At 37.6% G+C, this 65,128-nt stretch overlaps 1 protein-coding gene across 2 annotated transcripts; it reads right to left on the bottom strand.

Annotated features, from left to right (window-relative positions):
- Positions 1 to 7,301: 7,301 nt before the first annotated feature.
- LOC124805717 (probable elongation factor 1-delta) lies at positions 7,302 to 58,426 on the bottom strand. 2 transcript variants are annotated; one of them, XM_047266290.1, is made up of 9 exons: positions 58,338 to 58,426; positions 57,650 to 57,741; positions 39,119 to 39,202; positions 36,830 to 36,923; positions 30,546 to 30,715; positions 17,997 to 18,066; positions 14,290 to 14,415; positions 13,215 to 13,330; positions 7,302 to 7,558 (listed from the first exon to the last, which is right to left on the bottom strand). In XM_047266290.1, the coding sequence occupies exons 1-9, from the start codon at positions 58,375 to 58,377 to the stop codon at positions 7,520 to 7,522; spliced, it is 831 nt and encodes a 276-aa protein (XP_047122246.1). In that variant the 5' UTR covers positions 58,378 to 58,426; the 3' UTR covers positions 7,302 to 7,519. The 2 variants fall into 2 exon arrangements, with proteins under 2 accessions (XP_047122246.1, XP_047122253.1); XM_047266297.1 differs by lacking the exon at positions 39,119 to 39,202.
- Positions 58,427 to 65,128: the final 6,702 nt, after the last annotated feature.

Here is a 65,128-nt window from a genome sequence, read left to right as displayed (position 1 = left end):
TAAGTCACAGCTGCAAAACACTAACGCGAATTCTTTACAGACGAATGGGAAAACTGGTAGAAGGCGACCTCGGAGAAGATCAGTTTGGATTCCGTAGAAATATTGCAACACATGAGGCAATACTGACCTTAAGACTTATCTTAGAAGAAAGATTAAGGAAAGGCAAACCTACATTTCTAGCATTTGTAGACTTAGAGAAAGCTTTTGACAATGTTGACTGGAATACTCTCTTTCAAATTCTAATGGTGGCAGGGGTAAAATACAGGGAGCAGAAGGCTATTTACAATTTGTACAGAAACCAGATGGCAGTTATAAGAGTCGAGGGACATGAAAGGGAAGCAGTGGTTGGGAAGGGAGTGAGACAGGGTTGTAGCCTCTCCCCGATGTTATTCAATCTGTATATTGAGCAAGCAGTAAAGGAAACGAAAGAAAAATTCAGAGTAGGTATTAAAATCCATGGAAAAGAAATAAAAACATTGAGGTTCGCCAATGACATTGTAATTCTGTCAGAGACAGCAAAAGACTTGGAAGAGCAGTTGAAAGAAATGGACAGTGTCTTGAAAAGAGGATATAAGATGAACACCAACAAAAGCAAAACGAGGATAATGGAATGTAGTCGAATTAAGTCGGGAGATGCTGAGGGAATTAGATTAGGAAATGACACACTTAAAGTAGTAAAGGAGTTTTGCTATTTGGGGAGCAAAATAACTGATGATGGTCGAAGTAGAGAAGATATAAAATGTAGACTGGCAATGGCAAGGAAAGCATTTCTGAAGAAGAGAAATTTGTTAACATTGAGTATAGATTTAAGTGTCAGGAAGTTGTTTCTGAAAGTATTTGTATGGAGTGTAGCCATGTATGGAAGTGAAACATGGACGATAAATAGTTTGGACAGGAAGAGAATAGAAGCTTTCAAAATGTGGTGCTACAGAAGAATGCTGAAGATTAGATGGGTAGATCACGTAAATAATGAGGAGGTATTGAATAGAATTGGGGAGAAGAGGAGTTTGTAGCACAACTTGACGAGAAAAAGGGACCGGTTGGTAGGACATGTTCTGAGGCATCAAGGGATCACAAATTTAGCATTGGAGGGCAGTGTGGAGGGTAAAAATTGTAGAGGGAGACCAAGAGATGAATACACTAAGCAGATTCAGAAGGATGTAGGTTGTAGTAGGTACTGGGAGGAGATGAAACTTGCACAGGATAGGGTAGCATGGAGAGCTGCATCAAACCAGTCTCAGGACTGAAGACCACAACAACAACAACGCATATGCGGATGACTTAGTTGTGATGGCCGATTCGATTGAAAGTTTGCAAAGTAATATTTCAGAGCTAGATCAGAAATGTAAAGACTATGGTATGAAGATTAGCATCTCCAAAACGAAAGTAATGTCAGTGGGAAAGAAATATAAACGGATTGAGTGCCAAATAGAAGGAACGAAGTTAGAACAGGTGGACGGTTTCAAGTACTTAGGATGCATATTCTCACAGGATGGCAACATAGTGAAAGAACTGGAAGCGAGGTGTAGCAAAGCTAATGCAGTGAGCGCTCAGCTACGATCTACTCTCTTCTGCAAGAAGGAAGTCAGTACCAAATGGCTCTGAGCACTATGGGACTCAACTGCTGTGGTCGTAAGTCCCCTAGATCTTAGAACTACTTAAACGTAACTAACCTAAGGACATCACACACATCCATGCCCGAGGCAGGATTCGAATCTGCGACCGTAGCAGTCGCACGGTTCCGGACTGCGCGCCTAGAACCGCGAGACCACCGCGGCCGGCGAAGTCAGTACCAAGACTAAGTTATCCGTGCACCGTTCAATCTTTCGACCAACTTTGTTGTATGGGAGCGAAAGCTGAGTGGATTCAGGTTACCTTATCAACAAGGTTGAGGTTACAGATATGAAAGTAGCTAGGATGATTGCAGGTACTAGTAGATGGGAACAATGGCAGGAGAGTGTCCACAATGAGGAAATTAAAGAACAACTGGGAATGAACTCTATAGATGTAGCAGTCAGGGCGAACAGGCTTAGATGGTGGGGTCATGTTACGCACATGGGAGAATCAAGGTTACCCAAGAGACTCATGGGTTCAGCAGTAGAGGGTAGGAGGAGTCGGAGCAGACCAAGGAGAAGGTACCTGGATTTGGTTAAGAATGATTTTGAAGTAATAGGTTTAACATCAGAAGAGGCACCAATGATAGCACTGAATAGGGGATCATGGAGGAATTTTATAAGGGGGCTATGCTCCAGACTGAACGCTGAAAGGCGTGATCAGTCTTAAATGATGATGTTGATAATAGGTTAGGACATATGTAACTAAATTTTAAGTGGCTCAAGAAGTGTTGATGCAATCCCATCCAAAATTGGCAAAATAAAAGAAACTCAATCACAAGTAGTAACAATTATACACTGGACCATTTTTAACACTCAGTTTTCCACATCATGTTACTGACTAGCATACCCAAACAGTGGGAAGGAAAAGGGATTGTACCCACAAACACCTGAAAGAATTTGTTCATTAGCAGAAATCAATATAATTAGTATACAAATTAAACAGATGGAGGAAATCTAACAACACATATTGATTTGACAGCACACAAATCATACACCATATGTATGAGGAGACATCGTAAATGCACTTTACGGATATATCGTGTTTTAAACCCTATCAGAGCAGTAAGATCACTATGTAAGATTTAGGCAACTGCAAGGCAATACGAAGATTAAAGGATGGTTAACAACAAGTGACCATTAAATAAACACAGGGTGTATACGTGGACAAGGGAAAAAAATCCTGGACAAAAACTCTTTCTCCCAGGTGAAAATGCACTTTTTCCATGTTAAGTGACAGTATATTCTTCCTCGGCACTGTAAAACTCATCAATCCTTTGAATGTTTATGGTTTTATATACAGACGTAGAATTTCCCGGCACTTTAGAAAACAAAACTCAGGGGGGAAACACGTTTTGAAAGACTTTTGATGAGCAGCATGATGTACACAGCATATTTTCGTATTACAAAGGTATAAATTTGAATTCCACCAAACAACGCATGTCACTTTCCGAAGCATTGAAATCGAGATTGCGATGCGCTTGTGTAAGCCAGTCATAGCTCATTCACGGGATCTCGCCAGCTTTTAACAGCATAGGGCATGTGATGCAGTCAGCCAATAGCAAGATCACTCTTAAGTAGTGCAATTACACAAATAAGAAAAGTTAATGGCTTAAATTAATATGCCTAGCATTCACATATAATATTGGTCTCTAAGATTAATAAGTTGGAAGAGAAGCTAAGCTTCCACATATAATGTTTATCTTTTTTGTGCACGTTACACTTTAAGATACATCACACAAATGTCCCAGTAAAATTTTTAATAACGCGAATGTCTGATCTTCCGGGCTCGAAATTCTTCTGAATGGTCGTCGTCAAACAGTTGATTTTTAACTGAGATTCCGACACTGTGATTTAATAAATTCATCGTACATTCTCGCACATGGTTCATCTTGCGTAAAAGGAAATCTACTTTGAATGTAACGCTTTTCAAACCACCATTCGCAATATTTTTCCGTGACCTGTTAGAAATAGGTTCGTTTCAGCAGTTGCAAGGAAGGGCCAGATAACAGACGTCACCACGCTTGTGCAGCTACGATGACGCAGGAAGCCCGTATGTTCATATGTGTAAAATATTAGAAGATCTTACATTATGTCATAAAACAAACAAGACATCAAAGGATACTTCAAGAGCATCGGGATTTTGCGAACCATACTAAAATGCATAATTCGGCTTAAAATGCACATCCGTATGTAAATTTTCTTGGAGTACCAGTACTCATGTTTGGTTCTTTATTATGGCATAATGCCATACGTGCACTTTAAATGCAGTGAACAGTTTAAACTAGCCAATAGAGTGAAATTAAACACTTCGTTTCATGTACAGGGTGATTCAAAAAGAATACCACAACTTTAAAAATGTGTATTTAATGAAAGAAACATAATATAACCTTCTGTTATACATCATTACAAAGAGTATTTAAAAAGGTTTTTTTCACTCAAAAACAAGTTCAGAGATGTTCAATATGGCCCCCTCCAGACACTCTAGCAATATCAACCCGATACTCCAACTCGTTCCACACTCTCTGTAGCATATCAGGCATAACAGTTTGAATAGCTGCTGTTATTTCTCGTTTCAAATCATCAATGGTGGCTGGGAGAGGTGGCCGAAACACCATATCCTTAACATACCCCCATAAGAAAAAATCGCAGGGGGTAAGATCAGGGCTTCTTGGAGGCCAGTGATGAAGTGCTCTGTCACGCGCTGCCTGGTGGCCGATCCATCGCCTCGGGTAGTTGACGTTCAGGTAGTTACGGACAAGTAAGTGCCAATGTGCCTCTCCATACAGTTGATTGTGGAATTTGCAGCTCTCTGCTAGCTCTGCGTGTCGATTTTCCTGGGCTGCGAACAAATGCTGGATGCGTGCTACATTTTCATCACTCTTTCTCGGCCGTCCAGAACTTTTCCCTTTGCACAAACACCCATTCTCTGTAAACTGTTTATACCAACGTTTAATACACCACCTATCAGGAGGTTTAACACCATACTTCGTTCGAAATGCACGCTGAACAACTGTCGTCGATTCACTTCTGCCGTACTCCATAACACAAAAAGCTTTCTGTTGAGCGGTCGCCATCTTAGCATCAACTGACGCCTAGTCAACAGCGCCTCAAGCGAACAAATGTACAACTAAATGAAACTTTATAGCTCCCTTAATTCGCAGACAGATAGTGCTTAGCTCTGCCTTTTGTCGTTGCAGAGTTTTAAATTCCTAAAGTTGTGGTATTCTTTTTGAATCACCCTGTACTTTGACTGCCTCAGTAGAAAGGATTAATAAAGGCCAAATCGCTTTAGCAAACTGGCAAAAATAACTTCATTGTTCTATAAGGCGATTAATGCTTGACTGTCAGAAAGATGGAAATAAAATCTTAAACCATTAACATATTTTAGCCTGCCGTAATTATGCGAACGTATTTTAATTCATTTGACAGCTCCCGGCCACAAAAATCCGTTTTGTTATCATTTAACGTGCGAGCAATAAACGAAGAGGAAACAACAAAATCACTGAACGTAATCATAGGTCACGTGGAGACAACCCACCTCCCCACCACAACTCTGACAGCTCTCTGCATCAGCCCTGGATGTACAATATTTCCGAACAGGGGCAAGTAGTGGCGCCCAGGCAGACTTCTGTAACCAGAAGCGGGAGGAGGTACTACTCATACGTGATTCAACTGCGCATGCGCAAGAGCCCGACCACAACTGCTCCAACGAATCTAATTGAAACAGTTGTCACGTCACGCTCATCGGAGGCAATTTGTTGTTATAAAGCATTGCATAGTTTCCCAAAGCCTTTGACACACTTTGCTGTTGGCAGACACTTGTATGAGTACTGTTTTGTTGTTGTATATGGTGCATTTCCTTTGCACTTTAGTTTTATTTTCATTTTTTTCCCCTCTTGTTCATGTTTTGTTGCTGCAGTATTATTCTGCAGTAGCAGGATACAATAATATCCTTTGTTAGAGTATTTGTTCTTACCAGTCAAAATCACAAAAATAACTGAAAACTAAAACAATGCAAAATTCCCGGAATTCTAAACAATTCCCGGGTTTTCCTGGTTTTCTCCCGCATGAAAAAATTCCCGGATCTTGCTCTAAAGCTGATTAGAAGCTGGTATCGCTTTCCCTGGTATTCTAATATGAGAACAGCTACGGAATTTTGATTTGCAACGCACTTCACTTCATAAATCATTAGTTTCTCATAACCAAATAAAATACTGGCTTTGGTTTAGAACTGTATAATGATTTTTGAAGGCCAAACTTTCACCTCAGAATGTTACCTTTACTTTAAAAGCTGCATAAATGTATGTATACACAGCCATACAACCTATTCACATAAAATAGCAATTTGTGAGTTGACACTATAGGATTTCATAAAAGTGTCAGTTTAGTAAGCAAAACATTAGACTGTAGTAGTGCCTAGTTCATAGTTTCTCACGTATCTATCCATTGTACTAGTGCTGCAAGTCAAATGTCGCATGACTGATCAAGCAAGTTTGATACTATATCAAGTGCTTCTGCATACTGAGCCTAATCAAATGAACTCTTCAGATGTCTTCCAAACAAATCTGTACAAAACCTCAATTGCCAAAGCTTCAATCTGGAAACTTAAGACAACTTTGTATTTTTAGAATGACAATTTTTGGAAAAAAATACCTCGTCTTGTAATTGGGAAAGAGGAATGTAGGAATAGAAGATGATGAATGGGTAGCTTTAAAAGATGAAATAGTATCAGCAGCAGAAGGTCAAATGTGTCAAAAGACAAGGCCCCAGCAGAAATCCTTGGATAACACGAGAGATCCAGTTTAACTGAAGAAATGAGAAAATACAAAATACAGCAAACAAAGCAGGTAAAAGGAAATAAAGATTTCTTAAAAAATGAGATTGATCGGAAGTGCAAAATGTAACAGGACTGGCTCAACAAGAAATGCAAGGGTGTATAAGCATCCATAAATAGGGGAATGCTACATGCCACCTATACGAAAATTAAAGAAATCTTTGAAGGAAAGGAAAGTAACTGTATAAAAATTAAGAGCTCAAATGGCAAGACTATATCAAATAAAGTGTGGCCAACAAATGGAAGAAATATATAGATGCTCAATGTAAGAGAAAAACTAACCCAATATCATAGAAACAGAAGAGGATGAAGATGAGATGGAAGAAGAAAGCCCTGAAGTGTGTATATTGGAACAGTGCTCATGGAGTAGAAAACATTTCCTCAGAATTATGAGGATCACTTTGAGAGCAAGTCATGACAAAATTATTCCATCTTGTATGTAAGAAATATGAGACATGTAAAATATCTTCAGACTTTCTTAATAAAGTAATTATTTCTATTCCAAAGATGGATGGGAGTGAGGGAGTGGAGTACAAATTGTAGAGGGAGATCAAGGGATGAATACAGCAAGCAGCTTCAAAAGGATGTGGGTTGCAGTAGTTATTTGGAGATGATGATGACTGCACAGGATAGACAATGATGGAGAGGTGCATCAAACCAGCCTTTGGACTGAAGACAGTGACTACAAAGATGGCAACTGCAAATGAATATGTAGCCACATTATCACACTTGCAGTAAGCCAATTTTTAGAAAAACATTTCCCAGCACATAAAATAAACTGACTGGTACTAAACAACAACAACAATAAAGATATCAGGAATAATTATGGATGGAAGTTTAGTACACGACAATAATGTGTTCAGATTATTTACTTTTTAGTGCTGTATAACAAAATTTCAGTAACAAATAAGTGATATGGAGTTAGGACATTTGGTACTACAAAAGTTTCACAACAATGATGGATGTATTTTGTAAGGAAACTCAAATTGAAACCTATCAAACTGGTACAAATTCTCACATCATTAAAATCACATGGAATGATCTTGGGTTGGCGCTTCTTCTGAAGGGATTAAACCTTGTTGAAAGCAGCAATATCCACACTTTGGACCTGAAAATAAATGCAATATTATTAGAAATATAGTATGATAGCAGACCTTATTTGTTGGCACATACAGATAGTTGCCATATTTCTCAGTGTAGCCATTCCCTTATAAAAATATGGATGAATAAGTCAAGTACAAAGAGATCACTAAAATACTACACTGACCTGAATATAAACCCTCCCTCAATGCCGAGGGACGAAACAAGGAAGAAACACAGATAAAAATGTGTGTTGTGTTACTCATTTACAAAAATTGCTCACAACATAGTCAAACAATCACAAATGGCTCTGAGCACTATGGGACTTAACATCTATGGTCCTCATCAGTACCCTAGAACTTAGAACTACTTAAACCTAACTAACCTAAGGACATCACACAACACCCAGTCATCACGAGGCAGAGAAAATCTCTGACCCTGCCGGGCAAACAATCACATTTTTGTCTTTAACAAGTAGCTAAAGCTTTACTGTTACCACTTCATTATCAAATGTGTATCATTACTATCAAACCAATGGAAAATTCAGGATGGAATCAAGTCAATATTATGAAAATGATAAGATTGCAACTCCCCATAAGGAGAAGATGTTGAGTCATCGGCGTGCACGTGCTACTTTAGAAGGCCTTTTGCTCCAAAGCTGATTTCTTTCTGTTGTGCCTGTCCAACTCAATGTTTCCTCTGTATGGTGAGTGTCATTACTATCAATTTCACCACTCTTTTGAAAGTAAGTTGTCCTTGCTACAATCCAGAGACTGGACACACAGTGCTTTTCGAACTCTTGATGACAAAATCTGGTAATACCGTGCACCATGAAGAGAGAATCCACTCACACATAAGGCTAACTGATTGCTTTTCATTGTTGCCGAAGTGAGTGCATTATGCAGTCCAATAATATATGAGAATAGAGTTTTTGGAAACTGTCTAAATGGTTTGCTTATGATATCAAGCACATACAGCTTTGAGATGTAGCTCCTGGTACCACAACTATCTTCATTGTAGCAATGTTATTTACTACTTCAGGTGTGAGGTGACCAACACAAGCATAGCTCTTGCTGAGAAAAACCGGGTCTGCAGTTCCAAAAAGTAGCCAGCCAGTATCATTAATACTGTTGTTATCAAACCCTTTTCTTGGCAATGTATCCTAAATTATTAAGGAAATTGTCTTTGGATGATGTTTTACAAAAAAACAAAGATGAGGTGACTTACCGAACGAAAGCGCTGGCAGGTCGATAGACACACAAACATACACACAAAATTTAAGCTTTCGCAACAAACTGTTGCCTCATCAGGAAAGAGGGAAGGAGGGGGAAAGATGAAAGGATGTGGGTTTTAAGGGAGAGGGTAAGGAGTCATTCCAATCCCGGGAGCGCAAAGACTTACCTTGGGGGGAAAAAAAGGACAGGTATACACTCGCGCGCACACACACACATATCCATCCACACATACAGACACAAGCAGACATATTTATGACTCCTTAAAACCCACTTTCTTTCGTCTTTCCCTCTCCTTCCCTCTTTCCTGATGAGGCAACAGTTTGTTGCGAAAGCTTGAATTTTGTGTGTATGTTTGTGTGTCTATCGACGTGCCAGCGCTTTCGTTTGGTAAGTCACATCATCTTTGTATATATATATATATATATATATATATATATAAATAGAAAGAAACATTCCACATGGGAAAAATATATTAAAAACAAAGATTCCATGACTTACCAAACAGGAAAGCGCTGGTAGATAGGCACAATAAAAAAACACACAAACACACACACAAAATTTCAATTTTTCGCAACCCACGGTTGCTTCGTCAGTAAAGAAGGAAGGAGAGGGAAAGATGAAAGGATGTGGGTTTTAAGGGAGCAGAAAGACTTACCTTAGGGGGAAAAAAGGACACACACACACACACACACACACACACACACACACACACACACACACACACACACAAGCAGACAAATTTGAAGGCAAAGAGTTTTGGCAGAGATGTCAGTCGATCAGAAGTGCAGAGGCAAAGATGTTGTTGAATGACAGGTGAAGTACAAGTGGCGGCAACTTGAAATTAGCGGAGATTGAGGCCTGGTGGATAATGGGAAGAGATGATATATTGAAGGGCAATTTCCCATCTCCGGAGTTCGGATAGGTTGGTGTTAGTGGGAAGTATCCAGATAACCCGGACAGTGTAACACTGTGCCAAGATGTGCTGGCCGTGCACCAAGGCATGTTTAGCCACAGGGTGATCCTCATTACCAACAAACACTGTCTGCCTGTGTCCATTCATGCGAATGCACAGTTTGTTGCTGGTCATTCCCACATAGAAAGCGTCACAATGTAGGCAGGTCAGCTGGTAAATCACGTGGGTGCTTTCACACGTGGCTCTGCCTTTGATCGTGTACATCTTTCGGGTTACAGGCCTGGAGTAGATGGTGGTGGGAGGGTGCATGGGACAGGTTTTACACCGGGTGCGGTTACAAGGGTAGGAGCCAGAGGGTAGGGAAGGTGGTTTGGGGATTTCATAGGGATGAACTAAAAGGTTACGAAGGTTAGGTGGACAGCGGAAAGACACACTTGGTGGAGTGGGGAGGATTTCATGAAGGATGGATCTCATTTCAGGACAGGATTTGAGGAAGTCGTATCCCTGCTGGAGAGCCACATTCAGAGTCTGATCCAGTCCCGGGAAGTATCCTGTCACAAGTGGGGCACTTTTGGGGTTCTTCTGTGAGAGGTTCTGGGTTTGAGGGGATGAGGAAGTGGCTCTGGTTATTTGCTTCTGTACCAGGTCGGGAGGGTAGTTGCGGGATGCGAAAGCTGTTTTCAGGTTGTTGATGTAATGGTTCAGGGATTCAGGACTGGAGCAGATTCGTTTGCCATGAATGCCTAGGCTGTACGGAAGGGACCGTTTGATATGGAATGGGTGGCAGCTGTCATAATGGAGGTACTGTTGCTTGTTGGTGGGTTTGATGTGGACGGATGTGTGAAGTTGGCCATTGGACACATGGAGGTCAATGTCAAGGAAAGTGGCATGGGATTTGGAGTAGGACCAGGTAAATCTGATGGAACCAAAGGAGTTGAGGTTGGAGAGGAAATTCTGGAGTTGTTCTTCACTGTGAGTCCAGATCATGAAGATGTCATCAAACTTTGGGTTGGCAGGCTTGGGTAACCAAGAAGGCTTCCTCTAAGCGACCCATAAATAGGTTGGAATACGAGGGGGCCATCCTGGTACCCATGGCTGTTCCCTTTAATTGTTGGTATGTCTGGCCTTCAAAAGTGAAGAAGTTGTGAGTCAGGATGAAGCTGGCTAAGTTGATGAGGAAAGAAGTTTTAGGTAGGGTGGCAGGTGATCGGCGTGAAAGGAAGTGCTCCATTGCAGCAAGGCCCTGGACGTGCGGGATATTTGTGTATAGGGAAGTGGCATCAATGGTTACAAGGATGGTTTCCGGGGGTAACAGACTGGGATTCCAGGCGTTCGAGAAAGTGGTTGGTGTCTTTGATGAAGGATGGGAGACTGCATGTAATGGGTTGAAGGTGTTGATCTACGTAGGCAGAGATACGTTCGGTGGGGGCTTGGTAACCAGCTACAATGGGGCGGCCGGGATGTTTGGGTTTGTGAATTTTAGGAAGTAGGTAGAAGGTAGGAGTGCGAGGTGTAGGTGGGGTCAGGAGGTTGATGGGAGTCAGATGAAAGGTTTTGTAGGGGGCCTAACATTCTCAGGATTCCTTGAAGCTCCGCCTGGACATCAGGAATGGGATTGCCTAGGCAAACTTTGTATGTGGTGTTGTCTGAAAGCTGACGCAGTCCCTCAGCCACATACTCCCGACGATCAAGTACCACGGTCGTGGAACCCTTGTCAGCCGGAAGAATGATGATGAATCGGTCAGCTTTCAGATCACGGATAGCCTGGGCTTCAGCTGTGGTGATGTTGGGAGTAGGATTAAGGTTTTTCAAGAAAGAGTGAGAGGCAATGCTGGAAGTGAGAAATTCCTGGAAGGTTTCAAGAGGGTGATTTTGAGGAAGAGGAGGTGGGTCCCGCTGTGATGGAGGACGGAACTGTTCCAGACAGGGTTCAATTTGGATAGTGTCTTGGGGAGTTGGATCATTAGGAGTGGGATCAGGATTATTTTTCTTCATGGCAAAGTGATATTTCCAGCAGAGACTATGAGTGTAAGACAGTAAATCTTTGACAAGGGCAGTTTGGTTGAATCTGGGAGTGGGGCTGAAGGTGAGGCCTTTGGATAGGACCGAGGTTTCGGATTGGGAGAGAGGTTTGGAGGAAAGGTTAACTACTGAATTGGGGTGTTGTGGTTTCAGATTGTGTTGGCTAGAATTTTGAGGTGTTGGGGGGAGTGGAGCTGGAAGTGGGAGATTGAGTAGATGGGAGAGACTGGGTCTGTGTGCATTGATAGGAGGTTGAGGTTTGTTGGAAAGGTTGTGGAGGGTGAGTGAGTTGCCTTTCCGGAGGTGGGAAACCAGGAGATTGGATAACTTCCCGTTATCCACCAGGTCTCAATCTCCACTAATTTCAAGTTGCCACCACTCATACCTCACCTGTCATTCAACAACATATTTGCCTCTGCACTTCCACCTCGACTGACATCTCTGCCCAAACTCTTTGCCTTTAAATATGTCTACTTGTGTCTGTATATATGTGGACAGGTAGGTGTGTGCGCGCGAGCGAGCGTATACCTGTCCTTTTTCCCCCTAAGGTAAGTCTTTCCGCTCCCGGGATTGGAATGACTCCTTACCCTCTCCCTTAAAACTCACATCCTTTCATCTTTCCCTCTTTCCTGACGAAGCAACTGTGGGTTGCGAAAGCTTGAAATTTTGTGTGTGTGTGTGTGTGTGTGTGTGTGTGTGTGTGTGTGTGTGTTTTTTTTTATTGTGCCTATCTACCAGCACTTTCCCGTCTGGTAAGTCATAGAATCTTTGTTTTTAATAATATATTTATCTCTCTCTGAATAATGTAGCTGCAAACCTCAATTTTCCATTTTCTTAGTTGCAACTATCCTGTAATAATCATGGGCACACGTGCCGCCCCCCTCCCCCCCACTTACAGCTCTATTCAAACCAATGGCATTTCTCAGCTTACATATCGTGCCCATTACTAGAATTATTGCTAGCACAAAGACGGTCATCAAAGGCAGTCAGTACTACAGGGCTATCAATGGACAATTTTTTTTATTTACATTTATGTTACGTGCCTGTTACTCAAGAGACTCAATGAAAAATATTTGAGAGTGTGTCTTTCTAGGAATGATTTATTCAGTGCTGGAGAAAATATTTACAATGACAGCTGAATGAGAACTTACAGGACAGTCATACAATAAAAAGCAATCAGCAAGTAAGTCTCAAGTCTCTAAAGCCACAGTGCATTTTTGGGTACAGTGAGAACAGACTGTCACTCAGTTTCTTTTTGTCGTTTTTTATTATGCACACGTTTCACTCTTTACGTATTAGATTGTGATACTACAGTAAAGACAGCGTTTATGATATGTCACACTTTCGATTTCATATTTGGTAGTCAACTGTCTACAAGCACACTTTAAACACTTTTTACACATGCACTGCCCACGTACAGACACTACAAGAAAATACTAACATAGCAAACTGCTTGAAATATGTCACTGAGCAGACTAAACTATCAAACTGAAAAGTAATATAGGACTACTTACATAATCTTCAATTGCTTCTATTGCTTCTTGAAGTACATCAACAGATACTTTGTCATCTTCCACAACACATGAAATCTGAAGTTTATGTATTCCATAAGCAAGAGGTACAAGTTTTGCTGCAATTTGATGGAAAGAATTGTGGTCAAAATAAATTAATTAAAATTTCATAGCAACATCAATTTTAAATGGAAGATAATTTCAGATTTATGCACAGGTTTTGATTCCTACAGGAGAGAGTCAAGGGAAGTAGGCATATTTTGCTAAAATGTTTAAATTGTTTCCAAAGATCCTGTTCCGCCAACCACCCACGAGATATATGTAACACTACTGAATATCACTGCTTCATGGGGATTCTAAAACAGACATACAATCCTTAGTCACAGTCAATAGCAAAGCACAAACAAATCATATACTGTACATATTTCTTTAACATGCACAGACCATTCACATCTTTGAAGATATGCTCTCCCGGAACAAAGAAAGAAAGTACACTTTAATTTACAAGCAGTAAACCATTGTGTATACACTGACAACAACTGAACTGCATTAGCAGTCAATGATTCGGTGTAATAGGAGACAATTATTGGTGTGAAAGATGGTCTGATTTAGACTTTCTCCACCTAAGAGAAGGATGAAAGATCGGGTTTAACATCTTTCAACAAAGCCTTTAGATATTAAACACAAGCTTCAGTAGGGTAGATAAAGATCTGGAAGGAAATCGGAGTTGTTCTTTTGAAAGGAACCACTCAATATTTGTCTCACTATGTTATAGTAGCAATTCTCAAAAAGACTAGTAACTGAACTAAGCACAGTGAAGATTCGACTTACATAAAAATTAACATTTAATAAAACTGATAATGCTTTATGTTGCAAGTGTAAAACTTGATCTTGTTTGTTAGCTATTTAAGGAGTAGTATGTGCTGGTACCTGTGTAGCTGCTAACTATATAATGAAATTGTTGGACAAACTTATCTCTACCTTTATTTTAATAAATTCTTGAGTAGACACAAAAGTATCAGCATTGCAATTTATTAAATTGACACATCTAACCTTCAACAGACAAAATATTACTTACATGCACCCCAAAGAAGACCATCCATTGATATTTTGCGTACTTCAGCCTCCAACAATTTCATGTCAGTTTCATCATCCCATGGTTTCACATCCAGAATAATATTTGACTTTGCAATTAGTGCTGGTTCTGAAAATCATACAGAATACATATAACAATTTTTTAGACTGTGTTTTTCTCTATGACCTTCGTGTCATTTTCATAACACTTAAAAAGTATTAGCAAGTTTTGTGTAAAACAGAATAAAACTGAGGCTTTATTACAAAGTTCTTCAAAACATGACAATACAGAATCATACATTCAAACAGTATTTCTCTTCTAAATTTATGGCAGATGCTTCAGAAATGGAAAATTATTCTTCAATACAACTGCCAGTAACACTTGCTTTTTTCATGTTTCAGGTTTCTTCCTTAATGAGGAACAATTCTGATCACTGAAGTACATTGTTTCAAAATCTGCAGTAATTGGGACACTAGTAACACATAATTTGGCCACAGGGCCATATATTTGAAATGGTATTATTCTCTCACAATGCTAATCCCTAAGCAAAAAAATATTTTTATACTTTTGTTTAGAGCTGTAAGATGTTAAAATTTTACACCAATAGATAACATTGCTCATACTTCCATGGGGAGACACCAAAAACTAGTTGTGAAAAGTAACAAGGATGTGTTATAACACACATCCAAATAAAAGACTTGTATAAATGATTCCCCCATAAACATTTTTACACAGCAAACATTAACCTGTTGGCATCATTTGATGAGCCACGTGCATATGCTTTGGCTCTAGTTGTTACAGAGCTTTATGTGGTGCAACCATTTAGCTCTTTCGTGCACTTCAATATGTGCTACAAGCATGTGGATATCTGTTGTGTAAGTTATCTACATCTGTGAAGTGACTTCTAGGCAGTACTGTGAAAAATATAAAATTATAAATTTTATGCTGTGTGTGTGTGTGTGTGTGTGTGTGTGTGTGTGTGTGTGTGTGTGTGTGTGTGTGTGAGAGAGAGAGAGAGAGAGAGAGAGAGAGACAGGAGAGGCAGACAAACATGCAGTCCTTTTTTCTCACACCAGGGCCCTACACACATTCTTTTAAATATGAGCTCTATTATTTATCTGGTTTGATGTATATGTAGACAGTCCACATTTTAATTGGTTAAGGTAACTGAATATCATTCGCTTAACATTATGTAAAATTTTCCATTCCAGCTGCTATTAGGTAACATATGAAGCATATGTAATCTGGTACGAGTAAAGTTGAAGCAAAATGTGAAAATTCTTTTGACTATTATCACCCCTCTGAGATGTATCTAACAAAATTAATATTATGCACTGTGAATCTGGACAACAGTGGGGATAGTCCACTAATCTTAATATTGTACTACTGAGGGAAAGATGCTCCTTTTACACAAACAAAAGATTATTATTTTAAACTTTACAATAATAAATGTATTTTCAAACACAAACCAAGAAATTACAGACCTTGAGAAATATCTATCTACTATCACATCAGTTTGTCCATTCGATTCAGTTTTACTAACCAGAGAAATGAAACATTTTACTGAACAAAACATTTGCCATCTAGTTTTTGTAACGTCTATTTCTGCCAGATCTGCCCCCCCCCCCTGCCCCCCTTACTACTACTAAATATTATGCCTTAGGTTCAATACATCTTGTGAATCAGACAAGAGTATTTTTTAATGTGCATTTAACATGTTTACTAAAGTCAGTTCCAGGAGAGAGCACAAATTCCAATTCTTTGTTATGCGTTCTTAAGAACTGTAATACTCAAAACCAAACTCGTGCATGGAACAAATATCAGTTTCTTTAAGATTGTAATAGACGGGACTTTACTAGCTGTGCTAAGAAATTACTAATCTGGTTTTCTTCTGTGTTTAACCTTCAGCAATATAGCACATGTAAAGAAGTTACAGCTTCACTAGAATTTGAATACTGTTCCACAAAAAATAAATGTATATTCAATAATATTTTTCTGATATCTTATACATTCTAGTTACCACTAAGAAATGTAGTCTTAGTATGTTTGAAATGTAGTTTTTACTCCTTTTTTTGAATCATGATCTAATTATGCAGGGTTGCACAGAGAAATAGTAACCACTTAAGTTGATGTGGGCTGTCCTGCAGATGTTCATTAAGTGGGGTGGGGGCGGGCGAGGTAGTAACGGACACTTAGTTGCAATGGGGCAGTGTGGAGCATGTTGTCACAGAGTGCAGATTACCAACATTGTGATCACTGCACGGTATTTTGGTGCCACTATAGGGTCCTACTTTGTGATCAAGTTCCTTCTTCACATGCAATCAAAATGTCGGTTTTTAACTTTGAAGAGTGGTTTGGCATAGGGGAGGATATACTAGTGGGCATCTATTGTCTGTATGAATCCCAAAAAACACTGGTGCTGGGCTAGGTGCAGTGGTAAGGAGTCGCAAAAAATTGCCATCATTGGATCAAAGTCTGACCAAACAGAGACTACTCCACAGATTTGAATTTCATTCTTACAAACTTATTCAATAACTGGAAACTATTGATTCTGTATTGCTCATATACTTTTGTGAAAATCTGTTGGCCAAAATCAATGAGGATGCTAACGTTGCTGAAAATTTTTGGATGGCAGAAGCAGCCCATTTTCATCTAAGTGGATACATGAATAAGCAGAACAAGCATTACTCGACACAAATAAATCCTGCTGTACTTCACTGGTGAGTGTTACAAAGCACTGAGGTGACAATATGATGTGCAGTGTTGTGTCAAGGGCTGAAAAGCCCTTACTGTTTCCAACATGGAGGAGACACTGCTGTCTATGTGTCTCAACATTACATCAACAGGACATTTTTGATTCCATTCTCTTCCAAATCTTAACATTCAGCACACCTTGTTTCAACATGATGGAACCACCAGACAATCTGCTCAACTGCTTATGCCTGCAGTAAATGTGTTTGGGGACCACATAATTTCAAGAATGCTGACATTGATTTGGTTGCCTCAACCTTCAGACATCTTAGTGTGCGCCCACATTTTATGGGGGACATCTGGCGAGAATTTTGTATCTGACTACACCACCAAATCTTGCCCAGCTAAACACACTGAAGAGACCACCACCAACATCTTAGAGAACACATTGCACCACACTGTGCAAAATTTTCAGAATCAATTTAATGTGTATGGTGAAATGTTTTGTAATAATATCAAATATTTCCATTTCTCTGTGCCACCCTGTACATTAGCCCAATAAAAATGAATGAAGAGGACTGTATGACAAAAATTTAAATGTAATTTTTAAAACTAATTTGAATAATAAAAAAATAGACATGCCTTTAAAATGGTCAGATATTGGGACATGGCGTTCAAGACATTCTCATATAGTCATTTTGAATACCACCAAATGAGACGAATTGGAGTCTGTGCACCATTTTGAAACTGCCACCTTAAATTTATGGTGCAAATAAATGTTATCCTGGATTGTCATCTATTTCAAACAAGTACACCAAATTTCAATTATTTGGTGACAAAGCGGAGTAAATACTGAGTGAAGTATCAAAGTACACGCACGCACGCACGCAGAGAGAGAGAGAGAGAGAGAGAGAGAGAGAGAGAGAGAGAGAGAGAGAGAGAGACATCAGTAAAAGCTAATAAAATATGTACCACTGTGTGGTGTCTTCAGATATGGATTTGAAGTAGAGTGTACTTACTTTTTGATTTCTTTGCCGCATACTCTGCTAACCTCTGTTCTTTTATTTTCTTAGCTTCTTCACTTTCTTCCTGCAAACAAAATTGTGTTTGTGGTTAATTTTTATTGAAAATATTGAAGACACTTTAATAAAGCCTACAGAGGAACCCATAAATGCACAGTTCAACAGCAGATGTCTTACATGTTCACGCAAACTATGTGGTATAGAGGGTGATGTTTACCTTATGTAACAAAAATTCCATGGCTGAAAAACAACCGGAAATGATGAAAAGTAACTCCACATCTGTGTGTGCGCATGCACTCAGAAGTGAATATCTCACGAGCTATGTTGTTCATAACTAATTACGTGAAGTAGGAATCCATTGTTTCTTGTTATTCAACTTATATTTTATTTAATTGCTGGACCATCGACAGCAATAAATGTTTTGCAGAAATATACCACATTCTCAAAAGTACTTCTATCGTACTCATCATTTAAAGTTGTTCAGGTAGTAATTGCAGATTTTATCTAATTGCAATCTTTTATTTATGAATATATATGTTACATTCATAATTCGCAATTTTCGAGCAATAGAAACCTTGGACCAGTCAATTTATGTGTGTATTCTTATCGTATACTGCAGACTCGGCAGTATTTGGCCTGTAATGCGGCAACTACGTATCCCAGCCCCCAGACAACAAAACTAGCCAAAACTTAATATTTCAGCTCTGAGTCAGGGGGTACGTAGCTGAGGGCCACACACCACCACATCATTTATTATTAGAAAGCCTCATTTATTATTAGAAAGCCCGCAAGCTATCAACTCGGGTTGGTTTAAACACTGCAGTGCTCAACTTAATATGGCCCTGCATGCCTTTGCCTTCCTCCAACTTTTGACCAAACCTTCCTGGCCAATTTTATATATGAGGACCTACAATTTGATACGGGCTGGTAATACTTGACAGACTGAGCCTGAGCACAGCTTATACCACATCACTGTGTTCAGAAGACCACACCTGAGTAACTTGGGCCACGATTTGGTCTCCTTTCGCACCACAACTATCTACAGGCTACCTTTCCCATAACATGTATAGGTGAAAGTCTACTAAACAGGATATTTGATAGTACTTTATATGTAATATTTACAAGTGTTATGCCTCTGTAGTTGCTGCATTCAACTAGATCTCCTTTCTTATGCACCAGACACACTATCCCTACATTCTATTCTTCTGGCAACTCTACCTCTTCCTTTTCCCACATGAGGCACGTATCTTAGATCCTACGATTTAGCTCAACTCCTTCAGCTTTCAATAGTTCAGATGTTATATTGTCAGTCCTTGGTGCTTTACTGTTCTTCAATCGAGCAATTGCTTTGTACACTTCTCCTTGGGAAGGGGGAGGCATTATGGCATCATCTAGTGGGGCTGGGATATATTCAATAGGGGACTCAAGCATCGAACAGTGCACTGAAATACTCTACCCAATGCTCCAATACCTCTTGATCATTGGCTAGTAGTTAATCACAGAAAAAGTTTCAGTTCGACTGCATTTAAACTTTGCCAGCTAGAATTTTTAGAATGGAATTGGCAGTACAACATTATTTCTTAACTACTTTGAGAGTCCTGGTGTTGATTGTTATTTACATTAAAGTCTTGAAACTTTATTATTTAAACTGTATTATTTAATGGATGTAATCAAGTGCTGTAATCAGGTTTTTCTGTCCAATCATTCTGAAAGTTAAAAATTTTAACATTAATATACTTTCATTTTTTAATTTCATCCTTAAATTGTGATGTAATACTTCGTATGCTATGCACAAGAGCGTTAAGATGACATGGTGCAATTAGCAGTGAACTGGGGTAAGTTCTGGCATACTTGCTAACTTCTGTATCTTTCAAATGATACAGAGCATGTTTTGTCACACATCTACAGAAAAATTCAGTTTATAATGGAAACTGAAAGGAGCGATGCCTTCGGTTTTTGGATTTGGTGTGGTGCAAAAATGATGGTACCTTTGGAACATACAGTGTATCTGAAATGTATGAAAGAGATTTATATTTACTTGCAAATAACTGCCATCATCTTTCGCAGACAGTGAGTGTTCACAAAACTTTAGGTTCAGTTCACAGAGCAAACATCATTGCTGATGAGAGCAGGATGAGCTCCTACACTTAGTTTCTGGCGCCAATGGTTATTCTCCACAGCAGATATGTAAGGCACTACGAATGAAACCAAAGGTGACTAAACAGTGCAGAAGATAACACAGACAGATCTAAATCCATGGCCTTACTGTCATATATGGGAAGATTGTTGTCAAAAATAGTATGGAACCTCAGCGAGCAAAAGGTGATTTTTCGTCCTCCAACAAAGACAACAGCACTCTCAGATTCTATTAAAGAGGGTTTGATGCTCCAAAAGGTTGAAGTTGAAAAGGTCCCCTACAAATGTGGCTTCTCGTACATTGAACATACGATTTGTACAGTCCATGAACAATGTATGGAACACAGCAGGTACACCCACCTCTTACATCCAAATAAATCAGCTGTGGCAGAACACTGTATTGATACTGGCCACACTGTTGTCAAAATTTAATCTCCTCCATCTTTGTGGGACTCAGGGGAAAGAGGCAATTGAAATTACCTTGGCGATAAATTTAATTAAGAGATAGCGACCTCAGCTTGGATAAGTAGTGGAATTTATCAGAAAGTGCTGTTCAGAGTGACACACTGACATCCCAGCATGGACTGACTGCCCAGCCACAGATACAATTAATGCATATTGTACTTCTTTGCTGCTGATCAACATCTCTGATGCCTGTGAATCTGGCCATATGTGCAGTGGTGCAGTTCGCAAGTTCAAGAGATTAAACGAGTGATTGAGCGTCAGTGTTTTGGCTCACTCTGAAGATGGCTGAAGGATATACATCCAAAGTATTAGAAGCAGCTGAATTTATGTGGCTGCACACTAGAAATTTAATGCAGCAGTCACTGCGCTGCAAAAACATGAAGATGCTTAATTGCTGTGAGTGGAAAGGGCATCAATAATCATCTTCACTGTCACAAATATTTGTATGTTTCTTCTGAATACACTGAGATTTCAGAGGATGTGGTTGTGGTGGATCCTGAGAACACATCTGTTTTTTCAAGCAGATAGTGGATTTCGCATCTACAGTAACATGATAATGTGGCAATACTCCTTTGTCTCTTGCTTCCAAATATGTGTGCCCACATGTGTGCCTGCTGTCCTATCATTGGCTGTGTTGAACCAGCAGCTGACACACCTCTTTCGTACCCATCATAACTCACAATTAGCATTGACGACACTGCTGCATGAAACATGTAGTTACACCATTGGCCCCTATCTAGGCTATACCATCTCCTGCTAAAATGTGTACTATTGTGGAGTATTTGTCCAACTGAATTCAGTTTAGACTACAAATTGGTTCAGGCAAACTGCTGTTTAAACATTATAGATGCCCATAAAAAGCTAAGGTAAGCAGTATACATTCTCATGGTTGAGACAACAACAAAATTTGCTGGCCGCTCACCACTCCCTCCCCCACATTTGTCCTCTCTCACCCAAGTTGGTGTCCCTATTGCTCCTCCAACCTTTCAGAATTTTCAAAATAAATTTGCTTGCAATTTCAATTGCTAGAGCTTCATCTGTAATTCTAAGATATCCCCTATATAATCCATTGTACAACATAAGCACATTGACTCACAGTCTGAAATTTCAAGCTGACCTATTTTTTTGGATGACAAATTTGGGAAACCTCATTTTATTGGGTAATTGTAATAAAATTGCTTACTGATGTTTAATAAAGTATGTGCTTAAAAAGCTTCTGTAACCAATTCTTTTGCGAAAGATATGAAACTGGAAAGGGAGGTATTGATTTAACTTGCAAAATTTGCAGGTTCATTTTATGTGAGTATATTGGCATGTTAAACACAAGTGTTTCATCCAGCATTTACATTTCCATATTCATTTTCGTGACCTAGTATTTATGTATTGAAAGTGAAACTCATTTGACTTCCATTGTAGCAGTTATATTTTAACCGTAAGAGACTCTGAGAAGTGTCCGTTTGACTGTGAGATGGCTGCCAAATGGTTTGCTGTACATGCTCTGAAAAATAAGACATGTATATACTAGAATAGCGTTCAGCATACATTAGACCATATTTAAACAGCTGTTTACCATTTTGCTACAACAAATTCTGATGTCTCCATTTGCATTAAGATGTAACTTCTCTTTTGGTAGAATCACTGATTTTGCCTGTAACCAGATATATAGTTTCAAATGCAGTCCCCATCAGCAAAGACCTTCACATCATTTTGGAAAACTGGGACAAAGATTTGGCTGTTTACTAGAAGAGTGGAATTTGATTCACTCCACTATTTCATGTCATTAATGAGAGTGGAATTTATCATGGCAGCATCTTAAATGCCTACATCTGCACCTTAGTGAGCATAGTAAAGGATAGTGTTTCCTTTCCCAATTATTGATGGCCTTATCAGTGTTAGGGTATTCTTAGCACATTAAATTTAATGATGATTGCTTCCTTCACATTTTTGTCCCAGAAACTAGATAAAGAATTGGCTTTTAGGTGCTAACATGGAGCTCTAAAATTTCACTTACCAACACACTTTTCAACTGTGAACCAGCTTCCATTTTGGAATATTCTCTATATTTTTGTGTTAATATATCTCCAGTTTATTTTCGCAAATATTCTTCCAGTTTTAAATATTCCTCCAGTTTCTGCTTTATACCAGTTCTTAATACAGTTACATATTGATTTTTTATAATATAATTTGTTTTGTAATACCTCTTTACATGTGACTGTTTTGGATGCCATATGTTAAATAATCAAAGGATTCTTTTTTACATCTGGAGCATCAATTTGTTAATATTAAAAATGCCTAGTTGCATGGTGGGTAACACTTCGAGGACTGGCTGCTTAGAGGAATATTGAGCCAAGGAGAGCAGCCCTTTACGCCATCATTTAAAACATTACTGGCACATTTGTAATTGATATACATAAAAGAATATGTACTGAAAAGGACCAAGTTTCAAGATACATTTTTCATACTTTCTTCAGTTCTTTGATAAATAAAAAATTTTAAAATAATGACCGAAATCGTAATTATCCTTCCAAAAATGTGGGAGGTGGGTTATTGAGCAATTTCTTCCTCTTGAGCTTCCAGAATTCCTTGGCCATTCGGGAAATGTTGTGTGTTTGTAATTGAAAACAGTGAACTGAAACCTAATGAGTACATGCATGAAATTGTCTGTGCGATCACATATTGATTCAGCCATTCACAACAGCAGCTGTGAAGCTTACTAATGTGTCTTTAGAAACTTACTGGTTGATTAGCTCTTTCTGTACATCAGTGAATTAATTCAAATCATAAAACTTGCAACATTGTTCACTAAGGACTATTTTTAATGTGTGAAATACAGGATAGCAGTTAGCAACAGGTGCTTTTGACTGATTCCTAGCAATCCAAAAACTATTAGTTTTTCGATAAATGAGAATACATATACTGGGAGGAGGAGGAGTAAAGAACTACTGCCAATCTATGTGATACTGGCACTCAATTAATTGCATTTGAACAGCCTTCATTAAAGTAATTTCAGAACCACTACTGCAAATAAGCAACAAATTTGAGCATGAAATCTCTATAATGTGCTTTCACGAAACCCAGTTGATCGGTACAGCCCAAGAGTGCCGTTGGCAGTGAATGAAGTTTCTCTGTTTTCCGAAGTCAACAATAAGTTGTAAGTGAGCTATAGTGAATGAATGTGGTTTACTTAGAATTTTGTGCACTGAAGTATTCAAGCATAGTGAATATAGTAAAAAAAGGACTATGTCCATATTTTGTACTTCATAAACAAATAAACTGAAAACAAAAGTGATGGAATTGAAAAATATACTACCTGCAATGGAACAGGGAAATGGTGAGCCAAACACTATTTACTATTAATTCCAGTATTGTATTGCTGGAGAAAATGCAGACCCAGCCAGTACCTTTGCTGGTTTCAAGTGCTTTGATGGGAAGGATAGTAGTCTCCTGGTCAATATTTCTGATGCTGGAAATTATGTTTGGCAGCAGGGAGGGAGGCAACTGATTATTCCCCAAGGCACAAATGGCAAACATTTGTGAATACACAAGCAATTTTTCCCAAATAAATATTTAATATGTCCATGGCATGCCATAAAACTAATCTTAAAAGTAATTTTTTTGTTGCTTATTTTGTACATGTTTAGGCATTTGACAGTGCATGAATACATGCATATTTTAAAATTTGATTGCATAGACATCTCAGCTCCACTGAAAAAGTACTTCAATTTATTAGCAACCAGAAAGAGCATTAATATAGAAATCGTAAAACATCTTTTTTGTTTATCTAAACGAAAAAAATGCAATTTCTGCTGCTGCAAATTTGATGCCAAATAATTTATATTAGGTGCATATTTTCTAACAATATGCTACAGAATGCAAGCTGAACTCTAATCCTTTAACAGTCTCTTAGCAAGTCTTTGATGTTATTCATTTCAAAAAATAATGACTCTCAGACCTGGGTAGATGAAAATATTGTTAAGGTAGCAAATGCCATCTTCTTTACACAGTTATGCTTGTATGGTATGGAATTCCACACTTTCACAAATTCAATGTAACCATTTTTGCTTATACTGCTGACAGACTTTCTAATTCTTTTACTTCCAATTCTTTCCTCGTTTTGATCAATTTTTGAGTCTGCATTGAACTAGACTGAAAATCAATCAACTGCATTTCTATTTCTTGAATTTTAAACCAATCCAATTTAGGAAAGTTCAGTTTAACCAGTAAATTTATATCGGGACACACAAAAACAAATTTCATTGTTTCTGGCAACTCTGAACTGAGAAAATCTATGAAAATGCTTCAATGGAACAATGTATTACTGAAGAAAATTCATCAGTTACTTTTTGTATAAATCCAAATTACTAGCAATGTTTTTTTGAAATTTGGTAAACAGTTTTTGGAAAAATTATCACTAACTTGCAAACCTGAAAAATGCAAATAAGCTCTATCATAACAGTAACAGTTTTGTTTGTGCCTCGAAGCTTTATGTTCAAATCATTGAAATGCTGGCACTTGTCCACAACAAACATATTGTAAGGCACTTAACACCCATTAACTGTGAATATTGCACAATTTTCCTGTCAGCCAAATCTTTGAAGTATGCTGCCAAGGCTCAGTCAATCATTATTATCCATCAGTAAGCCATTGTACACTGATTTGACTCCATCTAACACTGCTTTGCCCTTTTATTAGCACCCAAGGACAATACGAGTTTCACTATTTTTGTGACTATGGCCATTATTTTATCAAGGGAACCAAAACCATCTTTTGCACACAAAGCTTGTCAATGTATGATGCAGAGGAATTCAAGGATCGAATGGCCCCTATGTGCTTCACATACACTAATAAAACCATTTTTTTTTGCCCACCATATTGGGAGCACCATCAGTAGTTATTGAAACAAATATGGTTAGATATATTTAGTTTTTAGTAAGCAAGTTATGAACAGCCGCACAAATATCTGTGCCCTTAGTAGTTGCTGGCATTATCACCACACAATTCTTTTTGATGTCATTTACTGCACAATATTGAAAAAGTACAGCTAAATGGGCAGATTTAGTTACATCTGTACTTTCATCAAGACACTACGAAATATAAATAGAGGACTTTACATCACTTTTTTTTGGTTGTTTTACATTTGCACCAGTTTTACGATTCTGTCCCATTGTGTTTCTAGATAAAGGAGTAGCTTTGATGTGCTAACTTATCTTACCCCTATTTTCAAAATGTGATTGGGCACTTGCCAACCAGCTTTCCTACAAAAATTACGTATCAGCAATAGGTTTACTATGCTCTGAAATGACATCAACAGCTCTGGAATGACAGTCCTTGTTAAATTACTTAATCACACACGTCTACTATTCCCATCGCCATAACACATATTCCCAGAATGAGTGTTTCACTCTGCAGCGGAGTGTGCGCTGATATGAAACTTGCTGGCAGATTCAAACTGTGTGCCGTACCGAGACTCGAACTCGGGACCATTGCCTTTCATGGGCAAGTGGTAGAGCACTTGCCCACGAAAGGCAGAGGTCCTGAGTTCGGCACACAGTTTTAATCTGCCAGCAAGTTTCATGACACATATTGATTCCCTTTTGCTCTGGTTCGCTTTTTCCGTAAAGTATAGTGATTTGTTTCATAGTATTGTTTTACAGGCAAAGTTCTAAATACCATTGCCCCAGAATATAAAACACTGCTTCATTGCACCTGTTAATCATGCCATATTTGTCAGTCCACCAATTTTGAAATTTTATTACACTTTTCTTGATCTTTTGTTTCTTTACTAAACTAGCCATTATGAATAAATAAATACTTTCAATTTTAGAAATGGTACTAACTACGTGTAATTGTAGCACTTGACAAGTGTGTACAAGATGCAAAAACAGGTGAACATTATTTTGCTATAACAATTTAGCTGTACAGTACTCATCAGCAGAGGTCAGAAGTCAGCATTATTAGAACAGCTGCCGATCTATGTGATCTAACTGTGGATGATGGTGTATTATTACTAAATCATTCGAGTACATTGTGACACGAAGGGAGTGAGCATGAGAAGATCTGTCATCCACAACTTTGATGACACCTTGGCACCAATACCCCATTCACAACAAACTTTGGTACGATGACTTCAAATGTAGAGGAACGTGCACCATTGGTTCACCATTCCTGCCGGAAGGTAGAAGATTTAATAAAATCGATGGCAAGTTGAGAATTATAACTTCAGAACTGACACATGGCATAAAGAGAATATTTGGAATGGACTGAACATCCATGATTCTTTTATTCTAAAGCAGTTAAAGGTGCTCTTTGTAAGTTGTGTGAGCTTTTCAGCCATGTATTGTATAAAGCTTGGCGGTCATGGCAGTGAATTCATACACCGTGCATTCACCAATTAAAAAATTTCATAAATCTGAAAAAAATTAGTTATACATATTCTGAATGGCATAAAGATGCATTTGTGAAGTCAAGTAATTTTATTAATACCATGATGACCAAAACTTAGAATGTAGAAGAATTACTCTAGTCAATGAGAATCTTCCAAAATTAGTACAAACTAGAAGAAATCAATCATTTCTTCCATACTGTTTGATGAATTACATGATTTGCCTTTAAGAGAAAAAAACAACTTCAAATCCTATTTTTGATGATTTATTGCAGTTCAGAGTACAGTAAGGTGACAAAACATACGTAAACATTTTAAAAGTGCTCCTAAACATGTCACCTTCGTGTCTCATACAACACAAAATGATTCAGGTCATGAACTGTACAGCTTCAAACAAAGCACTATCCTTTTCATAGAAGTATGCAGTTTGTCACACATTGTCCTACAGATTGAGATGAGTACGAGCACTATAGTTTCCATATAAATTGATTAGAAAGTCAATACTGATGCCTTTTGGTAGTGGTTCGACAGCACAAAATATGGGAAATGTGGAATCTTTAATGGCAACAAAACAATTAACTGAGAAAATATGGCTTACGATGGGACCAACTGAAAATAATGTAAATGATAAGAAAAGTGAAATCTGGACATGTAAAACCAGGTCTTACTATAATTATACTGTTAGTTTGTATACAACTCTGAGGAGGTACTAAATCCACTGTAAAAACCAATAGGAGAAAGAATGAGCAGATAATGTCCTCAAAATTTTTAAAGCATACGTATGGGGAAAATATTTTGCTCCTACTGACATGAAAACCTGCAGGCACTCTTGCTTCAGACATTTGTCATGAGATGCACCTTAATTGCAACAGTTTGTAACTACAGTGAAACCCCACTTTTACACTTTTCACTTAAAAAAATGGTTTAAAATGTGGGAAATAATGTTTAAAGCTGTGAAAGTAACATATTGGGTTCCCCCTTGCATTTTCACACTTTACGTATGATATATGTACATAATAGGCATCAAAAGACTTGTCAGGGACTTGTTTATTATCGAATAAAGGTTTTATACCTAATAAAAATCGCTGATGTAACTGGAACTGATAACAGTCTGGGAAGTAGGAATGTTTGTCATAATCAATGTTTTTGAAATTCTGCAACTGTCACTGTTTATTTAAATAATGAAATACTGTACTAGTTACGTATTTTTTCACACATTGCATGATGTGTTCTGAGAATTTTCTCTCATTGTCTAGTGCAAATATGTAGGCAAGTATTTTGAGTGGTTTTTCAATATGTATTAGTCTGCATCTCTTGCACTGTAGTCTTTTTCAGCTTATTGGGTACTGTGCTTCCTCAGTTACATGGAAAACCACACACACAAGCCATCACTAACATTGTTTGTGTAATATCACAAGCAATACATACACAAATAATGCACTTGACAATGAGAATAAATTCTCGAAACACGTTTTGCTCAGTTTGAAAAAATAAGTAACCAGTGCTGTGTTTCAGCTAAAAGCAGTTGAGCAACACAAAGTGAATGACAGGGTCAACTAGAGCTACAAGTGGCCAAATGCCGAAACACGCTAAATACGGTTCGACAAACACATCACGCTGATCACAACAATCACGAAACTGCATTTGCGCAGTAGAGACAGTCTGAAAATGGCTGTGATTGGTCATGATACCATCATTCAAACAAACCTAGTTACTATCATCAGCCACCACACCAAGTAGAGCTTGGCACTGGCAGGAGATTCGGCACAAATTCTGCCAACTTTCATACGTTTACTGGTTCAAAACTGCTGAGTAGTGTGCCCCGGTGTCAAGAAACTTAACCACGTAATATTTGTAAACACTACTGGATAGCCAACATTGCACCAGCATCATTTTTTTCCTCCATGAACAATTTTTCATAACTCGTGAAGTGTGGGAAAATTTTAAATATGTTGACACAAAATTGGGTGCAAATTAGCATTGTGGACATAGGAAATTTGATGGGAATGATAAAAAAAAATGGTCAAACAGCAGAGAAACGTTAATTCTGGGAGCATAAAAGTGGGGTTATACTGTAGTGCGTATATCATCCATAGCTCTTATTCACTGTTGCCAACTTTCCAGCCATTTGGACTAATAGCGAAGTTTCACCCAACCCCAAGCTTTCTTCATTAACATAACTATGAAAAACGTTACACACACAGTAGTTAGGTTGGCAATGTTAGACAAAGCCCTAGGGTGCGAATTGCACAGAAATTAGGAGTCCAGGGGTCAAGAAAGTTAACTAAATAATGTTTGTAAACACTACTTGAAATGCTAATGCCTTCCTAGCGTCATTTAATGTCAATTACACTTTTCTTTCATTCCTTTCCAAAAACACTTTCTTTGAGAGTAACTGGCAGATAACTTCTAATTATGGGAACATACAAGTGGATGCATATTGACAATATAGAAAATATGAAGGCACAATGGTCATTAGCAGCAGCAAAACATCAACTACACACAAATGCATTCCCCCCCCCCCCCCTCTGATCCTCCTGCCGCCGACCCCCCCCCCATACACACAATTCAGTGCCACTACATAAATATTCAGCTAATGTATTATAAACATTTCAAATTAGTTTTTTTGTTTTATTTTTGGATTTGTCTTTTCACTTGCATAAAGAATTAAGTTGTGGTCAAAGGCCTAATTCTTTGCCTTATGGTTTGTCTTCCAATTATAAAGACATCAGAGGCTTTAAGGACTCAAAGTTGTTACAGACTCAAACAAGCTCTTCTAGCTGTAATGTTTACAATGCTCAGTTCGTGACATCACACTGCTACCTAAGATAGCGGAGTCACACCAACTTGTGTTATGGCGCCAGTTGTGGGAAGCATTGATGCTGTTTGTTTTATTTAGCACTAAGGCTCAAAGCTTGTCTAATTTCAATCTTCCTCCTTTTTTGTTGAAATTGCATTTTTGTATTTTTATGGCCACTCTGTAATTATCAAATCTTGTTAAAACTACATTTTCAAAATTTCATTGTTTCCCAGCCCGAGTGCATGATTTGCTACTGCTGATTTTTGCGTGTTGCCAAAGTGACAATGCTTTTGTATTTCTTCACGCAGGTATTTATGCTTCTTTTTGTAGTTCCTTTGTACACTTAGGTGCAAGTGCTAGGGATATGATATACTACTACTGTGGCAAGCAGTGAGTGTAAATCCTTTCCAGTGTTCAAATCTTCACACACTTTTTTCAGTGGCAGAAAATTGTGCCTTGGACCACAGAAAATGCTCATAATACAAGTATCAGCAATATCACATACCACCTGTGAAAGTCACCACTCTCTGACTTAACAGTTTTATCTGGATTCTAAATGTCTCTCTGTTCAATGTAGTTGTGAAATCAATGTATACAGAAATCAAATATGAATGCACTTCCAAACCAAAACTCCAAACAGAACTTCATGGTTTTCAAGCAACCACTGTGATATCAGTGTTCCGCTTCCAAAGCTATGAACGGAGGACATACGGTTTCCAATATAAAGTAACTGCTCAGTAGTAACTAGAATATTTTTAATTACCTCAGAATCAGATCCAAAAAGGTCGACTCCATCATCATTGTCATCTACTGTTTTCTCCTGTGTAGGAGCTGGTGCTACAGTGGCCGCGTGGCTTGGCTTATTTGAATTTGTTTCCAGCACTTTAACACGAGAGTCCAGTTGTTTAATAACAGCTTGCAGATCTTTCACAACTGTGAACAAAATCACACTAGGACAGAATTTCAATTTCCTGACATGAAATAATGTATCAACTTCCTAAAACAGTTTCACATAATGATTTGAATTTTATTTGAGATAGTTACCCCAGTTTAAACACCAGTATACTTCAGAAACAAAGCAAGAACTTGATATGTGGACAATATATATTAATGATTATGATGAAGCTTGCATCATACAATATAGCATGACATATCAAGAGATCAACTGTTTAATAATGAAATATTAACGAATTATAAGTTTCAGATTAATTTTAAGATAGTTCACAAATAAAAATTTAGTCAGATACATGGATATTGTACAATTTTAATGCAGATGGAGTTATGAGCTATAATACTTGGGTCCTTGTGAAGATATTCATCGATGGAGTAGGAGCTGTCCAACAGGAAGTTCTTTAATTCACCCTGAAACCGATCTTTATCACTTACCAGACCTTTGATATGCTGTGGTAAGTTACTGAATATACGAGTACCAATGTATTTGACTCCTTTTTGTACTAATGTTAAGGTTTTATAGTCCTTATACAGATTGTTTTTGGTTCTGGTATTTTAATCATGTTTTGCACTATTTTGTGTAAAACGAGACATGTTGAAAATGACAAAGGACAGTACTTGCTACGTACTAAGCTGAATATATAAAAGGAATGTGATCAATGGGAGGTCACAAAGGGAGGAGTAAGTATGTTAAACCACAGATAAAACTAATGGGACTATCAATGAGCAGGTATCCACAGAACTAAAGATGAAAACCTAGTAAACCAAATACAGAAGTAAGAGAGACTACATGATTATTAAGATACTAATGTAATGGGCAGTCTGTAAGTATCATTCAGAATCTGAAACAAAAACTGGTGACATCAAGCAGTTAATGCATTTCACTGAGAATTTAAGAAAAGGAATAGTGAATAACAATAACAGCCATCAGATGACCTTGAAATGTGGGATGTTCTAACAAAGTTACAGAGCTGCAGCAGCACTGGGAAAATTTGTTATGAACTAGTGCTTAATTTAGTAAATCCTATCAGAATTACCCTGCTATTTGTTACTAAAAGGTAAGGAAATGAAAAACTTACTCTGTTTGGCACAATGACAATGGGAATAATAATGAGCTTTTATTTTACCTATGTTTGCACATGTTGTACAATGAAGTCAAGTGTCAATTTTGTCTTCAACATTTATGTGTGTGTGTGTGTGTGTGTGTGTGTGTGTGTGTGTGTGTGTGTGTGTGTATCCTTAACATCAGTTTGTTGCAGGATTCTCAAACATATTTTCAGTTCAAATATAATGAATTTCCTTGAGACACAGAAGTTGCTGTCCACACATCAGCACAGCTTTAGAAAGCATCACTCCTGCGAAACGCAACTCGCCCTTTTTTCACATTATATCTTGCAAACCATGGATGAAGGGTATCAGATGGATGCCATATTCCTTGACTTCCAGAAAGCGTGACTGTGCCCCACTGCAGACTCCTAACTAAGGTACGAGCATATGGAATTGGTTCCCAAATATGTGAGTGGCTCTAAGATGGCGAGTGTTCATCGGAGGTGAGGGTATCATCTGGAGTGCCCCAGGGAAGTGTGGTAGGTCCACTGTTTTCTATCTACACAAATGATCTTTTGGATAGGGTGGATAGCAATGTGCGGCTGTTTGCTGATGCTGTGGTGTACACGAAGGTGTCGTCGTTGAGTGACTGCAGGATGATACAAGATGACTTGGACAGGATTTGTGATTGGTGTAAAGAATGGCAGCTAACTCTGAATATAGATAAATGTAAATTAATGCAGATGAATAGGAAAAAGAATCCCGTAATGTTTGAATACTCCATTAATAGTGTAGCACTTGAGACAGTCACGTCAATTAAATATTTGGGCGTAACACTACAGAGCGATATGAAGTGGGGCAAGCATGTAATGGCAGTTGTGGGGAAGGCGGATAGTCGTCTTAGGTCATTGGTAGAATTTTGGGAAGACGTGATTCATCTGTAAAGGAGACCACTTATAAACAACTAATACGACCTATTCTTGAGTACTGCTTGAGCGTTTGGGATCCCTATCAGGTCGGATTGAGGGAGGACATAGAAGCAATTCAGAGGCGGACTGCTAGATTTGTTACTGGTAGGTTTGATCATCACAAGTGTTACGGTACGAGGTACCCTCCGCCACACACCGTATGGTGGATTGCGGAGTATGTATGTAGATGTAGTCTATTTGGGACAAGTCCCACACACTTGAGCAGTATTCTTGGAGGACTCACACAAGTACTTTGCAAACCACCTCCTTTGTACTCTGATCACAATTTCCCAGTATCCTTCCAATTAACCAAACTCTGCAACCTGTTTTAGCTACAGCTGAACCTGTTTGTTCACTCAATTTCATATATTCAAGGAATGTTACAGCCACACACATCCGAGATGACTGACAAAATATGACAGATACAGCAGTCACACAATGATGTATTTTTTTAATTTTGTGTAATGCACAATTTTGCATTTCTGAAAATTTAAAGCAAGTTGCCTATCTCTGCACCACTTATCAAGTTTTTTTGGATACTTGTGCAATGCTTTCCAAATAGTACTTCAAAGTGTATAACAGCGTTATCTGTGGAGAATCAGAGGTTACTAGCAGTACTGTCTGCCAGATCACAAACATAAAAAGGTAGGGCACCTAAACACTTCCCTGACTCTCCTCCGCATCAAGAAATTCTCAATACAGTGCCAAATTTTGCTTGAAAACCAAGCAGATTGTAGCACACTACCTCCTTCCTGCAGCATGTAACATCTGCCTGGTTATAAATACCTAAGTCTCGTATAAGAAGTTTTTACTTTAGACCTTGAAATCCAGATAGTGAGTTGTAGAATCTGGGGCAGCTGAACACAGTGATGGAGGACAGCAAAAAGAAATAAATGTAAGAGTAGAAATGGGTTGGAATATTTTCAGCCAACTAAACAGGGTTTTCAAAAAAGTTTCTGATGTGCCTGAAAAGCAGTGTTATTTCTCACACACTGCACTGAGATATGGATTTTTACATAAAATCACTACAAACACAGTTGTTCAGCAAGCATACATCAGAGAGAGAGAGAGAGAGAGAGAGAGAGAGAGAGAGGAATTGCTAGAACAGACAGGAAAACAAACGTATCAGGAACCATGCTGCAATGAAAAATGTAGCTGATTGTAATGATAATGAAGTAGACATTGTCAAGACATCTAAATATCAATCAATGGAATATCCAGGTTGGAAAACGAAACATATAAGGAAAAGAACAGATTGCTACTCACCACAAATGTAACATGTTGCGTTGCAGACAGGCACAATGGAAAGACACATTTACAGAGAGAAAAAAACCACACACACACACACACACACACACACACACACTCTACTGCCACCTATGGCAGCCCGAACCAGAATGCAACTGTCACATTGAATGAGTGAAGCAATCTGGAAGGGGCAGGGGAGGGATAACAGGGCGGAGAATAGCACTGTCTGGTGGAGTGTGCAGGGACTAGATGGAGACACGCCAAGATTGCCACCAGGTGCAGTATTGGGGGGCACAGGGGCAGGGAGGTGGGGAGGGGGAAATAGGGTGCACAAGGGGAAATGGCGAGTGGGAATGAGTGTGTGTGGGGGGGGGGGGGGGGGATCTGAAAAGGAGATGAGTAAGGAAGGGGAAAAAATGTGCTGGTTTGTCGACAAAGTGTGGAACGAAATGAGGTTGAAGGGATGTGAGTAGGGAAGAGGTGGTATGATGGGGCAGAAATTGTTGGGTGAAGGGTGTGGGGATATTAAGTTACCAGAGGCTGAGGGGATAATTGCAGGAGTGAATATGCTGTAAGTAGTTCAGAAAAGCTAGTGGTGGAGGGGAGGATCCAGACGGTGCGTGTTGTGAGCAGCCACTGATCTCAAGCATGTCATTTTAGCTGCATGTTGTGCCACAGGGTGGTCTAATTTGCCTTTGGCCGTAAGTTTGGCAGTAGCTGTTCATCCTGGTGGTCAGCTGGCTAGTAGTCATACCAATATAAGATGCTGAGTGATGATTGAAGTAGAGATGGTATACAGCACAGCTGCTTTCACAGGTAGTCTGGTCTCTGATGGGGTAAGATAAGCCTGTGACAGGATTGGAATAGGAGGCACTGGTTGGGTGAACTGGGCAGATCTTGTACCTGGGTTATCCAATGGCAATGAGTTGGGATTCAGAGTGGCACAGGAATCGAGTAGGATGTTGTTGAGATTGGGCAGACGATGAAACACCATTTTAGGAGGGGTGGGAAGGATCTTGTGTAGGAGGTCCCTAATTTCAGGACATGATAGGTAAAGCCCTGATGAAGGATGCAGTCATTTCAGTACAGAGTGGTATTTGGTGACGGAGGTGCTTCTTAATAGCTGGTTCTTGGTGGTGGTGTGAGCGTTGGGGTTTGTGAGGAGATGGGGCAAGAGATCTGAGGAATAGTGCCTGTCTGTGAGGGCCTTGGTGAGACCTTCAGCATAGTGGACAAGGGAGCTCTTGGCACTACAGATACACCATCTGAGGGGGAATTTTTTGGTGTGGAAGTGATTGCAGGAGTCGAAATGCAAGTACTGTGGATGGTTGGTGGATTTATTGTGGACAGAGATGGGATGGAGCTATTACATAGCAGACGGTCAATGCCCAGGAAGATGGTACACTGGGTTGACGAGGACCAGGTGTAGTGGATGGAAGTTAAGGTATTAAGATTGTGAAGGAATGAGGAAAGCATGTCTTTGCCCTGAGTCCAGATCACAAAGATATCATCAATGAAACTAAACCAGACTAGGGGTTTGGCATTTTGGGAGGCTAAGAAGGTCTCCTCCAGATAGCCTGTGAACAGGTTGGCGTAAAAGAAAGCAATGTCGGTGCTAATGTCTGTGCCACAGATTTGTTTGTATACCGCCCCTTCAAAGGAGACGCATTTGTGTCAGGATAAAATTAGAACAGTTTATGATGAATGAGGCAGTGAATTTGGTGTCTGAAGGATGTTGGGAAAAGGTAGTGTTCAATACCGGCAAGACCAGGGGTGTAAAGTATGTGGCATCAACAATGACAAGCAGGTATGCAGGAGGTAAAGAGGTAGAGATGGACAGTCTATGAAAGAAAGCTTGTTTGAGAGGTTAAATAATGGACAATTGGAGGGAGATGTTGGTCAATGAGGGCTGAATGGGGGCAGAAAAACCAGCCATCCAGGACTGTTGGGTTTGTGGATTTCAGAGAGCATGCAGAAGGTGGGTGTGCAGGGTGTGCTATGGTTCAGAAGGGAAATGAGTTCTGGGATGGGCCTGAGGCTTTAAGCAGGGACTGGAGGTTATGATGGTCTTCTGGGATGGGATTACTCTGGCAGAGTTTATGGGAGAAGGAGTCAGAAAACTGGCAGACGACTTCCACCAGTCATTTTGATTCATAATGACTGTGGTGCCAACTTTGTCTGCAGGTAGGATCATCAAGTCAGCTTTTGTTTTGAGGTTATGCATGGAGGTCCTCTTTTCTGCTGAAAAGTCTGTTCTTATGAAGGGGCTTGAAGAAACTATGCCAGCATCAATGGTAACATACTGTACCCACACATTACACCCCAACACTTTCTGTCCCTGCCTTTACTACCTCTTTCCCGTTCATCTTACCATACCCTCATTGTATCATCCTCTGCCTTCATACCCAGCCACTTTTCCCCTTCCCTACTCCTCTCCTTTTCAGCTCCTCATTCCTCCCCCTCCCACAACTCCCTAACCCACAGCCTTCTCAATGCTGCACCTGGTGGCAGTCTTATGCCTCCATCTAGACCCTGCACACTCCACCAGACAGCACTCTTCTCTCCCCCACCCACCTATATTCTGCTATCCCTTCACCTTCCCCACCTCCTCCCGATTGCTTCTTTTGTTCAATGTGCCAGAGGTGGCAGCCATTTGTCTCTGAAGATATTTCAGCCATGTAACAGAATGGCTTACATTCTAAATGGGTGATAATTTAGTAATTATCAAACTTTAGTGCTTGGAAGTTTTAGCAATTGCATTGCCATAGAGCAACAGTCCATTCACAAGGCTATCTATTGACAAAATTAATACAATATACTATACATCACTTACGGCTGTTGAGTTCAGTGTTGCTCTTCTCCAAGGAATTCAGTCTGTTAACAAGTTCAACATTTACATTTGTTGCCAAGGCCGCTATACCATCCATCTATAAAGAACGATGCGAGTTTATGACAGTACAAATTGTATCAAATTCAAATAAAAAATTAAATACCTTACAACCAAATTTACACAAACAATTCTGTTTTCAGCATCAATATACACCTTTATGCAATGATTTTAATTTGCATTTTAATTACAGAGAACTTACACTACAACTCCTGGTGTGGAAGTGATATGACATTGTGCAACACAATGACAGGGAAAAAACAAAATGTTTTCTGTAAAATTTTCGTAAATAGCAGATGAATGTAATACATTTTTTCACAACGTTTTACACTTTCCACACCAGTAGTTTAAAGAAACAAAAAAAGACATTTCTTTACAATGCATGAAGAACTGAAGTGAAAAACACAGCTATCAGTTCACTATTTGAAAACTGTAAAATGCACAACTGAAATGGACTCTCAGAACAGTTTGTCATGTGGAATGTTATTTTTATGCTAGATCCATCTGAACATTATAATTAAATGCTGATCATGACAATGAGAATTGAAGGAATTGTATGGAAATGCTGTGTCAAATGATAAGAAAAGCAAATAGGCACACAGTGATAAACAGAAGTCAAACTCCCAGCACCTTGGAAAACCACACCAATCTATACCCCAATTTTTAATAAACAATTTCTCTCAATGACATATTTTAATTTCCTTACAGATTAAGCAGTTTTCCTTTCTTTTCTTGTATTGCAGCTTTTATTTCCCAAATTCTTGGTCTACTCCCCATACAACCATAGTATGAAATTAACAACATTCTCTGCAATTCTTATCCAGTTGCTATATTCTGTGAAGCACTATCTCACATGTTTAAGTTCTCTTTCATTAAAAATCATGACAAACTGGAGACAAAGTCAAATATTATGTACGAGTGTACATTATTTTTTAGATTTCCTCGTGTCTTACTTGTGTTTTGACATTTCAAGAACACCTGACCGTTTTTAACATTATCTCACAAGTGAGCTATGTGATTGTGCAGGTGATCATGCACGAGATGGAGGAGACAGAAATTTTATCCTGCTTTTTAAATTTTCTATTGCATTTACGTGTTCCTCGCATTCACTTCCACTCATTTTCCTATGGACGCTGATAACATCATTAACACACATACTAGTGCACAGTGAGTTGTGCCATCAGGGTTGTTTCAAACTGTGTGATTAAGCAAACTCCAGGTATATTACAGGACCTACAAACAACTGACAGAAGAAACAATTTCCCCCTTTCTTTAATTTTACTTTTCAGCATTGGTTCACTCAGTGGAGTCACTGGTTTTAATTTGTGCAATAAGTTTAAACAGGATATGATACAATTTGTAACCTAAGGCTGAAAAACACAAATAATTCACAAGACCATCACTATTTCCCAATGCCAATATACTTAGAATGAGCATCCATGAAAAAATTTTGTCTAATATGAAGTGAAGAATGTGAACAATGTCTCCATATACTGCTCTTGACAACTGATGTGAAATTTGCAACAGTAACCAAACTCGTTACAAATGACAAACAATTAAGATCTCCTGAAACATTTCTTCATTCTTTACTTCTATTTATAATTTAAGCTAACTACAACAGTGTAGTGACAGCACTTTATCATTAGGTAGGAAAAGTTAGTGTCCCTGCACCATTCATTCCAAAAGTAGCCTTCTACAGGCTCTGTGGGGCTAAATTCTTCCACTCTCCTCTTATAAAGACTTAGCAGAAGCCTGACAAATTAAGAGCTTGGTATGAGCAAGAGGATATGTATGCTGTTTATTAACTGACATTACATATGAATCTTTTAACATCAAGAGGATGATGGCTACACACAACTGAAGCCAGTAATAATATTATTCACGTTGTGACCTAAAGGCTGAGTATGTTATGCAAAAGTGATTTAACTTTTTAAATGATTTCTTACAAAATAACATTTACATTTAAGTAAATAAAAACCGCAAGAGTTGTATCACTGATGTCTATCTTTTCATATCAATACTACATGCACAGTACAGTCTGTAAGAAATGTGTTCATTAACTCAGTGTACCATTAACACATGCTCCAGTTAAGAAATTTAGATCCACAAAAAATTGTGAATACAATTCAATGAAGAAATTTTTTTTAAATAAATAACCTGCGAATGTATTATGAATAATCTTAAAAATAATTGACATCAAAAACAGAACTAGATAATATCATGCAAGTTACTCACACATTCTAAAGAATTTTTTATATGCTGCCGAGCCTTTGCTACTTCTCCTGCCAAAGAGCTTTTTAAGGGAGTGTTAGAAGATCCCTACACCAAAAGAGAAAATAACAGTGTTAAAAAAGCACACCAGTCATCAATATGTTAAAGTTATGTGTAAAAATATCTTAGGTTGCATGCAAACTTATACACTATAATTTACCCATATGACAGTGTCTCACCTCTCAGTTAACAATATCAATGTAAAGAAACAAACAAAATATTGAGAGCAAGAATGAAATAGCATATTTCTAATATTTCCAACATACGTATTTTGAAGAAATATATTAAAAGAATAAATTAATTACATGAAAAACTAAATTCAATTACCCAGACTTAAAAAATAAATAGCAGCACACTGAATCCTAAATTTATAACAACTTAATGCAGGAGCATTAATTTAAACCTACATTTTCCCTGTATGTCACTACTCAGCCACATACTAACAAAGATAATTTATGATGCACAAGTGTATCTAATTAAGCAATGAAAAATCCAGGATGGAATGTAACAATATTATGAAAATGGAAGTTGCTACTCACCATACAAAGAGTCTTTTTGTTGTGCTTATCCGCAACTCAACATTTCCAGTATATGGTGAGTAGCAACTTTCCTTTTCATAATAACGTAATTAGTTATGGAATTGATTGTTCACTTAAGAGAAGAAATCTTTATTTTAAATTTAATTTTTAAATTGTCACAGGCTGTTATAAAAATACTCTTGTTTAAAATGACTTTTGTATAATATTTGTTGTTCTGAAGATCCTTTATAATGAGCTACACAAAAACTGAAGAAAAGAACGCTATTAAAACACAACAACCTATCCTCTTTAGTGAAAGAAATGATGTCTACAAACATGGCTACTTTAGATCACCAAAACAAATGAATAAAGAAAATGTTTTTCCCAAATACTGCCTGATAAGTTATGCAAAAAGCTTAGAATTTCTGCTGAACTTTAGGAGTCACATATAACACTGGACACATTGCTTCCAGCAGTAGGTATTTTGTTACATGACCATCTATTAAGTAAAGTCCAAACAAATTAAAACAGAAGTAGATATAAATACAGAAAGTAACAAAATATTTCAACAAGTAGCACTATAACAAAACCACATGCAGTAGTTTTCCTGTTGACAACTTACCCGCAATCCTTTTGTCCATGACAAGGGAGAAGGAGGGTGGGGGAGAGTTTAACACTACAGAAAGACAGGAAAATTAAACTACACACACACACACACACACACACACACACACACACACACACACACACACACACACAGAGAGAGAGAGAGAGAGAGAGAGAGAGAGAGAGAGAGAGAGAGAGAGAGAGAGGAGGGAACCTGGTGTGCTCTTCAGAACCCAACCATAGAAGACTGATGTTTGTTAATGGGACTGTATAATGGTGGTCATTGTTTTCTTTGTGGGGTTGAACGACAGTCTTCCTTTCAGTTTTAAGACTGCCGCCCAAATGCTGAGCTGAAGTACGCTAACTTACTGGCCCTCTAAATCATACAGTCTCTTGTTAACTCTTAGTTGACCTCAGATACAAATCCTTAGACTTATTAAACTGCCATCCAAACCAATGATTTCCTTCAGAACATATGCTACTACATATGTATTTAATTCTGAAGAGCATTTAGTACCTGGCCTGTGCAGAACAGTGTACTGTATTATACTCTGATTAATATAAATTAGTGATTGATGTTTCGGTGAGTCGAATCAGCGCATAGTACGCCATGTGCGAACGTGCAACTCTGTCCTCATGATTGACATCTGCCACACTGGTAACATTAACCACCCATATCATTAAATGCAGATTTCACAAAAAATTTAGTTGTTTGTACATAGCTAAATAGAAACTAATCTGTAGTGTTGCTTATTACATTTGATTTTAATTATTTTTAACTTCTTTAACTACTGAAAGAGAGTAAGCAATCGAGAACAAAACTAGCATGCAGACAATGAATTACTAAATGCCTCTCAAAGAGCCAAATAAGAAAATATTACAAGAAGTTGTTAAGCAATTACAATTGGACAAATGAAATCGCATAAAAAGCTGACTACCCATAAAACAGAAGTCATATGAAAGTGCCAAATTAATTATTTTGTAAAAGTGAATGTTTTGTGCTACAAGTGCTCAAGATGTGCAAAAAACTTGAAAAATTTCAAATTACTTCCTGCACAAAATCCTCATGCAGCACTTGTGAAAAATATGTTCCACTGTAGGTTTTACTGCATGCAACATGACAGCAAGATAAAATTTACCTTTGCATCATTTAGTATTCTTCTTTCACGCGACTTCTTATCTAATTTATTTCTTTTCTCCTTTGTTTCTTTTTGCTTGAATCTTTTCTCCTCTTTGTTCTGATGTGGGGTGGATACATTACCAATACATTCAATAGAAATCTCTCCAGAAATAGTTGAATTAGTTGTATTCTCTATGTTAGTGCAACCTTTGCGAAGTTTCTCATTGGACAGTACAATGCTGTTAATTAAATTTACTTCTTTAATATGCTCATTTTCAGCAGGCTTCACATTCTGCAGTGAATGTGAGAGAACATGCCCGACTTTAGGTATGGACACTGTTACTTGTATCCCATTACTTACACGCAGCTTGCAAAAATAGAAAAAACAAAATGTAATAATAATTCGAGAATGATTACTTCAATGCAACACACAACGCCAATCCCATTACAGAAGAAAAACCATATGACAGTGCTAAAAGTGTGTGTATAAAAATCAGTGGGGAAAACACAGACAAAAGGGCTCTCAACGAACAACATCACACACAGGTCAGAGGTATCAATTTTCGCAGTCTTAGCTTACAACGGTATTTTTTGCCCTAAAATGAAAGTAAGGATGAATTCCTTACTCAGTTTATAAATTAATCACTTTTTACTAAATTTCAAGCAGAATTTTGTGTAAAATATCAAAAATTTTCTTTCAAAGTGACAGCTTAATGAAATCGCATGCCCGAAACAATTAATGGAGCACCCAATCTGCATATACTTTTACATTCTTATGGCACTCCTGCTAATAAGCCCACATTTATGAACAAAAAATAGTTATGCATCTACCTATTACCACTACAACTCCTCTGACTTATGACTTCTTGATTATTTTTCTTTCTTATACTTGTAAATTCGAGTTAATTGTGACTAGTTCTGAATGTATTCATTCATTTTCAAATCATTACTCACATTATCATTACACAACCTGTCAAAAACTAATGCACAATTATTTAAGTATAATCAGTTGAGAAGAGCTCAAAATGTATGGATATTATACTATGAAATTATTTCATGTATCACATGAGAATGAGTCAGGTATGTGATAACAATTGTGATTTGAACAGACAGGACACCTATAAAACTCCTAAATATTTGTATTTTACCATTTTCACTAATGTATGAACTTAGTCACCATTAAATCTAATGAGAACACCACTAAGAGAGCAATAACGAAATAATTAAAATAATTCATATATTGGTGAACACATCCACCTGGGGGTGGGGGGGAGAACCTTTTCTCCACAAGATACTTCCTTATTTCTCCACACATTTTCCTCACACTGCAAATAACGAAATATCCCATGTACTGAAGTGAGCAATATATTTCTTCAGTCAAGATAATGTAAGGATGCACTTATCTTAAATTCTCAAGTTGCCATGTTGTATAAACAATTAGTTGGTGTGTCATCGTAACCAATAATTCACTGTTAAAGAAGACCGACTAGCATAGTCAAATGCGCACAAAAATTTTTCTTTACAAACAGTGAGAGTTTTTAAGAAATTAAAACTTATTTTTGCAGTATAAAGAGATGAACACTGGAAATTTAATAGCCTTGCAAACAGCCATTTTTTTCAGATACCATTTGCTCCATCAATTTCAAAATTTCAAATAATCCATTTCCTTCTCCTATCCTGACCTGGCTAAACTTTAAAAAAGACCATTCACACCCTTCACTTGTTTGTGCTATAGAGCATATGCTGACAATGTGCTTCATGTGAACTTGTGGATAGCATATGGGAGGACAGTGGGTGAATCAATGGATGTCTATGCACCTAACATAATGATTGATCACATTTAGTGGATGGCATCTCCTTCAAAGTATGCTTTTATCAAATACTGACATTCCTGTAGTATCGTGCATCCTATCAGCACACTTTATGTTGAAATGCTATTAAAGATATCGTTTATACAAATCTTAGCTGTGGTGACAAAACATTAATTACTCACACTGTGTGCATGGCTCTTTCATCATTTCCTTCTTTTGGCACTTATGGGTTGGTGGTAAAGTGGCAGACTACAAATCCATAGGTCTTGGGTTTGATCCCCAGTGAATCTTGGCATTTTTATCTGTCACTTATCAATTTTTTCACCTCTTGCAATATTTGTTGAAGTGAAAAATGCTGAGATGTACAGTGGTTCGGAATCCACATTAAACTGTAGGTAGCCTTATAACAAGCTGGGTAAGTCAGTCAGGTCAGAGGAAGACAACAGCATACCAATTCCAACGAGACCATGCCTAGACAAGAATTATGGTGTTGGTTGGTTACTGCTTTACTCCACTATGTTGAAATATTATTAATGATTGCATCTCAAAGGTGGAAGCTAGGTTGTGGTGACAGATTGATCTCCAGCATAGCCATAGATGAATATTAGCAGAGCAGTTCATAGTTTCAGTTTTCATTGTTTTTACTTGCATATAACAAACACCAAATGCACCAGAAAATAAAATGAAATTACTATACGTTGTGTGCATCTGCCCCTGCAAGTGAAGTTTTTTCTCAGTAAATTCAGTAAGACCACACTAGCTCCTTGAACGTTGTTAAATACTTATTTCTCCCATAGCTGAGATGAAATCATAGGTATGTCACTGACCATACAAATCAGCTATTCCACCATGTTAACTTTCCACAACTGCTCATAACAGGGGTTCCAACATACACTGAGATTGATGCGTAGAGGTTATTTTCTTTGTTTCTTCCAGCCATCACCCTCTAGTCATCAAAATTTTTTAGCAGTATACATCCACCTTAGACTAACAACTGAATTCTTGCCACACCCGTCCCAGCACGGCATCATCGACTGTGGCAGTTACTTCCCATATTCTCTCCCGGAGCTCTGCTACATCACGTGGTAGAGGCAGTACATACACTAGACCTTTAATGTGCCCCCACAGTCACTTGGAGTGAGAGCTGGTGATCGGGAAAGCCATTTCATGAAACAGCTATCCCCTTCTGTGGCACGGCCGATCCATCGATGCAGTAGCACCGTGTTCAGGTATCCACAAACTTCACGATGAAAATGGGGTGGAACCTCATCCTGCTGAAAGATGGAGAGTCCAATTGCATTTGAAGCATCACCCATTGCTGCAACACGTCCAAGTAGGAATTCTTTGGACTCCTTACGAATGTCTCTTGTACGCGCTCCACATTCACTTCACTCACACTGAGACGTCTGCTTCTCTTTGCCAGGCATAAACAACACATCTTAACGAATTTGTTGTGCCAGTGGTAAATAGTCTTCCTTGTTGGTGGCTTCTTACCATACTTGGTTCTAAACATTCATTGAACAGCTGTAGCACACTTGTTTATGTCGCACTCCAACACACAGAAAGCTCACTCTGCACCTGAACTCGCCATGTTTGCGACTAGCGCTGACTATCGGCAAATTACCAAACTAAGCTGTGGCGGTATATACGAAAAAACTTTCAGGGTTTCTCTTCAAAATGACGTATGTATGATATCTGTACAATGTTTGGTTCTTGTGCGATAAATAATTGAAAGTGTTCCCAGACTTTATGTACACCCTGTACATACTGATCACACTTTGTTAATAGCCTTGCTTAACTTTTTCACATCTGCCTCATGTCAATATTAGTATTTTTGCACTTTTCCCTACACTGAAATTGTTATTAATGATCTTTTGTCACACAAGAAATTCTGAGTGGTTCCTGACATCTTTCATAAAGTAAACTGAATGTACATCTTCTTTTCCTAATTGTGGCATGTAAGTAAATAATGGGCCAAGCGCCGCCAAAAACTGATCTAGATTTAATCAACAAAATGTGTATGGCACTTCAACAAAAGCAGTATAAAAGTTGGGGATCACTATACAAACAAAAACTATACAGGTTTCTTGTCACATGTGTGTTTTTATTCAATGTTAGTGGATTTAAGAACAAAATGATACAAAATTTGAAGAAAATGACATGTTCTGTTTGCAATGGGTTTAACATAAGTAACGATACAAGTGCCATCATGTCCATTTTCACTCATTTCACAAGTTTCTTGTAAAACCACTTATTCTCCTCTTTCACAAATGGTATCACTTTAGCTAAATCCCTTCTCTTTTTTTCAGACAGCCAACATTCACAGTGTAGTGTTTCCAGCTGCACTTGTTTAAGATCAGAAGGCTTCACGTTTCTTTTCAAGATTTAATATTCCTCGAACTCTTCAATTTCACTAAGAGTTTACCAAACTTGCAGTACCCCAGGCCGTTCAGCAGTCAGTCTGACCCACTGTGCTTTTGAAATATGCACATTGGTGACATATTTTTCAGCAGCTGAATTGATGTCGTAAAAAATCTGTTTCTTGCATAATAGTCACTATGAATGGTGTGTGTGTGTGTGTGTGTGTGTGTGTGTGTGTGTGTGTGTGTGTGTGTGTGTGTGTGTGTGTGTAGTTCAGTGATGAACTAAATCTTTCGGAATTTCACACCCAGTTAGCCTTTTGCTTCTCAATGTGAGCAAAATCACTATCGCAAGACATAGAAGAGTGTCCTTTCACCAAAAACTTGGGTTCTATTTCTGTAAATTAGCCCTTTGCTGTAAGGTAAACCCACAGAAACATCTTGTTTTTGTTCTGCCCACACTCCACATTATTAGTTTCTTTTTACAAGTAAGTGTCGAAGTAAAAGCTTTGCACATACAGAAAGCAATTTCATTCCCACCCCTGCCACATACGGCCTCATGCCCGAGAATCGCGACCAGTTTGATTATCACGAATATGAATGCAGAAGCTGTAATTTGACGGCTGTCGTAAATAGTGTATTTCACTGTGCCTTAAAGAAGGAAGACAAATCACTTTTTTCAAATCCATCGCAGCTGTACATACTTGCGAGTTAGGCCCTTGACTCTTGATCGTGTCAGCTTCTGTGGAATCCGTAGCTTTCTTTGCTTTTCGGTGATAGCATTTTAGCTGCAGTGTATTGCCTTTATTATTGGGATCACACCTCAATTTGGCTTTATGGAGGTCACATGCGGAACAAGTGTCACTTGACAAATGATGAAATTTTAGCTTGGGAAATTTGTCTTTAAAGACTTTTGCTTAGAAGCAGTATGTGATGTTAGTGTCATGTTTCCTTTGAAATTCCTTAAAAAGTCAGGTCTTCACTTGAGTATTGTTAATCACCCGATTTTTCCCTTGATTTGTGGCTTTCTTGTCTTGGTATGGTGTTAATATGAACAACCAGCTTTTAATCTTCTGTATATTTCCAGTGTTTTGTCTTATTTCCTCACTTTTCTTCATACACAATCTCACCACTCTGCTTCAACTGTGTTAATGTCTGAACTCTTCTTTTGGTCAAAGCGAGAACCTCAATAAATTTTCTTTTACATACTCTTATTACATCTCCCTCACCATCAAGCAATGCTTAACACATAGTTAGGTTTTTCTTCTTTGGTATGACCAGTTGTCCCGCACCTTTCTCAGTAGACAGCTGAGCAGTTTCGTTACTTTTAACATCTGCATCTTCACTTTGCAAACTTGTGAGACATTGCATAGTTATTTTGCTTCACTGTATTGTTTAGTGAGTAGAATTCCTTAAACTTAAGTTTCTGGTCATATGGAAGGTGCCTGCAGTTAAACTGACATTTACAGGAGACCTGAGAGAGTGAAGCAGTATATATAATATGTTTCGATCAACATGCCTAGGTACTTGCCGGTAAGTAAACAATTTCATTCAAGTAGTTAACTATAAAATCACGATAAGAACAATGATTTTTGTCCATATGAAATTTGTTTCAATAACAAATTAAATGCATTAAAATACTAGAACATAATCAGATTCCAACCCGTGTAATAAAACTTACAACAGCAATCAAGGACTACATGATGCTTGGGAGCCTCTTTAGCTGGAACCACAGTGCTATCTTTTCGAGTATGCTCCTTTCTTTCACTGCGTAATATCTTCACCTATCTACCTCTGTTTTGGTGCAGTTTTCTTTCTATTTCCTCAATATTGTGTATTATGTATCTGTAATAATTACTTCAGCAGTGTCCTATCATTGCAAACATACCACAGAGTTGTCAACAATTTACGCAAGTACGCGCCAAGACAACAACAGAACAGAGGACACATGACTCATTATTTGAACATCAATGTTGGTGTTAGACACGAGTGCCATCTTGTGACAGCTGTAAATACTGTTTTGCGCTGTTCTGGCACTTATCAGAATGTATGTTACTGGCGTTTGTGGTTACAGTGGAATTTCAACTAACTCAAATTTTCATTTTTTTGGCACTTGACCCATTAATTTACTTACATGCCACAATTTGTTGTTCTTGAGATTCTTTCAAAGTATCCATATTGTGGGACTCCGGGGGTTCAGTTTACCTATTTTGGTTAATTGAAAAGAGTGATACAAATTCTATGTTTAGAGGTTTTCTTTAATGAGAGCTTAGTTAATTTTTTTTATGTTTTACAGTGGATTTCAGCATTTTTGTCACCATTCAAACAAAAGTGTCCCACATGCATCCTGTCAGATATTGGCGTTTTAATTATTTTGAATAATTCTGTTGGAAACTCATCATGTTTCTCATGTGAGTATGCACAAGATTATGGAGAGGAAGGAGAGGGACAGGTCAGCCACTATATTATATTTACACAAATCATTTATGTTAGCCATTTTTCTGATGTTATGGGCCAAAGTTGACACCAATACCATACAGTTCAACATTGTCCAATTTATTTACAACAATGCATTTTTGGTAGTAACTGATAAAAGTTACATGGAGAGCAACTGTCACTACTCCTGTTAAATTCTCCCAGCAGGGACTGATTTTTAACAGAATGCTGAACAATCATGGTATGACTCTGAAAAAGCACAATATTACCAACTCATAAAGAAATCAAACATGGAAATATGAAAACCATGTAAAAAGTGATTGGTGACACAGCCTCTTGTATAGCCTATGGAAATGTGCAAATTTTAGTTTACTTCATTGACACATCTGCCAAGGTCTTCCTACTTCCCTCCTTACAACTATAATGTGCCTCTTAATGTGGTTCTATATTCTGAATGGCATGACCCTTTTCACTAATTCCACAACTTTTCCTCTAGCAAAAGTGTTGTATGTCACAAATTATACCTTACCAGTTTTTTGTAATAGCTGTATGTCATGAAAACAAGTACTGTTCAACCAGTTTCTTCAATATCAATTAGAAAGTTGAGATGAAGACAAAAATGTAATGCTTTTAGTAAGAAGTGAAGTTCTTTGACCAGATGATTGGTTTGAACACTGCAGTGCTTTCCTAGGCATGGTTTTACTGGAGATAGTACACTGTTGCCTTTCTTCAACCTTTGAACTGACTTTTACAGTCAGAGGGGGACCTACAATTTAACACTGGCTCCAAATCACAGTGCTAATTGGCGTTTTTCACATTATAAAACTTTGCGCGAAGTTAAAGAAGTGAAAAGTGACTAAAATCCTAAGACTGGGTGGGGTTCTTACACTAGACTTTTGGGTCTGTAGCCTTGCACTTTACCACTGAGCCACTGTGTGTGTGTGTGTGTGTGTGTGTGTGTGTGTGTGTGTGTGTGTGTGTGTACCAGTCCGTTTTCCCCCCTAAGGTAAGTCTTTCCGCTCCTGGGATTGGAATGACTCCTTACCCTCTCCCTTAAAACCCACATCCTTTCATCTTTCCCTCTTTCCTGATGAAGCAACTGTGGGTTGCAAAAGCTTGAATTTTGTGTGTGTAGTAAGTTACATCATCTTTGTTTTAGATATAAATTCTTAATTATATACATATCTTGCATAAAATGTATCACAGCAATAATTTGTAAACGTAAATGTTAAACATTTTAACTACCTCAAAATTAAAACTTACAGAACCATGTCAGAAAAGGGAAGGGAAATGAGCTTAAATAAAAATTAACTACCTACACAAACAGAACTCTTACAGTCATGAGATACAAAAGGAAAACGAAAACTAAGAAGCAAAATTTGGACAATATTATTTTGATGATGTTATGGTTTCATCAAATTGTTCATTACTGGTTGAAATGTACACTTGAGCACATTGTAAATGCAGGAAGAAATTATGCTCGCAAAGAAGCGTAAAGTTCTATAGGACTGCCGCATTTTGTCTTTGCATCTATAACAAATATTCTATTGGGGTAAGGTATTCAAAGTAGTTGCAGAGTAAAGCTCATTGGTGGGGGGCCCAGCCCTGCTCCCAGAAGCTGGACTTTTTCTCAATCAAGTTGCTGGAATTCAAACTAGTCATTCACATTTTAGTTATAAAAGATTCTTAGCTGATATGAGGTTTTCAACCAGTTGCTTTCATTTCCAGCCACAGTCTCCCCCCCCCCCCCCCTTCATGACACACTCTGAAGTCTGTCAGAGAATCTGAACATTTGATTTCCATTTCAGAAACCACAAACTTATTCATTATCAGGCTAGCTGTCCTGGCTACCATGAATACTTTGATGTACACCGATTAACTGCCAATGTATTCAGCAGTTTTGTTCAGTGTTTTAAGAGTCACTGCTCTGTGTGAGCAACCTACTTAACTAAGATCCATGCCATTTGTTGGGTACAAAGATAACCAGTCTAGTAAGTGGTGCCAGTCCATTTTCCAATGTTTGTGACTTACACCATGTGACAGCCAATATGCCAACAGGGCACTACAGAAATATGAACATGGATAAACTTGAACATCTTAAATACACAATTACAAGAGTATCAGCCTTTGTTCCTTACTTCCCTCAAGATTTCAACGGTTAATGGATTCTGGAAAATCAGTGCAACACTCAATTAGAAATTACTTATACCCGACGACTTCTAAAGCAAAATGTGGGTTGCATTCTTATACATACAACATTCATTCACTAGATTTCACATTTCTTCAAAGCTGAAATGAAAATTCAGTTTCCCTACTACAAACAAAATGACCATGTAGGTTTCCCATTTTTTTCTGGGAAAGTCCTAATTTTAATAAAATACTCCAGATATTTGTCGTATGAAGCATGACTTTTCTTTCTAAACCAATCAACTGTCCTGATACATTTTGACATTCGAAGCTTTGGGACACTGGCATTATGCTTCACCTGCACAAAGAACTGAACCGTACAGTTCAGTCAAATTCAATACAATAAAGCTGTTCTTTCAGAAACTCAATGATACCGCATTCTGCAAACTGCATTTATTTCATATCTCATTCAGGAAACATCCCCCAGGCTGTGGCTAAGCCATGTCTCCACAATATCATTTCTTCCAGGAGTGCTAGTTTTGCAAGGTTAGCAGGAGAGCTTCTGTGAGGTTTGGAAAGTGGGAGACGAGGTACTGGCAGAAGTAAAGCTGTGAGGACAGGGTGTGAGTCGTACTTGGGTAGTTCAGATGGGAGAGCACTTGCCTGCGAAAGGCAAAGGTCCCGAGTTAGAGTCTCGGTCCGGCACACAGTTTTAATCTATCAGGAAGTTTCAACTGCATTTATTCTAGCTTTGGTGCGTTGTACTGTAGTTTAGCATTTCCAGTGCTTGTGGCAGTGTCTTTGATAAACTTTATCTTGATATTACCTGTATTAATCATGGGAAAATGAAAGTGCAAACTAAACAAAGATACAGCACGAATTTTCAGTTATCAAAAGATAGAGTGAAAATGCTGAGCATAGTTTGTGGTGTAAAAGCATCATTACACACATCGATAAAGCAATTCACATTAAGACCTACAAACAAAGCTGCAATTCAGTTTAACTATATTGGAAATATAATAGAGGGAAACATTCCACGTGGGAAAAATTATATATAAAAACAAAGATGAGGTGACTTACCGAACGAAAGCGCTGGCAGGTCGATAGACACACAAGCAAACACAAACATACACACAAAATTCTAGCTTTCGCAACCAACGGTTGCCTCATCAGGAAAGAGGGAAGGAGGGGGAAAGATGAAAGGATGTGGGTTTTAAGGGAGAGGGTAAGGAGTCATTCCAATCCCGGGAGCGGAAAGACTTACCTTATTGGGAAAAAAGGACAGGTATACACTCGCGCGCACACACACACATATCCATCCACACATACAGACACAAGCAGACATATGGGAAACGTTCTTTCAGACAGGGATAAGTAACTTTGGCACAACAACATACGCATACCACACGGTGATGCACAAGTGGAGTTTCAGATCTATGGAGAGCACTACTGACAAAATTAAGTCACTGACCAACAAGATGTTCTCGTGCTTACAAAACTAAATCAGTTATTATGAATATAATTGCACCACTTGCTATGGAACAATGATGAAACTGAAAAAAGAACTACAACTTTCAGTGAGATTCTTCCAGCAACACTGACTTAAAGCTGGTTGCTTTAGTAATTAGGTTTTACTAGCCAGCAAAAATGCATCATAATGAATGTATTAGGATTGGTGAACTTTGGTGTTAAAACTGCAAAGCATTTGACTTTATTACGTCTTAAACATATTGGAAAAATTGTAGCAATTTCCACTGAGAACACATACCAATTATCAAGGAAAGAAAAGTTAAAAACAATCTTTACTTAAAGTTAGAAGAAGAGACAGAAAACAATATAATAGGTGTAGGATGTCTTGCTCATATTGTGCAAAACACTGCCCAAACTGGTGAAAATGGCTTACCCACTGACTTGCGGCTCTTAATTTGTAAAATCCACGAACATTTCCAAACTTACGATGCAGTGTTTAAAAACTTAAATCATACTGTGAGCTCTCTGAATTAGGCATGAGCAATTCCATCGTTTTGGGGTTGGGAGGGGGGGGAGCACATTTGTACTAGTATTTTTGCGTTTTACATTAAGTAATCATAAGTTATTTGAAGTAAAGTTAGTGTTTTACACAACTAAACAAGTCTTAATTCTAAAATATACAGTGTTCCGATATGAATATTGAACTGTCTGCAACATAATAAATAAAACCAATATTACTGGTGGGACAAGAAACTGCCATGAAACTGAAAGATTCTGACGCCAAAAACATAATTCTGCTCTGTTAGTGGCAGCAATTCAGTCAAAACACATCCAAATGGAACTTACATTCTTCTATTAAAAATGCAGCTACAAGAAAAGAATTACTAAGCTGCACCAATGCATGACACTATGTATGATCTGCCATAGCTCCAGGTGGGAAAAATTGTGTGATGTATGAATTACATAGAATATTAAATAGCAGTATCTAGTGTGACTAAAACTTACTATTTTAGCTACACCCCAATACCAAGAAAGCATAAGCACTTACAGTAAACTCAGACAGACTTAGAAAAATCTAGTCAAACAAGGACTGTCCCCTGTTATTCATCAAAGCTGGTACACAGAACTTTCTCTTCAGTACAGACCTGTCTTTAATACACTCATACTTCACTGCAGGCCAAATAAAAAATTTTCCACACTTTTTCATGTAAAGTAATGGTACACTTAATAGCTACATGCCTTCTGCCATGTATGACAGTCACAAGAGATTTTGTCCCTGTCACTGGAAGAACAACTTACACAAAATCTGCACCACTGATGTTCACCTTATCCATTTCTTGTTGTTTTAATCCTGTAAAAGTAACAACAGACTACAGCTCTGGTTATGCTGTTGCCCCATCTTTAAGCACACTTTGACAGAATAAAAATAATGTAATGACTGCAATTGGGAATAGGACAGACTGTAGAGAATCTCTGTTCCAGCATTTCAACATTTTCTGTAATTCTTTCCTTGGGAACAGAGCACTATTTGACTTCACACAGTGCCTGGCACAATCATTAAAATTCTCTGCAATTTGTGCACTGAAACTGATTTCACCCTGTTCCAGACAGCTCTCTTTATAGACTTCCCCACAGACTCGTACCACTACTCCTCTCCATTCCTTCCAATGTACTTCCTCATACATATCAATTTCATCTATTAGATTAATATGTCTGGGATCATTGGCTTGAACTTACAATTTCCACAATTTTGTGCCCTGCACTTTTCATTGTCTGTACTACAAACTAATTTAGGAACCAACATGTTGGTACCATTTGGGAAATCTGGAAATTCATCACTTAAAAACATTTTACAAGGAACTCTATATTTGCATGGTATCCAGACAGTATGTGGCATTTTACATGTCTGAAAAACATGAGTTGGTCTTCGATCAAGAAATTTATTTATTCACCACAGCTGTATACAGAGTGTCACATTTAAAAAGTTCATATGCTTCCGTAACTATTGTCAACGTGATTCTCTTCTGCGCATTACTCCATTCTTTGGTAATTGTATCCCTAACAACCATACAATCTCTTTCCCGGAAGATTTCTTGAGAGGTCATCTTTTGAGAAAAAAATCTGGACTTATGAAACAAGAGTATAAACTTTATTCCCACACAATGGTATTTCCATTCTGGAAAAAGACCAAGAAGCTTCAATTTCTGGATATTCTGATAACTTCTTCACCACAACAATTCTTTTATTGGGTCTCTTACGTAATGCTTTTGTTGTTCTACTAACTGGCTTGTCACACTTCCCTTTTTCTAAATATAGCTGATATGTTTCCTCATTGTTCAATTTTTCCCTAAACTTTTGGACTCTAGTCTTTGATGCTATTATTACTATGTATTGTTATCTGAAATTTAGTTTTAAAAATGTCTTATGCTAATTGGCAAAGTAAGTGCCCAAAACATGTACCTTCATTCTAAAACAATATTCCTCTCCACCTATTTTCTGACAGCATCAGATGTTGAACAGAATGCAGTGTGCAATGCCCAACTCTTGACACATGTATCTCATTCACTACATTTCATGCGACATCTTCCGAAAGACAAGAACTGAATTGTGGTAACTGTTGTTCACTGCACAGTTTACATGTTAAGGTCTGAAGCAGATTTGCTAGCCCAATTAGATATGGGGTCTGGAAAACACTTATTTAAACAATGCAATCGTTATCTCCCTTCACTTGAGTATTACAGGTAGGCAGGTTCATATTCAGTCTAATATTTCTGTTTCTCCTCTGCATAATAAGTCCATATTACCAGAATGAGATTTTTCACTCCGCAGCGGAGTGTACACTGATATGAAACTTCCTGGCAGATTAAAACTGTGTGCCGCACCGAGACTCGAACTCGGGACCTTTGCCTTTCGCGGTCAAGTGCTCTACCACCTGAGCTACCCAAGCACGACTCACGACCCATCCTCACAGCTTCAATTCTGCCAGTACCTCGTCTCCTACCTTCCAAACTTCACAGAAGCTCTTCTGCGAACCTTGCAGAACTAGCACTCCTGGAAGAAACGATATTGTTGAGACATGGTTCATGTTTCCAGAATGAGATTTTCACTCTGCAGTGGAGTGATTCTTAATGTACTTTAATTTTACTATGAGTGTTACAGCCAAGTCCTTCATGTAAACTAGCTTACTTTCACAGTGTTCTTTAGCACAATTACACAAAGTACTTTTGGTAAAGAAAACTTATGTGGGACACTATTTTGAAATAAAAATAATTAATTTGAAACAATAGACACATCAAATGAACTTCTAATGCACAAATCTAATGAAATGAAACTTTCTAGCAGATTGAAACTGTGTGGCAGACCAAGACTCGAACTCAGGACCTTTACCTTTTGCGGGCAAGCGCTCTACCATCTGAGCTACCCAATTACAACTCGCGCCCCATCCTCACAGCTTTATTTCCACCAGTACCTCGTCTCGTACTTTCCAGACTTCACAGAAGCTCTCATTCTGGCACAAATATACTTTTTTCTGACTTGCTTTTCTGAGTCATACTCTCAAGAATGGCCCACTGGACTACAAACAAGGGTGCACTAATACACTGTTCCAGTGTTATTGTTCAACAGAAAAAAGGCAATAACGGATGGTAAAATTGACGTGCTCTACATTGAAAGTTTTGTAAAATGATAATTACATGATAAAATATACACTTCTAGCTTTATTTTGCCCAATTTTGGCAACTAGATCTCAATAAATATATTTTCATTGAAATGTCCCTGTTTTCCTGGAAATGCTCTTAAATGAAACTTCTAGGTCATAGTAAAATTAAACGTTTCTCTCTTCTACTAGCTGTTGAGTCAGTGATGTTTTCCAAACATTAAAATGTTACTTCTCCCCTGACAAGTGCCCACCCATCCTGAAGAACTTTTTCAAAAACCTGCTCATCATTACAGAGTACCATTACAGCAAAAAAGCCAGTTACTTATTCTATTCACTGAACAGAAAATTTGGCTGTATATGAAGTTGCAGATGATTATATATAACTCTGAATGATTTTAGACACCTGGTGTGAATTAGTTACAAGTGTTGGAAAGTGAGCAACTAGTGACACTTGTTCATTTTAACAGCATCAACACAGTTTCCTTGGTATATGCGTAGGATATATTTGTGAATCATATATGAAACCTCTTTAACCAGTGTCTTAGGTCACCCAATATAAAACCATCAGGCTCGTAAAATCTAGTGCCACTAACTTCATTGCATGATGAGTACTTCTGAGTAAGTTAATACTGTGAAGGTGAACTGTTTGACTGGTATAAGCAACCAACTGAGTTGGCAAAATAAATAAATTCATTGGCCATGCCAGGTCCTAAATCACCTGTTGAAACAAGATATAGCCTACAGATGAAAAAACCAGACAAGTTAGAAACAAAAGCTATGGCAATGATAAAATTCTACAAATTGAGACTTAATCCAAATAAACTTCTAGAGCAAAAACACACCACTAAGAAATTCTACTTAAGCACTGGTGAATCTCCACATCACGTTCAATGCAATATGTGTGAAATTTTTGTTTATATTTAAAGTCCAATCATATATGCAATATTGCTGTTAGCATTTCATCTGTTATGCGGTAGATCATGTTAAAAAGTAAGTATACTGATGGCAAGTCTATGAAGTCCTGATTTACTCATTTGTCCTGAATCTGCACTAATTTCAAAATGTACTAACTTTGTTAAAAATATAGAACCCTGCTTTTCATTATATATTTTTATTAAACTTGATATTTAACCGTAACAAACACAGAACAGTATGTCAGTTGATGGAATATGACTAAAAAGATTCACTTGTAATTTTTTTTTCTCTGTTGCTTCAAATACCACTACTGAAGAGAAAACAGTAGCCAATGTTTATCTGGAAAGGAGACCATCTGAGATCATTAAACAGATACTCCAGCAACGTGATAATGGAAGCTTGGAATTTCCATACTATTTTCTGCTGTACTGGAAAAAAAAGATTGTCAACTTCAATAAGACTACATCAGTAAACAGTTGTCACCACAAACTCAGAAACAAGAAGTTCCCTTTCAAGAGTTTTACTAATGTACTGAGCTATCTGACGGTAATGTAGGAAAATTATTGTATTATTATACATAATTCAAGACCTTACTAATAAAACAAACTTCGAATCCACCTTGTACGGTGCAACAATTACATAAGCACATCAGACGAAAGCTTAATCATCCCCAAGAGACATCACACTAATTCCATTTAACACCCCTTCCAACTTTGATAATGGGATCAATTCAATGAGGGAGAGGGTCCATGCATTGCTTCCAAGGTATTCCAGAAACTCACTGATTACTATATTCTGGAACTACCAAACTGCAAAGCTGTTGATTGCTACATTACATCTGCTATTGCATGTAGCTGACAGTCCATGCGTCATCAAGACTGATTTAATGGGCCAGGAGCATTACAATACGTTACTACTGTGTTCATAAATCTAGAGACATAGATGAGCAAGTCCTGATGTTTGGTTTGTGGAGCACTCAACTGCATGGTCATCAGCACATGTACAAAGCGCCAATTTTTTGTACACAGTTCAATCTAGCCACTGGCACGAATGATGATGAAATGATAACACAAACACAGTCCCCGGGCAGAAAAAATCTGCAACCTGGCCAGGAATCAAACCCAGGACCCCGTGATCCAGTGGCAGCAACGCAAGCCACTAGACCACGAGCTGCAAATTGATCAAGTCCTGTGAACATGGATGTTATCTCTGAGGATTCAAGTGACCACAGCGTACTCAGGAAATGAAGAAAGGGCAACAGCTTATGACCAGTTTACAGCACTCCAAACTGACCAGTGTGCATGTAAGAAGGTGAACACTACTTTGCTTGTTGAATTTGTTATTCCACAAAGTAAACCGGATATACTACAAAATCTTTCTGCCTTTGGTCTTACAACGTTCATGAAAAAGTGACAGCAGTTATTTACACATGAGGTAGTGTCCTAGTTACTGTAATGTAAGATAGGTTGCTTACCTTTGCCAGTTTCTCAAAATACTGTCGCTCTGCTTCGTCATATCTGAATTTTTCGAACCATATTTTTTCGTGCACTAACGGTGAAGTCATGTCTGGTGAATAAAAAAAATAATGCTTTAAAACATGCTGATATTTTCGGTGTGAAATGTATCGAAGGTTCATTCATATTGACATACGATCTACGGTAATTATAGTCTTACAATCTTCATTCTTTAAGCTAAATACTGACTTCAAGAATGTGTCTACAAATAAGGGATACAACTTCTGTCACAAGCTGCGACTACAACGGTGATGAGAAAATATGCCTGAGAAACTTTTGTCGTGAAATAACACTTAAAATGCTTTATACTAATGCAATAAACTTATCAGAGTACAGGTGACAGAAATGGACTGCAGAATAACACACTAAATATACGACACGCTTCATCGATATGCAAGCTCATTGTTCTGCGATTGCATTTTCTGAACACTAATGACATCTTGTTTCACTTCTGATCCCTGAAAATATTTTACTTCGTTTAGACAGAAAGCTTATGTTAACGACAGAAACACTATGCAACAACACCGACGGTTCTTCAACAAATTCCGCACATATCACCCAAATTAACTCTTTCTGGAATGAGCAGCAGTGACAGAAATAGCGCAGCGTACATAAGTTAACATTAAACATATTCCTCACTCCTCATACCTTTCTTTACAATCAACACGTTGCCAGAAACAACTACCATACGTCCTACCACTGACGGCAAAGACCGGCTGTTGTCATGGATCTTAGCGCAAAGAGAACAGTACTAAAAAACTGAGTACAACTCTTAGGCGAAAGATATGCTGCATCTACAGAGGCATTGAAAAATCGCACATGAAACTCTCCATTATATCGATCAGATTCCAATTAAAGTTAAATACTACTGCCAGTCACGTCACGTCACGAAACGGCTGCTTCCCATTTTCCCTTACGTCAGTCATGTTAATTCGCTTAGCCCAGTACCGAATTGTGAGTGTGAGATTATGAATCATCATCTGTGGCACAAAAACTCGAAGTGCAGTAACTGAACTGAAAAACGAACAACGATGGAATTTATTAATGGCCAACGCAAACTTCTCGATCAGCTCTTTTCAGTTATTATAAAACCTAAATAATTTTTCCCTTTGAAATATCTGATCCAGCTTGTGGAAAAACACTCAATGGAAAAAAGTATCCAAGTCGCCACGGACCATTTGCAACTGCCAAGAAAACAAAATAAATATTAAAAAGAAACAAAAGCACACGCTTCATTACTATAACAATTCTTTCATCATTATAATAGACACATGAAACATAGCCAGTATCAACAAACCCTAACTAACATCATCAGAGAATTTCAGAATATCTCATTCCAGTTTTATGGAGCTTTTTTAGGCTACATAAACTCCTATTCAGCTTCTGGTCTCTATTTGTACCAGCAGTGAATCCATTTGGTTGATTCACATAAACCTCCACTGACAGATGGCTATGTGGAAATGTTGCCTTTACATCAAAAGTTGTTATTTTCATTTTATTTGTAGCCGCAAGACTAAGAAGTAACTAAGAAGGAATGTAATTGATTCGTAACATGCTACAGAGCTAAAGGGTTCTGTATAGTCTAGTCTTTCCTCTTGCTCAAAACAACGTACAACTAGTCTGGTTTTATAATGTCTGTCTTGAGTTTTACACAATACCCTGGTTAAAGGTTTCATATGCTTTAGAAGTTCTGCAAGATTCTTAGTTTTCAAATTTATTGACTGTTTATATTAATCAGACATTGCTCTATACCAGTTTTTGTCTTTCAAATAATTTGAACTACAAACGTCTTCATTATTCTGTTGCACAGGATTCATTTCATAGTCTGAAAAAGTGACAGGCTGCCAAATGATCATCTGTCACATAGGTTTAGTGTTAAGTCTCTATTTTGTGTTAGGTAACCAGATGACATCCTGGAATCTTCAGAGATATTGTAACATCCACGAGATAAATGTTTGGCTACAGTGCGATGAGAGGAAATTATGCCTCTAACAGATATAAACATTATCTATTCGACGTATTAAAAATCAGTGAAAATTATAAATATGAATTATTTATATAATATTCCATGATATAATTGGACATATCGATATGTATCATACAAAGACAATGATAATTGTAAATTGCTTTTATGATCTGCGTTTTTTCTTCCTTTGTTTTTACCTCTTGTTGGTTGGCTTTTGTAAGTTTCGGACACATATCAAACTGAGGTCTGTTAAGAAATTGTAATTATTTGTTAATTATTACTTGAAAATAGAGTTCATTATTATTATAAATATGAGTGAATAATTATTTGTAAATTTAATTCCTCTCTCAGTAAGCATTATCTGTGTTAATTATTTCTTTCCGCTGCAAGGAGTGCAGCCATTGATGATAGCGATTTGTATCGCGTTTTTGTCTGTGTTTTCCTTAGAACAAATCAAATGTTTGCTTGATGAGGTCTAAATACTGCACAATATGAAAGTATAGTTTATAGAATTTAATAATCATTTTAAATACTTACTTATTTGGTCTAACAATAGAAAGTCTCTATCAATTGTCTGCTGCCATCTTAACAATTATCTCAGTGGCAAATTCAAATTACGCAACTCTGTAGACATAAATGCCGAACGTAATACAAATGTGTAAAAGTAAATGTGCACTGGTGGTTCCAAACTCATTTTAATGAAAATGATTCGAATCAGATTGGTTCTTTAAAAACAGTGCTCATAGCACGATCATTATAACAAACTTTTCTAGCTGATGTATGTAGGCGAAATTAATTACGCACGAGTTGCGAAGAATATTGTTTCAGGTAACATACGTCAGTTTTGTGCGCGGCTGATATTCGGTGGTTTTAATGATCATTTTGCTGAAGATAACTGTTTCCATCATAATCCATAGTTGTATAGAATCCATTGTACGAACTGTGATTCAGTGACACTCACACAAATTACAGACAACACTTTAACATGACGTTAACTTGGAGTTGTTTAGCAACTTGATCAAATCTTTAGCGAGGAGAAAAATTATTTAGTAATTACTCAATGTAATAAAATAAGATTATCATTTCCATTTACAAATTAGTTAAATACCAAACCACTGAATAACACAGCGAACGCCACAATATCACAGAGTGGTTCATCAGATATCTGGCTTTTTCCTGGATCATCAATTTCATTCTTCTTTTCTCTTGTGAAAGTCTTAACTATGACAGCTTCCTCTTTATCTTCTATTGTTTCATTAAATGTAGTATTACCAGAGATGAGTTGCACATTTCATCAAATAGGTAGATTCTGTAGCAGGATGAATTCAAATCATACCTGACAAAGGTTTCTTTTTGTGATATCTTTTGAATTTTTCTTCGTTTGTGATCTCCATTCAGAGCATAGCAGTCAAGTCCTGAACTTCTGAATGTAGTAAGATCTATTTTTCTTCCAACTTGATTTAGCGTAAAGACTGCATAATATATCGCTACATCCCACAGATTCTCATTTAGGTTACGCACATGTATTGCTGATCGTGCTGACTGAACAACTGTTGCATTTCTCTTTCAGTTTTTTCAGATTTGTTGAGGTGTGTATGTGTTGGTCTGAATATGGAGAACACACAGTTCATCTACAACCTTCTTAGTGGGAGTATTCTTGATTTTGGTCCTGTCATCTGACTTTAAAAATTCTGCTGTCTTCCCAAACTGATTTTCTACCATTCTCATGATAGTTTCTTATTCAGAAACAGCTTCATATTTCTTCCTCAAAAAATGAAGAGATAAGAAATGGGAAAAATCTTCTTTAAAAAACAAAACAAAAAATATCTTACTCCTAATGACAAGGGATTCACTACACACAAATCAACATGGATTAGATCCAAACTATTTTCAGCAACATTCGTATTTGTCACATGCGGTTTATGACATTGTTTGTCATAGATACAACCAATACATACATACTCGTTCTTGTCATCAATATAATCAATGTTATTTCTTTTTAGTACATCTCTGACATATGTGACTTCGATGTGCTTACTTTTCATGCCACATTTTAATTGAGATTTTTGTCATACATTTATTAGAATCTTTTGTATGAAACAACAGTGTGCACAGCTGTCACTCGCATCTGATTTTAGGCTTTATGTAAGAGCTGAGTAACAGAAAATAAAAGTTTATATTTGTCACATATAAAACATTGTCTAGAACTATATCATACCACTGTTCTCCAATTGAAGGCCTCTAATTCAATGTATTCCACACCATTCCTTTTAATTTAATAATGTCGCCAATCACCACTTTTGTACATTCATTTAATTTTGCTTAATTTATTAACCACTCCTTTCTGAATGTCATGAATTGTGTGACACCACTATCTTGGTACCAAACGTTTTCCCGATCAGATTGCAAATTCATTTCTTTTATATTGGTTATAGATAATCCAACTGTGAATACTCTCTTTATATTTCAAACCTTTTGATTCCCTACTGTTGGGTTTTTTGTTAGCCTTATTGCTGTCTACTGCCGCATTTGGATATTCTTTGGCTAAATTATCCTTTTATTTGAAGTTATTGGATAAATACCTTTCGCTAGAATAGGCTAAATGCTACAGTCAAGTATATTTCTACAATGTTTCTTTACATGCCATATTTCAAACACCGAGAATTTTCCTGCTGACTTGCTTTAATAAAGAGTATATTTTGTTTTGAGATAAAAGTGTTTACGGACATGTTTGGCGATTCTAGCTCGTTTAACCTATCCAGACGCAAACATTCAGAAATTGTGTCGAAATTTTTGCCGAATACTGTCATATTATTCCATGCAGAATGGATGTGATGGTGTTTTGGTGCTCAGCCAAAGTTTATATGACATAATCCAACTCTCTTTCACAGCTTCTGCTTCTTCTGTTAACTCTTCATTCTTGTGTCTGCATATAGTTTTGAATAGCTAACTTACTACCTACTATCATATTGTATCTGTAACTGATGAAATTTCTCTCCAAAGATTCAGTTGTTAAATATGAAGAATAGACCGTTTCTAATCTGTAAAGCATTTGACTGGCGGACTTGAACTTTCTATTTTTCTAGCTATGTTTCTGCTGATATTCAAATCTATAAAATTTGTGCCTTATGATCTTTCTCAATCTAAGACATGACATATGGTTCAGTTTCTCCTGCTGTCCATTTAATTTCCTACATTGCTGCTACTGAAAGCAACTTCTTTAATTTTAATGTTAAGTCTAGATTAAATTGCCAAGCAATGTAATTGATTCTCTAACAGATGGTGGTGGTGGTTAGTGTTTAATGTCCCGTCGACAACAAGGTCATTAGAGATGGAGTGCAAGCTCGGATTAGGAAAGGAGTGGGAAGGAAATCGGCCGTGCTCTTTCAAAAGAACCATCCCAGCATTTGCCTGAAACGATTTAGGGAAATCACGGAAAACCTAGATTCTCTAAGAGAAGTTCTAATTGTGATTTAATCAACTCTATTAATAACGAACAAAAATCTACTATGCGCGAAGTTAAACACAATTTACATTACTTCTATACCTTCACTAATGATTATGACAATAATTCTGTGACTTTCATTTACTGACATTAACTTGCTGACTGATGCTACTTCTGACTGTTGGCTGATCTGTAATGCGTCACTGACTTGTTTGTGTGCTCCTTTACAATAACTGATGGATAGTTACATATTCAATTTCCTACTTGTGTTGTGTGGGACCATAACCTCTTGACAAATTCTAGTGTAAGTAACTACTTGGTAAAATTTAAAGCAGTACAGTTTAACCCTTTCACTGGTACACCTAAGTACAGAATGGGTGGTAATTGTTACATGTGAGGTGTGACACCCACCCACACATATACCCCCCATCCATATATATATTTGTGTGTATATATATATATATATATATATATATATATATATATATATATATATATATATATATATATATATATATGGATTAACTTTTCAATTTCATATGTTGCACTCGTTTTAAATTGGTTTCTTGTGCTGTCATCCCCTCAATGGCTGGAAATTCTAAGCAACTGTTTTTGTAAAACGGTATGAATAAACATGTGTGAGTTAGATTTAGATGGTCCTGAGTTTAATTTCTAATTTACGACTTAAAAACAAAACAAAACGTAAGAGAAAGGGAAAAATTACGACTGCAAGAAAGTCCACTTGATGAGCTGCACACGTTTTGTATCTGCTTTCCTAATGCTGCAGTGAAAGGTTTAATATAACCTATTCACATACAGAGTGCTTGGGAAAGGAGCAACGGACTTAGCAAAGACTAATTACAACAGACTAATTTAAAAAATACATATAACATGTATGTAAGCACCTTGCACAAGGTATAAAACCAAGATATGGAAAGGTTATTAACTTTTAACAGAAAAAGACAGTATCAGACTGGAAATGTGACAAATGCAGAGATAGATTAGATTCTGATTCTGATTCTTTATTAGTCTTTCGGCATTATTAAATGCAATAAATATTGGCAGCACACTTAACTTATTAATTCTGTAAGAATAAGCTTTTACATTGCTACACTCATATTGGAAATTTCTGAAAATTCTTCTAATGAGCTAACAAGAAACCGTGCAATTTTTCTTAAATAATTTGACTGGCATGCTTGGGATGTGTTTGGACAATTTGTTATAGATCATATGACTGTTACTAGATTTTGCTAACCGATTTTGTGATGAAAGTATAGAGGTACAGGCTATTGTATTATAATCAAGTCTTTGGTTTGTTGCACCTAATTTAGCTGTTTCGCCAAGTATATAACTAACACTACCCAGAATATATATATATATATATATATATATATATATATACACATATACATATATATATGTATATATATCTATTCTGTGAAAATCTTATACTTAATTAACAAGGGTTTGCAATGTGTTCTTCTATCTACCTTTTCCATTACTCTTATTACCTTCTTCTGAATCACAAGAATTTTGTAAATATTACTGTTACTTGCCCAAGCTATTCATTAATACCTTAAAATACAGTAAGAAAGCTAAACATGTTGTGCTTACGAATTCAAAACTGATTCAGTCTCTTCCGCAAATATATCACTCTTGACAACGTAATTGTCACATATTCAACATGGGAGATCCATGTTAGTTTGTTGTGAAGTGCAATGCCTAACAATTTTTGATTCTGTTTTCCTATTTTTTCAATTTTGATAGACTGAATCAAATATTCTGGATCTTTTTTATATTTAATACTAAACCATTAACATTAGACAATGGTCTTCAATTTTTTCACCAAATTCATACCACTGACAAGGTCATCAAAAACATGGTTTACAGACAAAAAATCCACATCATCAACACAAATATATGTCTTTACAACTGTATTTTCTGATAGGTCATTTATTGTGCAAGGGATAGATATGATCCTAATTTAGATCCCTGTGTTACTCCATGCTGAACCTGAAGTGTGTTTGA

Source organism: Schistocerca piceifrons, chromosome 1 (genome assembly GCF_021461385.2).
Source record: "Schistocerca piceifrons isolate TAMUIC-IGC-003096 chromosome 1, iqSchPice1.1, whole genome shotgun sequence".
Taxonomy (NCBI): Eukaryota; Metazoa; Arthropoda; class Insecta; order Orthoptera; family Acrididae; genus Schistocerca; species Schistocerca piceifrons.
The sequence above is the reverse complement of the archived record's forward strand: the minus strand, read 5'-3'. Positions and strand labels throughout refer to the sequence as shown.

What these genes read in the sequence shown, in the direction of transcription:
- LOC124805717 (XM_047266290.1), bottom strand. Translation starts at nt 58,377, where the DNA reads ATGGTAGTTGTTTCTGGCAACGTGTTGATTGTAAAGAAAG. An exon ending in ATTTTGAGAAACTGGCAAAG is followed by an intron (nt 39,203 to 57,649) that starts GTAAGCAACCTA and finishes CTTTTGGTGTAG; the next exon opens with GGATCTTCTAACACTCCCTT. An exon ending in TGGTCTTCTTTGGGGTGCAT is followed by an intron (nt 13,331 to 14,289) that starts GTAAGTAATATT and finishes ATCAAATTGCAG; the next exon opens with CAAAACTTGTACCTCTTGCT.